Source organism: Cervus elaphus, chromosome 6 (assembly GCF_910594005.1).
Source record: "Cervus elaphus chromosome 6, mCerEla1.1, whole genome shotgun sequence".
Classification (NCBI taxonomy): domain Eukaryota; kingdom Metazoa; phylum Chordata; class Mammalia; order Artiodactyla; family Cervidae; genus Cervus; species Cervus elaphus.
In genome coordinates, this window is record NC_057820.1 from 24,285,634 (window position 1) to 24,346,581 (window position 60,948).

At 39.5% G+C, this 60,948-nt stretch overlaps 1 protein-coding gene across 2 annotated transcripts; it reads left to right on the forward strand.

Moving 5' to 3' along the window:
• The first annotated feature begins 24,968 nt into the window (after nt 1-24,968).
• Nucleotides 24,969-60,640, forward strand: CCNI (cyclin I). 2 transcript variants are annotated; one of them, XM_043906408.1, is made up of 7 exons: nt 24,969-25,107; nt 31,714-31,870; nt 47,883-48,011; nt 50,845-50,919; nt 51,077-51,217; nt 51,782-52,012; nt 59,081-60,640. In XM_043906408.1, the coding sequence occupies exons 2-7, from the start codon at nt 31,757-31,759 to the stop codon at nt 59,522-59,524; spliced, it is 1,134 nt and encodes a 377-aa protein (XP_043762343.1). In that variant the 5' UTR covers nt 24,969-25,107; nt 31,714-31,756; the 3' UTR covers nt 59,525-60,640. The 2 variants fall into 2 exon arrangements, with proteins under 2 accessions (XP_043762343.1, XP_043762344.1); XM_043906409.1 differs by lacking the exon at nt 51,077-51,217.
• Nucleotides 60,641-60,948: the final 308 nt, after the last annotated feature.

The following is a 60,948-nucleotide window of genomic DNA, read 5'->3' on the forward strand; positions in this document are numbered from 1 at the left end:
GCTATGAAGGGTGAATTTGGAGCTAAGAGGCAATAGATTAATAACTAACATAGAGTGTATAGTAATTCTTTTAGGATTTATTAATTAATAGAATATAAAGTACCAAAGACTCTAACTTCAGAAACCCCTTAAAGTACGTTGATATTTTATTAATTAGAACCAGATCTATAAGAATCATAGCATGTATCTGAGTCACTGGGCTTTTTTAATAGACAGATATTACTTGATGAGCCTATGGATTTGGAAACCTCTGACACACCAGCAAGAAGATCACCATTGCTGAGTGTGGACAAATTGAATATCTTTGACTTGTAGGAAAAAAATTTCCAATTGTATGTTTACAGGACTCTCCTGAGGGTTAAAATAATTAACCCATGTGAAAAACAACTCAGGAGAGCCGTCAACACAGAGCAAATAGTACATATTAGTTGTTGATTTTCTAGTTATTATTGATTGGAGCCACATTCTGAATATTTATTTGGCTGTGCCAGGTCTTAGTTGTGGCATGCGGGACTTTTAGTTGCAGCATGTGAGATCTAGTTCCCTGGCCAGGGATTGAACCTGGGTCCCCTGCATTAGGGGCATGGAATCTTAGTCACTGGACCACCAGGAAGTCCCAGAGTCACATTTTAGAACGACATGATATTAGCAATATTCTAGAAATCTTAATCCCTCCATAGGAATGGGGGAACCTGGAATTTGAAGACAAGTTAGGTGACTGTTGAAATAATCTTGGCCTATAGTTAAATTTCGGGGGTGGGGGGTGGGGTGGTGTACAGCAATGAGAATGGAAAGAAAGAACTCTGAGAAGTGAGTTTAAGAAAAAATTATAGAATTCAGAAAGTAATTGCAGTTGAGGGGGCCTGGAAAATGGAGGCTTTAAAAAATAACTTCAATGATTTAAACTCCTGAGATTAAGAACTATAGATTCCATTGGAAAAAATACTGACAAATGGGAGGAAAAACCTAATTGAGGAGAATGAAATCATATCGGATTTGAGGAAGAGGAGATGATTGGAAATCCAAGTAAAATATTTAGTTTGATTGGAGAGATAAAGGACTGAACTTTAGTTAAATGAATAGGACAGCAAGTATATAAAAATCATTTGAATATAAGTAATAAACAGAGTAGTAACAATTGATAAGCTTTCTGCTTTAAAAAAAAAGATAGTTATGGGATAAAACAAGGTTTGACACATCAGAAACATCCAGAGTTAAATTGTGTGAGATGGGAGAAGAACCAATAAAGGAAAAATGTTGTCAGAAGCAAGAAGAAGAAAGGGTAGAGCCCTGCTATGAGCAAGATACAGTATGTACTCTGAGAGGCAAGATTAAGCACGAGAGCAGGCCATTATATAGACTACTTTTAGTAACCCGATGATACATGGCCATCTGAGGGATGCAAAGAAAGGTGATACAAGACCTTCTCAGTAAAAAACAAAGGAAAGAATGAGGGAAGGTCATTTGCTGAGAGCAATGGAAGAGGATGTGATTGAGTGCTTAGTTGTGACCTTGGAAGAAAAGATATGGACGTCTTGAATTGAGTAATTTGAGGAGAGTTTGTGACTCAGCTGGTAAAGAATCCGCCTGCAATGTGGGAGATCTGGGTTCGATCCCTGGGTTGGGAAGATCCCCTGGAGAAGGGAAAGGCTACCCACTCCAGTATTCTGGCCTGGAGAATTCCATGTACTCTATAGTCCATGAGTTTGCAAAGAGTCGGACATGACTGAGCGACTTTCATTTTCTTTCTTTCTATAGAGCTGTGAGCAAGGATGAGGAAAAAACAAAGGATAGCATGTTCCCCCAGGACTAGTGGGTGGGAGAACTATTACCTTTCCCAGGCCAGGAGAAGAGAGAGGAGAGAGCACTTACCCAGAGAAAGCTGTTGGGAGAGGACCCCTGCAGGAGCCGTGGGCCTTTACGTAACGGGACATAGCCACCCTGCAGGACTGGTGAGGAGGCGGCTGGGGGTATAAATGATCTGACCTCATTGCCTCGTGCCCTGTAGATTTCAAGTAAAGTTTGAAACCTGACTGGACTCTAGGGGACCAGGGAGCCAGGTCGTTGCAATCTCATGGGACAGCTTCTTATGGCATGTGCTTTGCGTACATGCTAAGTCGCTTCAGTCATGTCTGACTCTTTGCGATCCTATGGACTGTAGCCGTACAGGCTCCTCTGTCCATGGGATTCTCCAGGCAAGAATACTGGAGTGGATTGCCATGTCCTCCTCCAGGGGATCTTCCCCACCCAGGGATCGAACCCAAGTCTCTGACGTCTCCTGCATTGGCAGGTGGGTTCTTTACCACTAGCGCCACCTGGGAAGCCCTTCCTATGGCACAGAGGAGGGTAAAGGTGGTGGGAAATGGATCCAGTGAGACTTTAAAAAGAGTGGAGAAGGTTTGGCAATGCCACTGTTAGAATGGAGTCGCAAAGAGTCAGACACAACTGAGCAACAAACACCACACATATACAACAACACTGTCAGAAAAGAGATGCGGAGCCAAGAGATGAAAAAAGAACTGCCAAGCTTCTCTAGAAGATCAGATTGATGCTAGTCAATACTTTAAAATAAAGGTACTTATAGCAGAAATCAACACAACCTTGTAAATCAAATATACTTCAAAAAAATAATTTTTTAATTTAAAAATAAAAATGAAATAAAGGTAGTTATTTTTATCTTATTACAAGGATCACATGTAGTCATTGTAGAAAATTTCAGAAGTATTAAAATCAAAAAAGAAAATGAAAATTACCCCAAATCCCTCTCTCTAATGGTACTCACTTCTAAAATTTTTGAACATAAATCCATTCTTTTTTATATGCACAAAAAATTTTTTTAAACAAGATCAGATGACATTGTACCCTGAAACCATCTAAAGTTCTTTGGAAATAATATTAAACAGAAACCAAATCAGATCAACTTAAGTATTGATTAATTAAATGTTTATTGACTGCCTATAATGTATAGAGTTTCATAGCACTTAAAAAGATAGATTGTGATTTCATGGAATTTACATTCTAATGGAGAGAGACAGTAAGCAAATAAATCATACATAATATTTTAGGGGGTCATAAATGCTGTAAAAGAACAAAGCTGGGGCTGGGACTTTTCTGGTGGTCCAGCGGCTAAGATTTCGCCTTCCAATGCAGAGGGTGTGGGTTCAATCCCTGGACAGGGAGTCAAAATCCCACATGAATTGTGGCCAAAAAAACAAAACATAAAACTGTGAGCAGTACTGTAATGAATTCAATAAAGTCTTTAAAAAATGGTCTGCATCATAAAAAAAAGTCTTTAAAAAGTAAGTAAATAAAAAAATAAAGCTGGGGAAATGGATAGAAGCTAATCCAGTTGTCCAGGTGAGAAACAGTGGCTTGGATCAGGAAGGAATGAGGGAGGAAGGGTGTGAGAGCTGGATTCTGGATGTTATTTCCAGCGAAGCTGACAGACTCACTGATGAGGGCACACGGGGAGTCTGACTGTCCCTTCAGATCCACCTGCTGCTCCCTCCTGGGCACGGGTGATCTGACCTCCGAGGACCACACACTTTGACTCTCCTATCCTCCTTTGGTTGGGTTCAGACAATGAAGTGAAGTGGAGGGCAGGAGAACAAGACAGAAATGTTTATTCGGCTGACACCCACCCTGCCAGGCTACAGTGTGGCAACACTGCCCTTCTCTCCTGTCGGGCAGCTGCCTGACACCACAGCCCTTGCTGGTTTTGGTAAACCCTGCTCACCCCTGCTCTGTTCCAGCTTCGGGTAGCTATGGCTTCCCACGGGGGTCCCCTTTTGGGTGCTTCATCATTCCTTACTACTTTCCCTTAATCTGACCACGAGGACTTCCCAGGTGGCTTAGTTGTAAAGAACCCATCTGCAGTGCTAGAGACGCAGGAGACATGGGTTTGATTCCTGGGTCAGGAAGATTCCCTGGAAGAGGAAATAGCAACCCGCTCTGGTATTCTTGCCTGGAGAATCCCTTGGACAGAAGAGCTTGGTGGTCTATAGTCCATGAGGTCACAAAGAGTTGGATGTGACTGAGCAACTGAACAACACCTTTTAGTTTGCTAATTGCATTCTGCCAGGACTCTGAGTGACACAGGATGTGAGAAAAAAAGAATCAGCGATGACACCCAAGTTACTGGTCTGAGCAGCTGAAGAGAGGGTTGCTATTTGCTGAACTGAAGGAAAAATTGACGGTGTAAAATGAATTCATGAGAAAGACAGGGAGTAGCTCACAGAACAGAATCAAAGGCAGAAATACAAAGGAGTGGGTTGAAGCCCCTGGCCTGCTGAGAGCTCAGGATGGAAGCCGGCGATGATTGGTCAGAGCTTCTAAAGGGGAAAGGGGTTCAAAGCCTTTCATTGAGGGGAAGAGGCCAGATGTAGGCTCCAACTGCTGGAAGGTGGGAACAAAACTATTGTTGACTGCTTGCCTGGGCTGTGGCATTTAGCATGCTTGAGGCCTCGAGAAAACTAGATATCGCTAAACTTCCTTCAGTGCACGAGACAACTCTTTCAGAAAGAATTACTTAGCCTATAGGTTATTACGGAGTCATGAAAAAACTTAGCTATATATGTGTAACTGAATCACTTTGTTGTACACCTGAAACTAACACAATACTGTAAATCAATTATACTACAATATAAAATAAAAATTTAAAAAAGAAAGAAAAATTTAAAAATCGAAGTAGATGACAATGAAAAATAGATAAATAGGGAATTCCCTGGCAGGTCAGTGGTTAAGACTCTGCACTTTCACTGCTGAGGGCACGGGTTCAATCATTGGTCAGGCCAAAAAATAAATAAATAAAAAGAATTAGCCCAAAACCTCCATAACGTTCAGACTGAGAAACACTTCTCATACATGAAGGTTGCCAAGGGCGGCTTCAGTTCCTTTTTTTTGGCCTTGAGGCATGTCTTAGTTCCTCAACTAGCTATGGAACCCGTGCCCCTGCAGTGGAAGCAGTCTTAACCACTGGACCGTCAGGAAAGTCCCTGTTCTTCGGTTTCTATGTCTTAGAAGACAAGTCAGAGTATTCTAGATACAGGGCCTCAAACTTTATTGGAAACCAAGTTTTAAAGTGACTGTGGCAAATATATGGGTACTGTCTGAACAGGCTCAGTAAACAGTTGGAAGTTTTTGTCTGAGAGCCTGGAGCTGAACTTGAGAACACTATGGCAAAGTGCAAGTGTGCAAACAGACACGAACCTCCTCAGTGTAGTTCAGGTTTATTCATCGCTTAGACAGAGCATTCTGTATGTGCTCAGTTTGCAACTGAAATTAATAAGGCTGTAAATCACATTACAGCTTTCAAACTCATGAAGGATCCTTTCCAGGGAGCGGAGAGCTATGGCATTGTCTAATGACGGGTTCCAAAGCAGGCCTGCAACAGGGCTGCATTCATGGGGCACAATATGCTTTCTGTGTCCCAAGGATTCTCCTGCGACAGCCTGACTTACCTGGAGGAGGTAGACAGACTCCCTGGAGAAGGCAGGCTACGCTCCAGACGTGCCTTTGTTCCTAGCACAATGGTAGGTCTGAAAACCCGGGCCTGGCCCAAGGCCAGGGAGGCTCTGAGAGCAGATTAAGAAGCTGCACTCTGCCAACGAGCCTCAGGGCTTAGATGGCTCAGTGGTTTCCTAACATTCTGGCAGAGAGAAACATTTTTTAAAGTAAGGTTTTTTTTTTCTTTTTTTCCATTTGGAGCTAGAAAGTTTTCTGTCGAAAATAAACATGATTCATGTCCCAAGAAAGCTCCATTCTAGACAACATTGCAAACTTCTTTGACTGACATGTCTCCCCAAACACTGAGAATCTGATTTCGGATTCCCAGCTCCGAGGTGATGGTTCTTCCCTTTATTTTCCTGGCCCAGGAAGACCTGAATTCTCAGGAGGAACCAGTCTTCGGGGAAGAGAATATGCAGCGATGTCCCAAGAATTTGAATTCCAATTATTAGAAAAGTGATAATATGATGGTTCCCCCATCTCATTTTTGCTACGTCTGGAAGTCCCCTAAATTTACTCAAAAGGATTTCCCTGAAGCTATAAAGTCAGGCTTTTTTTACCCCCTTAACACGAGAATGTTTTAATTGTAAATATGAATTCTACAGAGATTGTGCTTGAGTACTATAGTTAACGCTATCAAATTAGTTCTGTAATTCAGTAAACTCCATTAACTGATATTTTTCTGTCACAAATAAATATGTAGGCGATTTCTTCAGATATGTATGTTTTGAGCTTTATGCATATTAGCAATCAGTTAATTAGCAATTAGTTAATGTGATAAGACCATTAATTCACTCACAAAATTGTTCTTAACTCGTAAGACTAAGCAAAGTTTATTTATACTATTATTAAATTTCTGTGTGTGTATGTATTATACATATATATAAAAATTTGTGAAACACATATGTGATAAAGTACAATCATCACAGTATTGGAATTTTTTTTAACTGAGTCTCAGTTTTTAAAAGTTACATTTAGTATTCATATGTTTACTCTTATTTTATGATATGGAAAAATGACATCCTTGGGGCATTTTCTCCTTCAAATAATGTAAATATCCTGTGAAATATTATGATATTTATTATCTTTGTCAGCTTCTGGTTTTCCTTCTTTACATTGATTTATTTTTTCTGGTTACAAAATAGCTAAATTAAAATATTAGTTAATGACAAATTTCTGTTAAACCTTGTATACAAAATTTGTAGTCTTTCTTTCATACAGTAAGAATAACTGAAATTCCCAGTAAATGCACACACAAAAATATATCATTAAAATCTTATTAATTCACTACAATAGTCACTTGGTTCATTTCAAAACGTGGCCTTCAGACTACCAGAGGATGCAGGTGCTAACATGTAGGTTTAGAACCTTACCCCAGAAATTCTGATTTAGTTGGTCAGGAGTGAACCCAGGAATTTGCCTTCTTTTTTTTTTCTCTCTCAGTGTGGTAAGTAGCACTCTTACAACATCTTTTTTGTGTGTGTGTGTGTGGGCGGGGGGGGGGGGTTCTAACTTAATTGAGGTATGATTGACAAATAAAATTGCAATATATTAAAAGTGAATAATGTGATTTGATTTTAATTGTGAAAAGATTCCTACACTCAAGTTAATTAACACATCTGTTACCTCACAGGGGTCTCCCAGGTGGCACCAGTGGTAAAGAACCCACCTGCCAATGCAGGGGATGCAGGTTTGATCCCTGAGTTGGGAAGATCCCCTAGAGGAGGAAATGGCAACCCACTCCAGTGTTCTTGCCTGGGAAATTCCGTGGACAGAGGAGCCTGGCAGGCTACAGTCCATGGGGTCGCAAAGAGTGGGACATGACTGAGCGCGCACACACATGGCTTGTAACACTTAGCATAAGTCCCTTCAGGTTCATTCATGATGTCACAAAAAGAAGGATTTCCTTCTTTTTTAAAAAGGCTGAATAGTGTTCCTACCTGTGTGTGTGTGTGAGTATCACATTTTCTTTATCCATTATCTGTTGTTTAGACTCTTGTTTCCATACCTGGCTATTGTGAACATTGTTGCAATGTACATTGCTCTGGCTAGGATTTCCAGTACCATGTTGAATGAAAGTAGTGACAGTGGGCATCCTTGTCTAGAAATCTGTATTTTAATAAAAATACTGCATTTTATGCCCAATGAAACGTAAGCACCATTCATTTAAAAGATTTCTGTTGTGTTCCTTTGGTCATTTGAAATAGAGAATTAATTTCATGCCTAATTTTGATAATACATTTATATTCTTATTTTGCTTCAAAAGAGCTTCTAAAGCTGTATAGATTTCAAACACACAGAAACCTCAATCTACTCCCGCTGTAGGGTAAATTTGTGATATATACTCATGTGTTTATAAATGATATCTATGGGTAATTTAAGAGAACACGACGGAAAACATGAGAGATTTCAAAAGGAGATATGAAAGAGCAGTGTCCAAAATAAGAAATAAGCCAGGGTTTAAATGTACCACATGTCCAGAAGCTGATACCAATTCACAAGCATCTACAGCTGCCAATTCTTGAACATGAATGCATGAAAGCAATAGGCAGCAATTATTTGGTCAGGGGAGCAGCTGACCTAATTCCTTTGAGGGATCATCCCCTGGTACCAGTTATGGTATTTGGTCAGATGATATTCTGCGACTAACGAGATGTTTAACTCTCATCATCCCAGGACTAACTGTTCAGCCCAAATTTGGACTTGAGAGACCAAGGTGAGAGACCATCTGATCCCAGAAGCTATTGGATGACTTTCTCATTCCTGTGAAGCAGGACTCTGTATTCTTCAAAGTATAGGTATCCTTCAATAAATAGCCTTTCCACCTCTACTTAAAATGCTGAGTTGAGGGAATTTCTGTTCCCATCAGCAGAGATCCCTCACGGAGACAATGGTGTACTTATCAGCCTCCGTTTTCAGAGCAGTTAAGGAAGGAAGCATGCATCCTGTGGAATGTGCTAATGTCTGCAGGCTTCCTGTGCGATGCAAGCAGCGTGCTGAAGCTCAGCTTGACGAGCATCAAAGAAGCAGGACGTTGAGGGTCAATAGGGCATGAAGCTAGAATAATGAGGACCCCGAACAGGAAGGCTCCCTACCTACAAAAAGTAAAGTGAAAGACATTCAAAAGTGTGGAGATTTTAGTTACATTAGCAAAGGGGCACATTCAGCATCAGAGTCTTACTTATATTGGTTATATCTTGAATATGTTATAGTGTTAATGTACATTCAAGGTATAGTGGCTAAAGAGTCATAATCTGGCTCTTTGTGACAGTACAGAGGTTACACTTTTTTGCAGGGAAATCAGCTTGGTTAAAACTCAGTATTAAAAAAACTAAGATCATGTCATCTGGTCCCATATTTCATGGCAAATAGAAGGGGAAAAGAGGGAAGCAGTGACAGATTTTCTTTTCTTGGGCCCTAAAATCACTTCAGATGGTGACTGCAGCCATGAAATTTGAAGATGATTGCTTCTCAGTAGGAAAGCTATGACAAACCTTGACAGTATGTGGTCCATATAGTCAAGGTTATGGTCTTTCCAGTAGTCATGTATGGATGTGAGAACTGGACCATAAAGAAGGCAGAGTGCTAAAGAATTAATGCTTTCGAATTCTGGTGCTGGAGAAGACTCTTGAGAGTGCCTTGGACTTCAAGGAGATCAAACCAGTTAATTTTAAAGGAAACCAACCCTGAATACTCTTTGGGAGGACTGATGCTAAAACTGGAGTTCCAATACTTTGGTCATCTGATGCAAACAGCTGACTCAATGGAAAAGATCCTGATGATGGGAAAGATGGAAGGCAGTAGAAGGGGCAACAGAGGATGAGATGGTTGGATGGCATCATTGATTCAATAGACATGAACTTGGGCAAACTCTGGGAGATGGCGAGGGACAAGGAAACCTGGCTTGCTGCAGTCCACTGGGTTGCAAAGAGTCAGACACGGCTTGGCAACTGAACAACAACAATAGAATAGTTATGACTACTGCACCTTGGACTAAGATCAGATCAAAAGTTTAGCTTTACTTTTTTCTTCCTACCTGCACCCCCACCCCACTCCAAATACTAGTAAGAATATCAGGGGAACTAGGATGGACGTTATGCATCCGCCAAAATGCCAACTGCTAGCTTTTTTTTTTTTTTATGTGTTTATATTTTAAATTTTATTTTGGGCCGTGCTGGGTCTTCGTTGCTGCCCTCAGGCTTTCTCTAGTTGTGGTGAGCAGGGGCTAGCTACTCTCTAGTTTCGGTGTGTGGGATTCTCATTGTGGAGGCTTCTCTTGTTGTAGCTCTTGGGCTCTAGATGCAGGCTCAGTAGTTGTGGCAATGAACAGGGTCAGCTGCCCTGAGCTATGTGAGATCTTCTCAGACCAGGGGTCATATGCGTGTCCCCCTGCATTGGTAGGTGGATTCTTAACCATTGGAACACCAGGGAAATCCAGCTGTTGCTTTTTAAAAAACAATTTTTTAATAGATCTAGATCATATTAATGTGGGGCAGAGTTTGCTAATCATCTTCTCAATATCCTTTATCTCCCATACTACTGATAACAGTTTAAGCTGGATCCAAACATACCTAAAGACTGCATAGGAAATAGAATGTAAGCAGAAGTAATGCAACTTCTGGGCTAGGTGCTTCTTCACTCTTTCCCCTCCAAATGGGATGGCTTCAGTATGTGATTGTGAGCTAGCTAATTCTCAAGCACAAAAATGAAGCTAATTCCCAAACAATGGGAAAACAACAAGATGGACAAGGTTCTATATGATAGGGCCTCTGGTGTTTGTATTTCTGAGTATGTTGCTTCAACAGCCTAACCACTGTCCTAAACAAGACCATCATTATGCAGGCCTTCAGATAATTCTCTCCATATATATTGGCACCTGACATAAATCCAGGAGACCAGCACAGAACATTTCTAGAGCGATGATTGACATCCCACTCTACAGGGAACCTACACAAGGGCAGTAGACAGAGGTCTGGGAAGTGAGACAGATGTACTAAGCCCTCCGTAGGATCTTAGAATAAAAGAGTATTTAAGAGTCCTTAGGAAAGTGGGAACTCTAAGTATGTCCTAAGAATATTTCTGAAAGTGTGATAAGAGATACAATTTTAAGTAAGTTCAATATGACTAAATAAGGGACTTCCCTGGTGGTCCAGTGTTTAAGACTGAATTCCCAGTGCAGAAGGCAGTTCAACCCAGTTCAATCCCTGGTTGGGGAACTAAGATCCCACATGGAAAAATAAAACAAGAAGACTAAATAAGGAGAATAAAAGCACAAAATAGTTGACAAGTTACATAGTTTCCTGATGATGATAATTTTTTGATGATAATGTTTTGATTTTTCCCTCAGGGAAGAAATAATTTGGGATCTCCAAAAATGTATAACCTAGTAAAGACTAGAGGCCAAGGTCCTATTAGAAAAGCAACAGGAAGCATTTGCTTTACTTAGAAAAAATTCACACCAAGCCACTGGAAAATGGTAGACTTACCTATGAGTTTGGGGCCATTTGCTTCCTTTCCATCTGGTCTACCTCCAATCCTGAAGAACAGTAAGTACAAGCCCAGTCCAACACTGGGCCAGATCAAAAATGCCTTCTGAATTAAGAACTCTATGACTTCCTGGATAATTTCATTCCAGAGGTATACAGAAATTTCTAGTTTTGTTGCACAAAATATTTGTATAGTTGTTCCCAACTTTCCCTTAAAATCATGGTCACTGCATATTTCCCGAAAGGCACATACTTGTTTTTATAACATTATCTCCTGGCTTTGTGGTCAGCTTGATATGTAGCCCAAGGCCTTGTAGAAGGGCTTCCCTGGTGGCTCAACGGTAAAGAATCTGCCTGCAATGCAGGAGATGTGGTTTCGATCCCTGGGTCAGGAAGATCTCCTGGAGAAGGAAATGGCAACCCTCTCCAGTATTCTTGCCTGGGAAATCCCATGGACAGAGGAGCCTGGTGGAACACAGTCCATGGGGTCACAAAAGAGTCGGACACAACTTAGTCACTGAAAAACAAGGCCTCGTAGATAGCTGATGCTCAGTAAATATTTGGCTATTTGTTTATTGAGTCAAATAGTTCCCCATAACTCCAGTTTTTATTAGTAAATGTTGCTGGCAAAATCAGCTAAAACCAGCAATGGTTTACACCATGCCATGTTGTGTTTCAATTGTGCCTTTGAGAAATGACGGCATGCTGAGTCTCAAAGAATTTGAAAGCTACTTAAAATTCACTTTTTAAAATGCCTACTCTCAGAAGAAGAAACAGAGCCTCTACTGAAATGACATCATTTCATCGACTTACCAGCAAATACAACACGGAGTGGTGTTGCTCTGGCCAGGATACTTCACCCCAGGAAATAATTCTTCCAAGGAGCTCCTCTGAGGATCTAATTTAGAAAAGAGACTTGACAAAAAAGCTACTTTGTTGTTGTTGTTCAGTCGCTCAGTGAGGTCCCACTCACCCCATGGACTGCTGCACACCAGGCTTCCTTGTCCTTCAGTATCTCCCAAAGCTTGCTCAAACTCATGTCCATTAAGTGGATGCTGCCATCCAACCATCTCATCCTCTGTCGCCCCCTTCTCCTCCTGCCCTCAATCTTCCCCAGCATCAGGGTCTTTCCCAATGAGTCATCTCTTTGCATCAGGTGGCCACAGTAACGAAAGGACTAGAACACCAGCAAAAAGAGGGCCCCTTCTTCACTTCACACCCCCTTCACATAGACCAACGTAGACGCTGACCACAAGGGACCTGATCCAACATCAGTCAGCCACTGAGAAGGGATGATTGTAAGTCCAAACTCTGAGAGAGGGACCCCCAAAGTGTTGTGCTGAGGTCAGTACACATCTGAAGAGAGCCTGCAGGGCAGTTGAGCCAAAGGGACCAAGCAGATAACAAAGAGATGGGATTCTTTTAAAGACTGTCAAAGAGATCAAGTGAACTCCTCTAGGACCTGCCAAGAGAAAAGAAGAATTTGGAGTGCTGGAGGAATTGGGGTGCCTGCAATTATATAGGGGGAGCTCAAAGCCAGAAATTCCTATTGTCATTACATTTACCCCCTCAAGCTGCTGTGGAAGATAAGGATACACACCAACTGCAGTGTACTTTACTGAATGTTTGTTTTTACTGAAGTTTTAAATGTAAAACATAGACTTTTACATTACATGTTTATAATAAATGTATACATTTACTCAATACAAAAAATAAAGTATTGAGTAGACACTCTACCCAATCTTTTGAGAACCTTTCCTATTGTTGGTTTTTGTACTAAGTTAAGGCTTTGCTGAAGGCTCAGTGGTAAAGAATCCAGTAGCAAAGCAGGAGACGCAAGGAGAAGGATTCCATCCCTGAACAGGGAAGATCCCCTGGAGGAGGGCATGGCAACACACTCCAGTATTCTTGCCTGGAGAATCCCATGGACAGAGGAGCCTGGTGGACTACAGTCCATGGGGTCACAAAGAGTCAGACACGACTGAAGCGAATGACCATGTGTGCACTTTAACTCTTAATGTTAGGCATAATTTTAGTATTATGATAAAGGATCCTGGTATTGTTAGCATGGGGGATTACATTTTTGTCTCACTTCCTCTGTTTAATGTATACCTAACTTATTGTGACTCAGCTGGTAAAGAATCTGCCTGCAATGGGGAAGACCTGGGTTTGATCCCAGGGTTGGGAAGATCCCTGGAGAAGGGAAAGGCCACCCACTCCAGTATTCTGGCCTAGAGAATTCCATGGACTGTATAGTCCATGGGGTCACAAAGAGTCAGACAAGAGTGAGCAACTTTAACTTTCAACTTTCCTTTCAACTTATAAAAATCAACAATACTCCCTAACATCATTTTATAAATTCAATTTATTTTGGTGACTAATGAGAACTTGGTGAATAATCCCTTGGCTTTTGAACATTTTTAAAACTAAAGCAGTAACATATTTTAAAGTCAGGTAACAAGATACTGATACATACAAGATGTATAAATATAAAAACAATGTTATTAGTAACATGGGCTTGTTTTTTTTCATTTGGACAAGATTCCATTTCTATGACCTTAGCTGTAACTTTCTACAGTAGAGAATATGGTGCATATATTATAATGCATGTGGGAGTAGCTGTCAAAGGAAGCCTGTTCTATATTCAACAATTCTCTGAGTAGAAAAAAAAAAACTGACTTGGCATTCAAATAAATCTTTTAATATTCATTACCGATTTATATGTACACTGTAAATTCCTGATAGTGGTCAGGAGGCCAAGTTACAATGGACTTATAAAAATTGATCAGTGGGCCTCTCTGAAAGTCTTGATGGAAGAGTTCTGATATTGTGGGAGGAAGGGAAAGTCCATAGAAAACTGCAGTTTCTTTAGCATAAAGCTTGATTTCTCTCACAATATTTCTCCAGCATTATTTTTCCTCCTTACCCAACATTATTCTTAAACATTCAGAAGACATTTTGGATTCAGGAACGGAAATTATCTTATGGAGTAGTGAATTTGGGATATGTAATTTTTAACTCTAAAATGCAGGTGGTTATATGATTTATGTCAAAATGAGCTGATCATTTTCTAAGATTTAAGTCAAAATTAGCTGGGTTGATGCGAAGAGTACCTTGTATGCTTAGATCTTTGGGAGACCTGGGTTCGATCCCTGGGTTGGGAAGATCCCCTAGAGAAGGAAATTGCAATGCACTCCATTATCTTGCCCGGAGAACCCCATGGACAGAGGAACCTAGCGGGCTACAGTCCATAGGGTCCAAGAGTCGAACACAACTGAGTAACTTAACACTTGCACTTTCACTTTAGATCTTAGTTTCCATTATCGTGGTTCAAATGAGCAATATATTAAAAATGACTTTCTGAAATATGCAAAGGAACATAACTAAAAGGGGATCATTCCTTTGGAATGGAGTACTTAGAGAATTTATAAATATACCTCCACTGGCAATCTTTCAAGGCAAAGTAAGAAATCTATCAATATTTTTCCAAGATGGTTTAAGTATAACTTTATTAAAAATAGAATGATTACATAAACTATCAAAATCTCCTATCATTGACATATTTGTGTTGATATAAAAGAAAATGAAAGAAACTGATTTTGGTAAAACCTTTATTTGGTCTTTCATGCTATTAATGAAACTCTTCTCTGAAGATGGAATTCACACTTCACTGAGTTTGTAGGATGATCATTATAGCAACAGGAGATAGAGGAGAAAGAGAAGGAACACAGAGAAGCACTGATGCATTGAATTTTCCTTTTTTAGGAAACCAGCTTCTCCTCTGAATGGTGTTGATGTCTTCTTCACTCACACAAAATCTGCTCATCAGCTAGAACGCACCAAACCACCTAGTGGTGTTATCCACCCCCCTGGGTGTTTTGAAGCTCACAAATTATATCTTGCAGTTCTTAAGAAGGAAAGCTGAAAATGGGCTGTTATCTAGAGTCCGAACTTTAGCTCCCAATCTCTCTTACCTTGCTTTATGTTTTACCAGCAGGTCTCAGCTCCTATATATTTTGCAAATCTGGTTCTGCCTTCCTTGCCAACTTGTTGCACCCTTTGCTCTATGGGTGTTCTAGATTTTGCTCTCTCCCAGGTGGCAGTAGTGGTAAAGAACCTGCCTGCTAATGCAGGTGACGCAAGAGATGTGGGTTTGATCCCTGGGCCAGGAAGATCCCCTGGAGGAGGCCGTGGCTACCCACTCCAGTATTCTTGCCCGAGGAATCCCATGGACAGAGAAGCCTGTCAGGCTACAGTCCGTAGGGTCACACAGAGTCAGATACAACTGAAGCGAAGCATTCTTCTCTCCTGGTAGGCTGTATCCATAGACTGACACTCCATACCACTTTCAGATGCTTCATAACACTCCCCAGCCCACTCCTTATCTGTATAATGTCCTCAGTGGGGACTCAGACTGGAGTAGGTCAAAAGAATAAGTTGGGACCATTGCACTTTTAAATTCTGAGGCTCCACAATAAAGTTTCCTGCTCTATGTTAGTTACAAAGAGAAATATCTCCAGCAGCAAGATTGAAACAGTTTTTCTTATGCATCATCAGCAAAGAAATGACACTTGAACAATATTTATACCTTTGGAATCACCAAGTCCAGCTGGTCTACAAACTGGTTTCTCACCCTCATTTTTGTCTTCTTTCCCAATTTCACATTTCACTCTGGTAGGAGGTATGACTAAAAGGAAACACTGATAGCTTCCCTTGTGGCTCAGTTGTGGGGAATCTGCCCACCCATGCCGGAGACGTGGGTTTGATCCCTGGTCCGGGAGGATCCCACATGCTGAGGAACGGCTGAGTCCATGTGCCACAACTGTTGAGCTTGCACTCTAGAGCCTGTGAACCACAACTACTGAGTTCATGCACCACAACTACTGAAGCCCATACACCCTAGAGTTCACGCTCCACAACAAGAGAAGCCCGTGCACCGCAGCTACAGAGTGGCCCCTGCTTGCTGCAACTAGACAAAAGCCTGTGCAGCAACAAAGACATGTCACAGCCCAAAGTAAATAAATAAATTAAAAATTTTTTAAAAAAAGAAAACCTTGAAATGAGGCATCAAAGGGAAGAAAAGAGAGAAAGGTCCAAACAGGGGAGAAAAATACTTCTCAAATGAAAGTCATTTCAAAATATGTGAAAGGCAGATTGAGGGCAGGAGGAGAAGGGGATGACAGAGGATGAGATGGTTGGATAGTATCACTGACTCGGTGGACATGAGTTTGAGCAAACTCCGCAAGTTGGTGATAGACAGGGAAGCCTGGCATGCAGCAGTCCATGGGTCAGAAAGAGTCAGACACAACTGAGCAACTGAACTGAATTACTGAAAACATATGGACTGAAAAAGGAAAACACTGAAAGGAAAAAATATAATGTTAATAAAAACCATGTTTGTCATTTGTCAAAACATGATTGAAGATCAAGCATGACAGACAAATATTCCAACATACATTTCCTAAATGAATTACAGTTATTTCATGGGAATACCCCATCCAGTATCATACGTTCAAGGTTATATTGCTCACAGAGAGCTATCAGTTCATCTTTTTAAACTTTTTAATTTTCTTCTTTACCTTCTTCTTTTATATAGAAGTAAAGCAAATTAACAGTGTTGTGATAGTTTCAGGCGGACAGCAAAGGGACTCAGCCATACACATACATGTATCCATTCTCCCCCAAACTCCCCTCCTATCCAGGATGTCACATGACATTGAGCACAGTTCCCTGTGCTATACAGTAGGACCTTGTCGGTTATCCTCTTTAAATACAGCAGTGTGTACACAGCGATCCCAAACTCCCTAACTACCCCTTCCTCCATCTGTTGCCCCTGGCAACCATGAGTTCTTTAAGTCTGTGTCTGTTTCTGTTTTGTAAATAAGTTCATTTGTATTATTTCTTTTTAGATGCCAAATATAAGGGATGTCAAACAGTATTTCTCCTCCTCCGACTTACTTCACTAGAGTATGACAATCTCTTGATCCATCCATGTTGTGACAAATGGCATTATTTCATTCTTTTTAATGGCTGAGTGATATTCCATTTTATATATGTACCACATCATCTTTCTCCATGCCTCTGTCAACAGACATGTAGGTTTGGTTAATTTTCCTAAGTCCAACAAACTGCTTAGTATGACATTCAGGGCCATTTGTGATCTGGACCTCAAGCTGTCATCTTTGTAGAGGGTAGTACAATTTCATGTGTTGATTTCATGTGTCATCTTGGGTCAGCCATGGTACCCAGATACTTGGTCAATGATTATTTTGGAAGTTTCTATGAAGAGTTTGTTTGTTTTGGGATGAGATTTAACAACTAAGTTAGTGGACTTTGGATAAAGCAGATTACCCTCCATAATGTGGGCAGGCCTTATCCAACCAGTTGAACGTCTCAATATAACAATGGCTGAGCAAGAAGGAATTCAGCTAGCAGACTACATTTGGACCTGAACTGCAGCTCTTCCAGAGAGTTGCCAGTATTCCTCTGCAAATTTTGGACTTACCAAGCCTCTACAGTCATGAGCCAATTTCTTAAAATAAATCTCTCTCTCAAAATCCCTCCATACACATAGAAAAAGAGACACAGACGCAGCCTCTTCTTTCTGTATCTCTGAAGAACCCTGCCCAGTATAGTTAGTGATAAGACTGTAGACTCTGTAATCGGAATTATATGGATTTAAGATCTGGCTCTGCCATTTACTAACTGCATAGTGTAAACTGGGAAAGTTACTTTACCTCTCTAAACCCATTTTCTCATTATAAAAACAGGAATAAAAACAGCCCCCTCAATTCTTTAGCCATGGCCAGATTACATGTCATGAAACTTAGTATCTCTCTACTCCTTTGTTTCTGCTGCTCCCTGGCCTTTATAAATGTGTTTCTGTGTAGGGAGCAAAATGGTTACTTTTCCTTCCATACCTGCAGTGGTTTTAAAACTATGCTCATAGATTCTTTGATACTCCTCCCTTCAAGTTTAACTCCCCTGCTCTTTACTACAGGCTGGATTTATTGAGTTGCTGCTGCTTTTTTTTTTCTTTTTAGAACTTATTTATTTAGTTGGCTGTGTTGGGTCTTAGTTGCATGTTGCATCATGTGAGATCCATCCTTGTGGCACATGGATTCTCTAGCTGTGGCGCAAAGGTTCAGTAGCTGTGATGCAAGGGCTTAGTTACTCCCGAGCATGTGGGAGTTTAGTTACCTGGTCAGGGATCAAACCCACGTCTCCTGCATTGCCATGCGGATTCCTAACCACTGGACCATCAGGGAGGTCCCTATTGATTTGCTTCTAGTAAACAGAATATGGCAGAAGTGACAGTAGAAGAGGTCCCAGATTAAGTTATAAAATGACTGCAGTTTCCATCTCAGTCTCACTCCATCTCTCTCTTACCACCTGTGAGGGAGCAGTCACAGGTGACTGTGGTCACTACAGCAGGCCTATGGAAAGGTCCAGGGGCAATGCCCGAAGCCTCCTGCCCACAGCCAGCCCTGAACTTGAAAGCAGATTATCCAGTCCCACGACGATGTCAGCTCCTGTCAACAACTTCATTGCAGCCTTCTGAGAGATCCTAAATCATAACCACCCAGCTAAGGAACTCACAGTTCTTGAGCCTCAGAAATGGTGTGAGATACTAAATACTTGCTGTTTTACACAGCTAAGTTTCAAGGTAATTTGATCAACAGCAAGTAATTAATGCCACATTCAAGTCTATAAAAGCCTTTCCTGACCAACATAAAGAATTTCTCCTCTCTGTTTCTTGTCTTGTACAAGGCAGGGAGTTCACGGAGGGTAGCCATTTGGGAACAAATAACCAAACTCAATCCTGGCACTTAAAGGGTTAGAAAAGTTAAGCTAACAATTAGTGTTTTCTATATGTCCTATGCTGATCTAAGCTTATTGTAAACATGATCCCATTTAGTCCTCATACAAACCTAGGAGATATACTATTATTATCCCATTTTACAGTTGACGAAATTGAGGTGAAGTTATAGAGAAGCTGGTTAACTTGCTCATGATCACACAGCTAATAAATATTGAATTAAGAAATGAATGAATACATGTTTCTTACAAACAGGACCACATATGCCTCTCTGAATCTCATCCAGTTTCTAGCCCAATATTCAACTGGGTCTCAAATATTTACTAAATCACTGTCTGCTAATAGAGGAAGTTGATGTATGTGAGAAAGAAGTCTTGGAAACCCTGATTGTGGATAATTTAAATTTATTTCCCAAATATAATTCTTTTCCTTCAGTGAGAAGAAATAAGGATTACAGTAAATATATGTTGTGATGAAACTAAAAATACACTTTGGAAGATGTTTACCTATCTCTCCGCACCTCCCACACAAATGCTTCAGAAGAAATCATCTGTATTGGTAGTTTGATTACATAAGATACACAAAAATATTTTTTGGCGGCTCAGGATTCAAAACAGTTTGTGAGAGTAAAGCGGTATTATTTTAATGGTGTATTTTCTTCCCAAGAACAACAAGGAAAGAATGTTTCTACTGAAGTCTTCTTGATTTACAAATTTCAAACAAGGGCTTCTGGGGCTCCTTTTAAGAAAGCATGCAACCAATGGTCCCTGCTGGTGAAGGCTTTCTCAAAAAGCACCTACATACCAAGAAACCTAAAGCAAGGTTTTATTCAGAGTTGGTCAAAGACTGGAAAGCAGCTTGCAGCTTCCTATTTTAGAACTTTTGACTTGTTTTCTCTGAGCACTTTCTCCCCAGTTAATAGTAAGTAGGAGGTATAAACAAACCACAAGGACCTACTGCATAGCATAGGGAACTTACATTCAATATCTTGTAATCACCTATAATGGAAGAGAATTTGGAAAAGAATATATATATATATAAAACCAAATCACTTTGCTGTGTACCCGAAACTAACACAACATTGTAAATTAACTACACTTCAATTAAATAATAGTGAGTAGGTGGTCTTTTATATTATTTGGTGAACGTGGACTCCTTTTCTCTTAATGTCTATTTGACAGGTTTACTCCTCTTAAATTGTCTCTGTAGAGATTAAAGAAAACAAGTAATTGGGAGGCTGTAAAAAGGATCTTGAAGCTAAATGCTAAAGGTAAGTGATTATAAGGACAATAAATCACTCCTTTTGTTCTTTTGGTGTTTCTCTTATAGGATAGTACCTTCATAAATTGTCTGCTGAAAACATTACTCTAAAATTTCATTTAAGACAAAGGAGACTAGAAATTTCTCTCTTTAAAGATTAAACAAAGCCTTATCTTCTATATTCACAAAAAGGTAAGCAGCCTGTTTCTAATTATTTTTCTTGAAAGATTATAGATAGCAAACGACTTTGCTCCTCAACTTGACTCCCCTCAAGTTGTCCTAGAGTTCTGGAGTGGTCTCACTTCACACTATATTGCATTTCAGAACAGAGCTTTTATTTTGAGAGCACCCTGCTTCTCAGCTTCCTCCTTACTCTGTCACTCTGCATTGGAAGCAAGGCACGTTTCTATTTCAAGATCCCATATTTTAGTCATGAAATAAAACAAATGTAAGAAAATGTTAATAACCTGTTTTCAAGCAGAACTCAACTCTCTAGAAACACAAATATGAACTACTCACTAAAAACTTTTGTTTGAATATTTGTTCTAAGATTAAAGGCAAGGCAAAAATAACCAGAGGGTGAGTATTTTTGTTCAGACTTCCACGCAAGCCAGAAATACCCGTAGGGGAGGCAGTAAAGAGCGGTAACTAAAAACACTTCAGACTCGGGAATCAGACAAGCTGGAATCCTGGCTGTGCCTATCCAAGCTGTGTGACCTGTCTTGAGGATTTACTTTACCTCTTATTTTATTATTGTTGTTGTTTTTCACTTTACTTCTTTATCTTCTGAAAAATGGGGATGACAAAAATACCTATGGTAGAGGAGTGCTGTAGGAATAAACACAAGAGAATGCAATAAAAGTGCTCAGTGCAATGTCTGGTACATAGCGAGTAATCAATATATTTTATTTATTAGTACTTAACATGCAGAAGCTTCCCAGGTGGCTCAATGGTAAAGAATCTGCCTGCTAATGCAGGAGACTTGAGTTTGATCCTGGGTGGGGAAGATCCCTTAGAGAAGGAAATGGAACCCATTCCAGTATTCTTGCCTGGAAAATCTCATGGACAGAGGAGTCTGGTGGGCTACAGTCGTGGGGTCGCAAAGAGTTGGATGCGACTGAGCACACACACACCATGTGCAGAAAGGTAGTTCATTATTTGGGATAAAATATTCCTAAAATTTTTTAAATGAAAAAATATGAATTCCCTATCAATACAGTAGTATTAAAGTTTTCTTTTTATGCCTTATTTTCTCACAGAATTTCAAAGACTTTTCATTTGTTATAACTGCAATTCATTTTTAAAAATGATATTAGTTATTAATAAAAAAAGTGATGGTGATTAAATGTAAATTCTTATGAATGCATAATGAAGAAAAAGAATGTCCATATTTTTTGTTAGAACAACTGGAACAAGTTCCTTACTTACCAATTAATTACTTTTAACTATATAGTATTTAGATTAAACTGTCACCGGCAATCTCACAGACAATAAGACAGTTTTATTAAAACTAAGCTTCACAAAGGCTAAGTATGTAATGAAGTGAGAGCTCTTAAATACTCCAGGTTACATTTTAATTGAGTCAACTCTTCTGCCAAGCACTTTGGCAAACTGGTATTCATCAAAAGCCATAAAAATGCAAATAACCCAGAAAAGGTTACACTCGAAGATGTTAATTGTTCTTTTTGTTCTTTCCCTTCATTTTTTTGGTAACAGCTTTCTTGATATATAATTCACATCTCAGATAATTCACCCATTTAATGTGTACCATTCAATAGCTTTTAGTAACTTAAGAGTTTGCAACCATCACCCCAATCAACTGTAAAATATTTTCATCAAAAAGAAACCCCAAAACTTTTACTCATCATTTCCCAATCACGTCTCCATTCTTAATCTTAAGCAACCACTAATCTACTTTCTGAGGCTTCCCAGGTGGCACTAGTGGCAAAGAATCCGCCTGCTAATGCAGGAGAGGTAAGAGACATGAGTTTGATCCCTGGGTCAGGAAGATACCCTGGAGGAAGACATGGCAGCCCACTCCAGTATTTGTGCCTGGAGGACACAGGATGGACAGAGGATCCTGGTGAGCCATGGTCCAGAGGGTCACAATGAGACGGACATGACTGAAGCCACTTAGCAGCTGCACAATCTACTCTTTTGTCTATAGATTTGCCTATTCTGAACATTTCATATAAATAGAATCATTATGCTAAGTAAAAGCAGCCAGCCACACAAGACTGCACATTGTTCACAACGGTCATCCACGTTACACCATATATCAGTACCTCCTTATGGCCAAGTGTCATTTCATTGTATAGACTTTTGACCATGCATTCAGCAGCTGTGTGTATTGTCTGTGTGGTCTCCCTTTTCGGTCATTATGAATAATGCCCTTATGAACATTTACATAGAAGTTTCTGCATGGACATGTTTACATTTCTTTTGACTACATACCTGGGAATAGAATTGGTATTATTCTTACAGTACTAAAAATCATAAGCAATTTCACTGTCCAACAAAGAATGGTATTATGCAAAATAAATGTTGCCTGTGTAGAAGGAAGACCATGCAGTCACACAGACCATGCAAGAAAAAGGATGCATGTGTGCTAAGCTGCTTCAGTTGTGTCAGACTCTGCGACCCTATGGACTATAGCCAGCTAGGCTCCTCTGTCCATAGGGATTCTCCAGGCAAGAATATTGGAGTGGGTTGCCATGCCCTCCTCTAGGGGATCTTCCCAATCCAGGGATTGAACCTGTCTCTTATGTCTCCTGCATTGGCAGGGGGGCTCTATACCAATAGCGCCACCTGGTAAGTCTGGGGTTAAAAAAAAAAAGCAAAGTACGACCCTCTAAATATCCTTTCAGGGTTTCCCTTCCCTGTTCTGTCATAGGGACCTGTCCTTTGCCTCTGACCTCAGAGCTCTCCCCCTCAATTGTCTGAAGACCAGCCACACTGCTTTTAGAGTTTTTTAATATCTGAGATCCAGAGTCTTTGCATTTGTTTCCTCTGCTTGTATCACACTTTCCCCACTTAGATGACCAGTGGTTTCAAGTATCATCTTAAATGTCTCTTCCTCACAGAAACCTTCTCTGATATCCCTAACTAGTCTAGGATTAGGTGTTACCATAGCAGCCTGCAATTTTCCATCTTAATATTTCGTATTGTTTATTCAGTCAGTAATCAAGTATTGAGAGCCTTTTACGCGCAGGAATACCGGGTAAAATAAAACATGCAAGACCCCAGCCATCCTAGACTCTATATTCTACAAAGGGAATGCAACGTACAAGTAAACAAATCAACCTACTGGGTGATTTTAGTTAAAGATAATTAGCTCCACGGTTTCCCTCTGTGTTTCGATAGTAAACTCCACGAAGGTAGAAGCTATTTGTCTCAGTTACTTCCAGTTTGCTAGATCTTATTAGCACCTAGCTGGCTGAATAAGCTCAAAACAAATTTAAGTGATTGTTAAAAACAGGCATATAAAAAACAGAAATGGAAAACACAAATATGACTACTTCTGTAAACAGTTCAGTTTGAGGGGGTTTTTCCTCTTTCAAAACTTTCTGTAATTCTATTATTCTTTTCATAACTACAACAATTTAAAAACATAAGCAAAAAATTACCAAAGTCTGTAAAGAAACCCCAAATAAAACACATTTATATGTTATCACACACTCATTAACAGACGTGGTAGTTAACCTACTCTGAAATACTCAGATGCGTTGGTTAAGAGTACAGAATTTCCTTGGCGCCTAACCAAGTAGGTTCCCGGCTGCCAGCAATGTAATTTACTGTTTTAAAAGAAAAGGTGCTTAAGAATATGCTCCCCGCAATTTCCCCGATCTCTAATACACTTTAGAATCTCCCTTCACCCACGACGTGGCAGCAAAAAACCCCTGCAATTCTATTTTTATGTCAACGATGAGAAGAGAACACAGAACTTTTTGCGAGGGCAACAAAGAATGCAAGACTTCTACACAACAGATCGCCGGCTTTTTCCCAAAAGATCCTTTTACAAGCCCTAGAGACAAAGATGGGCTGGATAAAACCAGGTAGCCCTAGGTTTGGCTAGGAGAGCATCCAGATAAAACCCCACCCCCTAGCAGAGCGCTCAGCCTTGTCTTTCTTTCCCCCGGGCGCATGCGCAGCGCACTCTCCGGCCTCCGCACGCCTTTTCCAGCGAGTCGAGGAGGCGCTTACGTCACCGTGCCGTAGATGGAAAACCCTTCCGCTGCTCCACGGGAACGAGTCCACGCACCTTTAGCTTTCCTTACCCCTCTCCTACCCCAATGCCAAAGACTTTCCCGGCCCGCTTCCAAAACAGCCCAGCTTTTTTCCGAACTTCTGAGTACGTCCGTTGGACGGAGAGGAAAAAGTGGGAGGATGAGAGAACAGACCAGGGTTGTTTACAGGGAGTGAAAGAATCTAGGAATCGGTCCGCGAGGGCGGAGCCAAGGAAGCCGGCACTTCTTTCTCTCCTCCCCTCCCTCCCCAGCCTTCCCCGCGAGCGGACGCGGCATCGCCTCTGTCTCGCTTTTTTCTTATTTTTCTCCCCCCTTTCCCCTTCCTTTTTTTTTCTTTTCATTTTCCCCCCTTCCCCCCCTTTCACCATTTCCCCTCGGAGGCGCTTCCCCTGGGCAGGGGCAGAGCCGGTCTCACCCCCCGCCTCTCCCCGGCCCCCGCCGCCCTATGGCGAGAGGGAACCCCCTCCCCACCCGGGCACAAGCGGCGGCGGTTGGAGGAGTGGGACCGGCGGCGGCGGCGGCCTCAGGTCCGGGGGCGTCATGGAACTAATTCGCTGACCAACCCACCGGCTGCAGCCGTGCGTCCCGCTCGAGCGCCAGCGCCCGCGCCCTCCGGCCCGCTTCCCCCTCTTCTCCCTCCTCAGTCGGCCCGGTCCTGGTCCCGCGCGTCTCGTCGCCGCGCGCAGAGGAAAATGAGGTGGTAACGGGCCCCCGGATGACCCCTCGTCACCACTTTGAGGTCTACAGTTCTGCCGGGGAGGAGGAGGAGGAGGAAGAAGAGGAGGAGAAGGTGAGGGGCGGGGGGGCGGTCCCCGCCACCCGCGCGCGACCCCCTTCAGCGCCGCGCGACCCGTCGGGGAAACCTGCGGGATACCCCCCCACCCCACCCCCATCACCGACAACTCGGCACCTGCCCAGTTTGGAAACAGCTTCGCTGGGTTCCTTTTCGGGCCAGTTTTTTCCGTCAGCGCTTAACTTTTTTTGTAGCTGCAGCAAATCGCTTCCTAGTTCGCGTTCTAGGCTCCGCGAGCCCGGGGGATACACAAAGAACGGGACACACCCCCAACCCTAGACCTCAACGCCCCCAAGGGAGCCGGAGGAAGATAGTTCACTTTGCAAAGCGGGCGGTGCTGGGGTCGGCGCAGGGGGGCGGAGCAGATGTTGGGGAGAACCTGCGGGAAGGCGGGGGAGAGAAACGTTACCCGGGGTTTTGGGTGGGTGGGGAGATCTGCCGAAGAAGCTGAGCTTAGAGTTTGCACCTTAAGGGCAGATAAGACGACCGAAAATTTGAAGAGGGCGGAAGGCCCTCTGCCGAGCTAGTGATTCCACTGCAGATCATTTGGGTAGGAGTTGCGAATTAGGTAGCAAAGTAGTGGAAAGGTATCTTTCCGGAGGTAGGATGGCATCAGACTGGAGAACTTTTGAATGTCAAAGCATTCAACTTTTAGTCTGTCGGTGGGAGCCACTCAGCGTTTGAACAACAGCAGTGTGACATTATGATGTTAATAGTAACACTTGTTGAGGCTTATTATTGGACAGGCATGGTTCTAAATGGTTTGCAACTTAACTGAATCTTCACAGGGGTAGGTGGTTCAGAAACATTTTACAGATGAGGGAAACTGAGGCTCCATAAAATTCATTTCTCCTGCTAGATGACAGCCAGGACACGGTGGCCAGAATTCCAACCCAGGCAGTCTGACTGTGCTATACGGTCTGTATCTCGGAAAAAATTGAAGTAGTGTTATCAGCTTCTAGCTTTTCCAGGTCATTTGTGGCAGACAAAGCAGAAGGGAACAGGCAAATAAGGAAGAAATGACAGGGTTCAGATTTGCTAGTCTGGGACCAGACACATCAGAAATTCCAAGCTTCTGAACTAGAAGTTTCTTAATACTGATGAAGAGCAGACTAGTAGAATCAGCGTGTTTTGGGAAGGTGCACTTGGATGGTTTGCAGTTAAACTGAGTTCAATGAGTTTTCGTGGCAGTGTGACATACTAGTTTAGAATGGAACTCTCAAATGGTTCTTGGTTAAGATTGGAAGCTTAACGTGTGTACATGCTTTATTCTGATTGTATGCTACAGTCAAAGGTGAAAAGTATTCACCTTTCTGTGCATGTTTCTTCGTCTTTAAAAGAGGCTTAATAAGAATACGAACTTAATAATATGCTTCCCTGGTAGCTTAGTCCATAAAGGATCTGCCTGCAGTGCAGGAGATCTGGGTTTGATCCCTGGGTCCGGAACATCCCCTGGAGAAGGAAATGGCAACCGTCTCCGGTATTCTTGCCCAGAAAATCCTGTGGACAGAGGAGCCAGGCAGGCTACAGCCCATGGGGTTGCAAGAGTTGGACCTGACTTGGTGACTAAACCCCCACCACCAAAAATACCGTTCTTTGAGTTTGAGGAGCTAATATGGCAATATTTTGAACAATACCTGGCTAAGTAATAAACACTTAATGTTTTTTAGCTAAGCACTTAACACGTGTAAACTATTATTATTTAGCACAGTGCTGAACTCTGGAGAGTGTTTGCCATCAAGGTTAATAGGAGAGACCATCCTACAGATAATCAGTTATCCCAGTAAAGTTATCCACTTTAGTAACCTTAACATTGATACTTTTACTTTTGTCATATCTGTCGGAATTCTCATTATGTTAGTAGACTCACAAGTGACCCTCTGTCTATAGGATCCAGATATTGAGTTTATATCTGATCTGCAATAGCCAGATTAGATACTGCAGTTTCACTTTTCTGTAGCTTGGAAAATCTGGAACATCCCCACAGATGTCCTCCATTCTTGTATTATTTATACCCCATTTTTTTGAAGTTTAAGGAAATATGAGTTTAAGGAAAAGGAGTTATGTTTCCCTATTGTGTTTTTTTGTTTGTTTGTTTTTTCTGTTGATACGTACGGTGTAGGGCTTCCCTTGTGGCTCAGCTGGTAAAGAATCCGCCTTCAATGCAGGAGACCTGGGTTCAATCCCTGAGTTGGGAAGATCCCCTGGAGAAGGTAAAGGCTGCCCACTCCAGTATTCTGGCCTGGAGAATTCCATGAACTGTATAGTCCATGGGGCTGCAAAGAGTCGGACACGACTGAGCGACTTACACTTCACTTCACTTCATGGCGTGTTACATTGATTTCTGAATGTTAAACCAACTTTACATTCCTGGGCTAAATCCCACTTGGTTATGGTGTATAATCCCCTTTTTATGTTTTCAGATACAGATTGCTAGTATTTTGTTGACAAATTCTGCATCTGTATTTAAAAGAGGTATATATTGGTCTACAGTTTTCCTACTGTAGTCTTTGATTTTGGTGGCAGGATCATAACTGTCCTCATAAAATGAGTTGAGAAGGACTCCTCCTCTTTATTTTTTGAAAGAGTTTGTGAAGAATTTGTCTTAATGTTTCTGTAAATGTTTGGTAGAATTCACCAGTGACGCCATTTGGGCATGGGGTTTTCTTTTAGTTTGTCTTAGTAATTTTAGAAAGCTGGCAAATCCTGGTGAGCCACCCTCGTGAGAGTAGCTAAAGGAATGAAATAAGTTTTGACAAGAGTTAATCAATTACTGATTAAAATTAGGTTTAGAAGAAGTCTTAGAACCTAAGGAGTTCAGTCTGCATCCGGTATGGGTATTTCTTCTAAATACCTCTTGACAGGTGATTATCTAGTTGACACTCTTGTTTCTGAGGTTGATATTTATGTTTACTTTAAATGAAGTTATAGTAAGTCTGTTTATTTCAGATTGTGGAGAATTTGAGAAAAGTACCACGGCAACAAAATTGGAATCTCAGAACATCTCAGCAGAATATAACAGTAAATGGAATTTAACAAGATGACTTTGTTTAAAGAAAGAATGCATTTAAGGTCCTGAACAAGGATGTAACGTCCTTCCCCACCCCCAAAAAAGGCACCAAAAGCCCACGCACGATGAGGCAGGGAGGTAGAGAAGTTTGCCTAAGAGTGTACTTTAGAAAGTCTTAGAGTTTTAGCTGAGCATAAATTTTGTCTTGGTAATTCAATAGCCTCTTTAAAAAAAAGTAGCTCATGATCTTAGGGAGCATTAATAATTGGTGCTAATTTTGAAGAGCAAAAATCATGTCACATGAGGAACTCTTGAATAGTCTTTCATTTCTGCAGAAGATAAACTGATGAGCATGCTAACAGCTTTCAAACATTTGAAGGCTTGCTCTTTGAAAGAGATCAGACTTGGGTTTGTTTTGGTTATAGTTTTTTGGTTTTGGCACCAAGGGTTGAAATGAGCATGTAATTCTATCTCTATTTCATCAGGACACTGCTGTGGGCCCTGTGGGTTACAAAAACATGATATTGGTAGATATGAATTCAAAGGAATTTATAAGAGAGATAGTTCTTGGAAGAACTTAACCTTTTAGATGGATCTTTCAGGATAGTTTCTATTTTCCACTCTCTTAAGTTATTTAACTTGTTTCTTAATATAAAAAGCACTTCATGCTTGATATAGAAAATTTGCAAAAACCCAGAAGTTTAAAGAAGCAAAAAGAAAAAAATCACTGTCCTGTTAACTGGAGGTAGTTTGCAGTAGGTTAAGCAGTAAGGCAGTGAAATATGTGGGGTGATTCATAGGAAAGAGGATATTAGCTAGAGTTGGGGCAGAGGGAACACAGAAATTGAAGATTAGGCTTGTATATTTTGTTTTTTCTAATTTTAATTTTTATAAAAAAGTGGGGATTTTTCTACTTACTGTCTAGTGTGTTAAAACTAGACATTAAAACATTTTTTTAAAAAATCCCTGGGATCTGAAGCAGATAGGTAATACAGGTACATAGTTGATAAAATGGAATAGTTATTCGAGGTCTTCAATGAAAAACAGCATTCCAATGCTGCTTGACTTCCCCACACTCTACTCTTCTCATTCCCTACAGGTTTTCTCATTCCCTACAGGTTAACCACTCTTTGCTCTTAGCTTTTTCTCTTGTTATTTAAAAGTCATACTTTCAGATAACTACTGCTGTCTTTTGATGTTTGAGCTTTAGATATTTATGTTTTCTTCTGAAATATAAAGACGAGGCTCTCATTCTGCCTCCTGACTCCCCTCATCCCACCAGTGTAGTTTTATCCCAGTGTTTGTGTTGAAATCTCGATTCAGTATTTTCATTATTACTGCTTTGTAAATATTGTGGTATATTAATATAATTCAGTTAAGTTGCTCAGTTGTGTCCGACTTTACGACCCCATGTACTGTAGCACGCCAGGCTTCCCTGTCGATCACCAATTTCTGGGGCTTGGTCAAACTCATGTCCATTGAGTCATTGATGCCATCCAACCATCTCATCCTCTTTAGTCCTCTTCTGCTCCTGCCTTTAATCTTTCCCAGCATCAGGGTCTTTTCTAATGAGGCAGCTCTTTGTATCAGGTGGCCAAAGTATTGAGCTTCAGCTTCAACATAGTCCTTTCAATGACTATTCAGAACTGATTTCTTTTAGGATTGACTGGTTTGATCTCCTTGCAGTCCATGGGACTCTCAAGAGTCTTCTCTAGCACCACAGTTTAAAAGCATCAATTCTTCGACTCTCAGCTTTCTTTATGGTCCATCTCTCACATCCATATATAACCACTGGAAAAACCATAGCTTTGACTATACGGACCTTTGTTGGCAAAGTAATGTCTCTGCGTTTTAATATGCTGTCCAGGTTTTCATAGCTTTTCTTATATTATTATATTTACTTTCTTGCATAATCTCTTTCTGAATTTAATAACCTTTTTATTTGCTTTGTTGTTGTTCAGTCACTAAGTTGTGTCTGACTTTTTGCAGTCCCATGGACTGCAGCATGCCAGTCTTCTGTGTCCTTCACTATCTGCTGGCGTTTGCTCAAAAAATCTATCTGCCAGTGCAGGAGACTCCAGAGATGCAGGTCTGTCCCTGGTTCAGAAAGATCCCTTGGAATAGGAAAGGGCAACCCACTCCGGAATTCTTGCCTGGAGAATCTCATGGTCAGAGGAACCTGGCTGACTACAGTCCATAGTGTTGCAGAATCTGAGCATGCATGCACATACATGTCCATTGAGTTGGTGATGCCATCCAACCATTTCATCCTTTGTTGTCCCCACCCACTTCTCCTCCTGGCCTCAGTCTTTCCCAGCATCAGGGTCTCTTTCAGTGAGTCGGCTCTTCACATTAGGTGGCCAAAGTATTCGAGCTTTAGTATCAGTCCTTCCAATGAATGTTCAGAGTTGATTTCCTTTAGGATTGACTGGTTTGATCTCTTTCCTGTCCAGGGCACTCTCAAGAGTCTTCTCTAGCACCACAATTCAAAAGCATCAATTCTTTGGCACTTAACTATCATCAAATCTAATTACGTTTTTTCACATCCTTCCACAGTGTCTCCAGTTTTCTACACACAGTTAAATCTCTGGTTTCCTTTTTTTTTTTAACTTTAATGTAGAAATATCTCTCAGACTCTCAGATGCTTTGCGCTTATCTAGACTTTGCTTTTTAGACTTGCTTGTTTTAGAGTGCCAGTTACCTTGCATCCTAAGTCACTTCAGCTGTGACCGACTGTTTGCAACCCTGTGGACTGGGGCCTGCCAGGTCCCTCCATCCATGGGATTCTCCAGGCAAGAATACTGGAGTGGGTTGCCATTTCCTCCTCCAGGGGATCTTCCCAACCCACGAATCAAACCCACATCTCTGTGTCTCCTGCATTGGCAAGTGGATTCTTTACCTCTAGCACCAGTTACCTCACTGTTGAGCTTTCTAAATCAGCATTGTCAAGTAGAAGTTACTGCCTTGATAGAAGTGTTCCTTTTCCGTACTGTCCAGTGCAATATTCACTAGTCACATGTAGCAGTTTAGTACTTGAAATATGGCTAGTGTGACTGTGGAATTATATTTTAACTTTACTCAGTTCTGATTTTAATAGATATGTGTAGCTAGTGGACACTATATTGGGAAGCAGAGTTCAAGATGGTTTCATACTTAAGGGGATAGTTTCATACTAAGTGGAAATGGTATTTTTTTTTTTTTAATGAAGAGACTGCTTAGCCCTTATCTGATTAGATTTTAAACAGGAATATTTAGGACAACTACTTCTAAAAATGTCTAGTTTAAAAAGCCTATGACTTAGTTTTGACACATTGATGTTTTGATCAAAGTCCAAAGATTCTGTCAATTATATGGTCATGTTTTTGTCTCTTTATAACTGAATTTCAGATTTAAAGGGAAAATGTTTTAGATAACTAATTATTATTGTAAACATTTTAATATATGGTATTTTAAAGAGCTGTAAAATCCTATATTGCCTCATAACATTTTTATTTTATGAATTGCTTAATAAGTACCAACATATTTATACAATGCTATACTTACTATATATGTGTAATTAAATATAGAACATTGTTTTATATTTGCTTTTATAGGTAGCTACATCAAGCTGGGTGGCAGGCAGATCCATAGGATATCATGAAGTTTCCAGGGCCTTTGGAAAACCAGAGATTGTCTTTCCTGTTGGAAAAGGCAATCTCTAGGGAAGCCCAGATGTGGAAAGTGAATGTGCCGAAAATACCTACAAATCAGGTAAAGATTTCTCTCTTCACTCTTAGATAGGTGGCTTTTATTACCACTATCATATGTAACAGTATCTTGACAGTGCATTGGAGAAATATGTACCATTAAAGATACTCTTTATATGAGAAAAAATGAACTGTTTGCTTTTTTGTTTTATCTGGGTTACACCTTTAGGAAGATAAGTATGTCCCTTCCCTTTCCTTGTAGCACAATACTTAGAGTAGGAAGCCTTCTTTATTTCTAGATACATAGCTCACCATAGAGGCCGAATATAATCACATCCTTATCTTTAGTGATCAAAAACTTGATCTTTCATAAATATTAGTAAAGAATTACATAACCTACTAAGGTCGTGTCAATGTTGAAAGCTTCTAGGGAGATAATCAGCTTACCTCTTAATTACTGTTGGCTATATGCCTTTTCTCTTAGAAATTTCATATAATTAGAGTTTTTATTTTTTTAACAAATAGCTGTGAATATGTCTACTCCCCAGAATTTACTGGTATGTCTTTATACATCGTTTATCCCTAGTACCTAGCTCTGTGCTTGGGATAAAGAATAATGGCCAATAAATTTTCAGTATGTGTAAGCAAATGACAATATCTGAGCTTCCCTGGTAGCTTAACAGTGAAGAATCCCCCCTGCAGTGGAGGAGACTCAGGTTCGATCCCTGGGTTGGGAAGATCGCCTGGAATAAGAAATGGCTACCCACTCCGGTATTCTTGCCTGGAGAATTCCATGGACAGAATAGCCTAGTGGGCTGCAGTCCATGGAGTCACAAGTCGGACACGACTTAGCTCTAAACCACCACACCATAGGTTATTGATGTCTGTGTGCTTTTTCTAATTCCAACCTACTTTTATCTTCTTGCCCACAAGCTGAAGAAATATATGTTTTGCTTTTAGTGTTACTTAATTGTCATTTAGGGAATTGGAAAATTAGTTAATCTGATTGAAAGCCTTTTATACTAGGAGCATTTGCGTGTGCTATCAAATACATTTAATATCTCACTTAATCCTTTGAGGGCTTCCCTTGTATAGTCCATAAGATCACACACTCTTGATCCTTTGAAAAAGACAGTAGTCCCAAATTGCTCAGGATTTCAACTAGTAAGTAATAAAGTTATAATTTTGAACCTGAGGCATTTTTCTTCCCATTATACTTTTAATTTTTGTATGCTTGTGTGATTCAGTCATTCAGTAAATGTTTGTTAAGTGTGATATTCTGAGCACTATTCTAGCTTTGGGGATACAACTATGAGAAAAATAGAAATTTCTTCTGTTATGTTCTGACATTCTAATAAGCCTCAAAGCTTTATTACATCTGCTTTTAGAACCATTTTTTTCCCCTATTATCTCAAGTCAGCATGCAACCAACATGCATGATAAACTTTTATAACATGGTCTTTGAAGGTGATTTCTATCAGGATTATGGTATATTGCTATATTATCACTTAATCTGACCTATTTTTATAGATATTTTAACATATTATTAAGGCATAATGCCAGAGAACAGGACAGTATCAGAACTTCTAAGACGGATCTGTTTAAGGTTTTGTCTTTGGTAATGCCACGTAGAAGCTCTACTTAGTGTTACTCAGTCATGTCTGACTCTTTGTGACTTCATGGACTGTAGCCCGCCAGGCCCCTCAGTCCACAGAATTCTCTAGGCAAGAATACCGGAGTAGGTTGCCATTCCCTTCTCCAGGGGATTTTCCCAATCTAGAAATTGAACCTGGGTCTCCAGTCTTTCAGGCAGATTCTTCACCATCTGAGCTACCAAGGAATCCTAGAAGCCTTACTTAGTTCTTGTAAAATGTGTGTGGGCTTGGTCTGATGGTGTTAGGAAATAAGATAGAGATGGGAGTGAAAAGCTATAGGGGCTTGAGCCGCTTGACAGAAGAACCTCAAGGACACTTATCTGTTCTTTTATTTTTCTTCTGCAACTCTGAGGGACCGGTTTTTCTACTTCCCTTTTCACAATTTCTCGTAACTGTGATTTTCCTCCTTTTTCACTCTTTGCATAAGAAAAATAGTCTTGTCTCTAAACCAACTTTTTTATTTTAGGGCTTTCTTTTTTTTTGGTGCTGGTTAAAGTGGAAAAATAAAATATTTTTAACTTTTTCTCCTCTAGTTTTCTTCTCCCCACCTCTACTTTCACCTTAACACTACTACTACAAGGTCATTTTCTTAAAACTTGCATCTCCTGTCTTGCAGTTTAGGACAGAGTGGTCATGCAAGAATATTATACATCTATCACTTCCCTTCAGTTTGCTTCTACAGCACTCTGGTCTTCACGTATGACAGCACACAATATTATAATTTCCTCATGATTTGACTTTAGTTTACTGGCATATAGTTGGCTCACAGTAAATGTTTGTTAAATGCATGTTTATTATCATTTTTTAATCATTCAGGCTAGAGAAGTTCTTTTATATATTAATAGTACTTTCAAGTACACAACAATTTTGTTATAAATTCAGGGGAAAAAATTGAAGACTGGTTAAAGTGACATGTACTTTCAGATGTACTTTTTATATATATATATATATACAAAGATAAATCTGCCTCAAGTGTTTATATAAAGATGATTTTCATTAGAATTTTGAAAATCTAAGGATCTTTAAACTTAAAGGCCATCTAATTTTGTGTTTCCAAATGTAGGATCTGGAACCACAGGGCTCCTAGGTGTATGAGAATCACCAGGAGGTGTCTTGCAGATTCCTCTCCCAGACCTACTGGGCTTGTGGTGGCAACTATGGGAATTTGTATTTTAATAAACATCATAGTTTTGTTATAGCTCAGTTGGTAAAGAGTCCACCTGCAATGCAGGAGACCCCAGTTTGATTCCTGGGTAGGGAAGATCCGCTGGAGAAGGGATAGGCTACCCACTCCAGTATTCTTGGGCTTCCCTTGTGGCTCAGCTGGTAAAGAATCCACCTGCAATGTGGGAGAGCTGGGTTCAATCCCTAGGTTGGGACAATCCCCTGGAGAAGGGAAAGGCTGCCCACTCCCAGTATTCTGACCTGGAGAATTCCATGGACTTTGTAGTCCGTGGGGTTGCAGAGTTGGACACAACTGAGCGACTTTAACTTCACTTTAGTAATATGTGTTAGGTCTGGGAAATACTGATTTGGTCTAATCACACAATAAGAAAAGTTTTGACATTTCTGATAAGTGATCCTCTACTTGTCCATTCCACCGTAGAAAAGCTCTACCAGTTACTGGAGATTTTTTTCTGAATTGAACCTGAAAACTGCTTTCTATTGGCTACCTGTTGGTTCTAATTCTGTACACTGAAGCAGTACAGAATAAGTTTGTTCTGTATTGTCTACTTACAATCCTGTTAAGCTCGAAAAGTCCTCTCTTCCAATTATATATCCTTTGTTCTTGAACCATTTTTCACTTGGCAAGGTTTCCCCTTTTTACCATCTACTTTTTTCCCTCTGATGCACTCTTTTCACCATGTTTCTTAGATCATGACATTTGAGTTGTGTTCATTAGTGAGCAGTAGAGTGAAACTGTCACCTCACTTTATCTTGGCTTGATAACTTCATTAATATAGCCCTAAATTTAAAAAAAATTTTTTTTTGGCAGCAATGTCTTATTGTTACTGTTGTTTTTAAAACCTTTCTGTTCTGTTTCTCTGCTTTTAAGCAGAATTTCCCTTATCCTAGATGTACTTTTTAAGTTTTTGACTTAGCTGCACTGTTTCATATTTATTCTTACTAAGTTTTAAATTGTTGCTGTTTATCTGTTGATAATTTGATGCTGGCCCATTTTTCTAGCTTTAAAATTATTACCTAAGTATTGGAGGTTTTCTGGTGGCTCAGCAGTACAGAATCCACCTGCAATGCAGGAGATGCAGGTTGGATCCCTGGAGAAGGAAATGGCAACCCACTCCAGTATTCTTGCCTGCGAAATCTCATGGACAGAGGAGCCTGGTGGGCTACAGTTCTTGGGGTCACAAAGAGTCAGACACGACTTAGTGACTAAACAACATCATCATCTAATATATTCAGTTTAGTTCAGTTCAATTGCTCAGTCGTGTCTGACTCTTTGCAACCCCGTGAACTGTAGCACACCAGGCCTCCCTGCCCATCACTAACTCCCGGGAGTCCACCCAAACCCATGTCCATCGAGTCAGTGATGCCATCCAACCGTCTCATCCTCTGTTGTCCCCTTCTCCTGCCTTCAATCTTTCCCAGCATCAGGGTCTTTTCAAATGAGTCAGCTCTTCACATCAGGCCAAAGTATTGGAGTTTCAGCTTCAACATCAGACCTTCCAATGAATATTCAGGACTGATTTCCTTTAGGATGGACTGGTTAGATCTCCTTGCAGTCCAAGGGACTCTCAAGAGTCTTCTCCAAAACCACAGTTCAAAAGCATCAATTCTTCGGTGCTCAGCTTTCTTTATAGTCCCACTCTTACATCCATACATGACTACTGGAAAAACCATAGCCTTGACTAGATGGACTTTTGTTGGCAAAGTAATGTCCCTGCTTTTTAATATACTGTCTAGGTTGGTTATAATTTTTTTTCCAAGGAGTAAGCATCGTTTAATTTCAAGGCTACAGTCACCATCTGCAGTGATTTTGGAGCCCAAAGAAATAAAGTCTGCCATTGTTTCCACTATTTCTCCATCTATTTCCCATGAAGTGATGGGACCGGATGCCATGATCTTTGTTTTCTGAATGTTGAGCTTTACGCCAACTTTTTCACTCTCCACTTTCACTTTCATCAAGAGGCTCTTTAGTTCTTCATTTTTTGCCATAAGGATGGTGCCATCTGCAAATCTGAGGTTTTTGATATTTCTCCCGGCAATCTTTTGATTCCAGCTTGTGCTTCATCCAGCCCAGCGTTTCTCTTGATGTACTCTTCATATAGGTTAAATAAGCACAGTGACAATGAACCGCCTTGACATACTCCTTTTCCTATTTGGAACCAGTCTGTTGTTCCATGTTCAGTTCTAACTGTTGCTTCCTGACCTGCATGCAGATTTCTCAAGAGGCAGGTCAGGTGGTCTGGTATTCCATCTCTTTCAGAATTTTCCACAGTTTATTGTGATCCACAATAGCAGTCAGAGGCTTTGGCATAGTCAATAAAGCAGAAATAGATGTTTTTCTGGAACTCTTGCTTTTTCAATGATCCAGCAGATGTTGGCAATTTGATCTCTGGTTCCTCTGCCTTTTCTAAAACCAGCTTGAGTATCTGGAAGTTCACGGTTCACGTAATGTTGTATCCTGGCTTGGAGAATTTTGAGCATTACTTTGCTAGTGTGTGAGATGAGTGCAATTGTGTGGTAGTTTGAGCATTCTTTGGGATTGCCTTTCTTAGGGATTGGAATGAAAACTGACCTTTTCCAGTCCTGTGGCTACTGATGAGTTTTCCAAATTTGCTGGCATATTGAGTGCAGCAGTTTCACAGCATCATCTTTCAGGATTTGAAATAGCTCAACTGGAATTCCATCACCTCCACTAGCTTTGTTTGTAGTGATGCTTCCTAAGACCCACTTGACTTCACATTCCAGGATGTCTGGCTCTAATATATTAACTTTGTCATTTTTGTACTATCTGTAGATTTGGTAAATAAATACATCTGTTTTGCCCCTAGGTTGGTTTTTTTCTTTTCCTTAAGTAAACAGTTTCTTAAAGTATATATAGATCATAGAGTGTACAACTCATAAATTTTCACAAAATGACACTAACCACATTACCAGCACCTTCAGAAGCTCTTCTTGTGTCTTATATTTACCATCATCTATCTTTTCCCCATAAAGAAACATTATCCTGTTATCAGAGATTAGTTTTTCTTTGTTTTGAATTATATTTATGTATGGAATAATAAAATATGTTCTGGGCTTCTTTGCTCTGTATTATTATTTAATTTTTTTGTTATAAGATCCCATCATAGGGATTCATTTATCCATTCTGCTGTTGATGGTCATTAGAGTCGTTTTTGTGTATGTCTTTTGGTGAACATACTTGTACATTGCTGTTGAGTATATTCTTAGAGGTGGAATCGCTAGAACCTAGAATATGTGTATTCTCAGGTTTAGCAGATACCACCAATTGTATGACTTACCCAAGTTGGTACACTTTTACACCCCATTTTTTTTTTCTTTTTACCCTTATAGCAGAGTATGGAAGTCCCAGGTTGCTCTGCATCCTTGTGAACCTTGATATTGTCTGTCTTTTTCATTTTAGTTATTCTGGTGAGTGTGTTACAGTATAACATTGGGTTTTAATTTGCATTTCCTGGGTAGCTAATGAAATTCAGCTTTTCATGTGCTAATTGGCCATTGACTATCTTTTTTGGTGAAATGTCTGTTCACATCTTTCACCTGGGTTCTGTTGCCTTCCTTTTTAAATTGTTAGAAGTTTTTTGTTTTGCAGGCTCTGTGTATTATACATATCTTCAGCTCTGTATATGTTGACTTTTGATAAATAGAATATCTTAATTTTTAATGGCCAAATATCAGAAATTTTTTCCTTTTTGCTTAGTCCTTTTAAAGAAATGTTTGCCTCACCCGAAGTAATAAAATTTTTTTTCCCTTTGTGATAGGATGTGAAGTAGGAGTCAAGAATAATTTTTCTGCATTTAGAAAAGCAGTACTATTGGTTAGAAATGCAGCTTGTGCCGCTGCCCCATGGTGTGTTTTTGTTGCTAACGATGTGACTGCTGTATGTGAGTAAATACACTTGTGGGTCAGTTTCTTGCCTCTCTTCATTGATCTGGTCACTTCTCCTAAATATCATGCTGCCTCAGTTGTTATAGCATAATAATGTCTTTGGTGGCGTATACTTTGTTCTCTTTCTTTTTTCGTAACAGTTGTCTTGGCTGTTTTAAGCCCCTTGCTCTTCTGTATGTAACAATACTTTTAATACAGTTGTCAGTTTTCAAAAAACAAAAAGATTGTGGGGTGTTGGTTTTACTGAATCTGTAGATTGATTTGGGGAAGAGTGAACATGTTTATGAGTCTTCTAATCCATGAACATGGAGTGTTTCTCTATTTTTCTTTAAAGATGGTCTTCAGTTTCTTTTAATAATATTTGATAATGTTTATCCCTGGTATTTGAGACTTGTTGAGGCTATTACCCAGGTTTATCCCTGGGTATTTGAGACTTGTTGAGGCTATTACAAATGGTATCATTTTAAATTTTTTATGTGGTTGCTTCTATATGCTGGTAGGTTTTTATAGAGACCATAAAATTAACTTACTTAGTAGTTTGCAGAGTCTTTAGCATTTTCTGTGTATTATACCCTGGTCATATCAAATGTGAATAATCATGGTTTTATTTCATTCTTTCCAGTCCTTACAACTTTGTTTTTTTCCTGTTTTTCAGAATTAGCTAGGGTTTCCAGAATACTGCTGAAGTCTCCGTTTGAGGAGAAAGCTTTCAATATTTTACCATTAACTCTAATAGTTGCTATATATTTTTAAATCTTTATCTAAGAAATTCCTTTCTCTGCCTTAGTTTGCTTGGAATTTTTTTCATGAATAAGTGTTGAATTTTTATACATCATTGGATTTTATTAACATTTTGGCTAGGAATCTTGCATCTAAGGTCATGGGTAAGATTGGTTTGTAATGCCTTTGTTAGATTTTCATGATAAAGTTATGCTGGCTTTGTAAAATGAGTTGGGAACTATTCCTGCTTTTTCCCCCCAGTGCTCTCCATTTGTTTAAATTGATACTGTTTCTTTCTTAAATGTTGGATGGTTTCACTTCAAAGCCACTGGGGCCTAGAGATTTATTTATGGGTAAAGTATTTACTAATTAATATCTTTGGTAAGTATGAGGCTAGTCAGGTCTTCATTTAAATGTTGTCTCAGTTTTGATGAGTTGTGTTTTTTAAGGAATTCATTTCATCTGAAGTTTCAAATTATTTGTATAAAGTTACTCAAAGTATTCTCTCTTTAACATTTAAAGGGTCCATAGTGGTGTTCCCTTTTTTATTTCTTAGCTGGCATGTAGTTTTTCTTGATCACTCTTTCTAGAGGTCTGTCAGTCTTTCAATTCTGTTGCTTTTTCCCACATTGTACATTCTTTTTTTTTTTTTTTTTAAGTTTTGCTCTTTTTTCATTATTTCTGTCTACTTTCTTTGTATAGTTTTCTGTTCTTTATCTTGAGATACAGATGCTTTATCTCAAGAGAAATGTTTTCTTTTTTAATTCATTTAGCACTATAAAGCATCGCTGTCTACTCTTGCTGAGTTTGTTGTTAGATTTCATATTAGGTTCTTAATTTGAGTTGTTACATGTCTCAGTTCTAAAATTTCCCTTTTGGATTTTTTATAGATTTCATTTCTTTAGTGAACATTTTCATCTTCTCATCTGTCTTCCTTCCTCTCTGTTTGTGTATCAGGTCCTTTTCTGGTAACGCAAAGACCAAGATCTTTTTGTTGTCCCCCCTTTTTTCTCTCTTGTTTTTTATTACTTGGTCCTTTTTATTGTCATGCCTGGTTATTTTTGATTGGTTGCTGAACATCATGAGAAATTGTAGAGGCTCTAGATGTTATTTTTCTGCAGGAGGGTTCAATCTTCCCAGTGGTGGACAAACTGAAGGAGCTTGAATCCATTGAAGGACTGTGCTGATGGGAGGCTGGGTTGCTGTTGAGTATGGCTTCATCTATTTCTGGTTGTCCCCAACTCCTAGAGAGTAGCCAAGGATTCCAGCTGAGAGCTTGGAGTGTTTACTAGTGTCCTTATTCCTTAAGGGTGCTACACTCTTCCCTGAGCTCATTCTTACTTTTCAGAGACTTTCTGCTTAGCCACTTAGGTCCTTGTCCTTCCCAACTTCAGAATTTTATTCAGAAAATTAATTAAGAGGAAAATCAGCTGAGTGTCACATTCAGATCTCTGACCCTCCCACTTCCCGCTAGGTTCTTGGCTCTTCAAGTCACGAAATTTTGACTCTTGCCTTGTAAGACTCCCCAAAACTCTGTTGGTTTATTTGCTCATATTTTACACCTCTTGCCATATACTCAGAAGATGGGCAGGTGCCTGAAAGGGAAAGCTATGCAGAGTGTTGACTCATCTCTAGTTGTTACTGCCTCTCTAGAATCATGGCTCCTCAAGGCCGGGCTGTCCTAGCAGTTCTGATGCCTTTCTGTCATTGTTAGTGGCTTTTCTAGCTGTTCTCAGCTAGAGTGTAGGTTTGCTGCTACCTGCTCAGTCATAGCCAAAAGCTGTAAGGTAATTTTTTAAAAGGTATTGAACAGTTGTGACAGGAGATGATGTGGGAACACAGGAAAGTACTTAGCCCAATTTGAGTAATCAGGAAAAATGTCTGGTAGGGAGTGATGGTTGAAAAAACTCTTAAAGGATAAATAAAAAGGCAAGTAAAAGAGCGAGAAGTGTGTTTCAACCAGAGGGAGCAGTGATATAAAATAGCATTACAGGAGCAAGGAAGAAATCATAGATAGAAGTACTGCTCTTACGCATTTTAAGGCAGAAAGTGATGGAAGGTGAGTGAGGCTGGAGAGGTAGGTCAGAGAGGGATTTGTGTGCCCTGCCTGGGGGATTATGCTTCATCTTTTAGGTAATGGTGAACCTTTTAGAGTTTAAAGCTAGACAGAATTTATGTTTTAATAATCAGAATAGCAGAAAGCTCTGTGTTTTACCATGTTGAATCAAACCATTATAAATTCTCTTTGGGATTAGTTGTTCAATCACCATACTGAATTCTCTTAATCCTACTTGAGCAATCCATACAAGAGAAAACATATCTCTTGATCAGGAAATAATGTTTGAGGTAGGCAGGCCTCTTTCCTTCCTTTCTTCTTTCCTTCTTTTCTCCTTTCCTCCCTCCTGAATATTATTACTTATTGCACAGAACTTAATTTTTTAAAGCTATTCCAGTAATATTATTGTTCAGTATATGTTTGAACTGAGTTGAAAAAAATGATCTTAGAATCAGTATCACTTCATTTAAGAGTGAGTCTTTGCAGACTTATCTTCTGTGGGGGTTTTTTGGTTTCTGTTAGTTTTGGCTAGTAATGATAATACTAGCCATGCAAGAATGCTTTCTTGGCTCCATTCTCAAATATTTTAATACAAAGTATGTTAAAGTCCAAAGAGTGTCATGCTTTCTTTCATAATTATTTGCATTATAATTGGTTTGAAAGAACTATTTATAAGTAATGTTTTGTAAATTTGTTTTCTCTGGCATCACAAAGCACTAGGTATTTTTAGAGGAAGGAAAGGACAGAACTAACATTTAACTGCCGTTTGCATTCTATGTGTTTCACACAAGTTAAATCACTTAGTTGTAATATGTAAATCGCTAGCTATGTTCCCTGTGTTGTACCTCTCCTTATAGCACATTATGTCTGTCTTCTGTGAGACTTCTTACAGTTACATGTTTGTGTATTTGTTTAATGTCAAATACAGATAGTCACATTATGTAATCGGTTATTTAGGGATCTTTTCCCCCTTGTATCTCTGACCTGAAGGTATTGAATTAATGCTGTTTTTGCTTCTTATTGCTCCTCTAGATCATTGTTCTTTAACTTCCCTAAAAGCCTATCCACTTTCATCAGATTGTATCACCATCTGCCTCTCCTTATATTAATTTATTTCATTGTCATTGAATTGTTCAGATGGCTTAATTAACATTGCTTTTTTTTCTTTGCATTTTTAGATAAAAGCTCCCCTTTGTAGAAATTTAATTTCTCTTGAATGTTTAATTATCTCCATCTAAAAGTTTTGTGGCTGCTTCAGTTGGTTCCCTGGGACCTTTAGGGGCTCCTGGTCCAGCTCTTAAAAGGAACACCTCACGGCTCTGTGGAAAATGGAATATTTTAAAACCTGTACCCAGGAACTAGCTGTAGGGCTGTGTCTACTTCCTCCTACCTCTAGAGAAGCCAGAGATCCAGATAGTGTTTTGTTGACTTTTTCAGACTCCTGTGAGAGTGAGGATCCAACTACTGGCTTCAATATCCTGGCTTTAATAACGTAACTCCAGGTTCCTCTGTCAAGTTGGAAAGTTATTTTCCTGTTACTCCATATACCCCAAGCATTTCACGCCCACAATTTCAGTCCCATGAGCAACCTTATGTTTCTTTTCAATTCATTGAATTGTATCACTAGTTGTCAGAGTATCTGTTCTAGCAGTCTTTTCCATCCACCTTGCTTTTTATTTGCAAATCTGAGGAGCTTAACACTAGGTTATTGTGTTGACATTAGTCCTGTTGACATTAGTTGACTGCAGGTTGACATCAGTCCTGTCCTTCAGAGTAAAGTTCACAGGTTTAAAATACTTCTTTTCCTTGCCTTGCGAGTGATCACCCCCTGCCCTCACTCTTAAGATACAAGGTAGTTGCTGTCTTTGCTCAGAGCCTTGTGTCCTCCCACACTGGGCCAGGTGCCCTTCCAGTGTTCTCCCCGCACCCTGCGCATGCCTCTGCTCTCATGTTACCGTATTTTATTAATGATTTCTGATTGTTTGCCTCATCATGAGGCTTTGCTTTAAACAGGGAGATTTTCATTCTTCATTGTATTCCCGTGGCCTGTCGTATGATCCACACTTAATGTTCATTAATATGAACTCAGTTAAATGTCTTGAGTATCAGATGTTTTCAAATTATTGTTCATAGTCTTAACACCAGTTTGGTGGTGAGATATTAATATAAAACGTTGTAAACCATCTTTGTCTCATTTTGTCGTCAGTGTTTCTTGTGTAGTATTCTAGAGTCAGTCTTTATATAACAAAAGGAATTGACCAGGAGGCAAATATATATGGCAGTTAACCATCATAAATACCAATGATAACTGAGTTTAGAGCTAAATATAAAAATTATGTATGTGTGATTAGTTGGTTTGGCCACAAAGAAATACTTTACTTTTTGGGCCAAAGCTGAAAATTGACAGAAAGAGGAGTTGGAATAAAGGAAACTGGCCAGTGCAATATCAGAGGTTGTAAGGAGCACCTGGCATTGTTCCTTGCAACGCTAAAGAAAACCAAGAGGAAGGAGAGAAGAAATTCTAGTTGAAATACCTATTTGAGGCGATCCATTGTCGAGATGTACAGCCTTTCCTACTTTAATAACTCTTAATACATCTCTCTGTGATAGAGGAATTAATTTCATAAAGTTGATTCTGAGTGATCAGGAAAAAGGTTTAAGCTGTGGTCTCTTTCTGAGGAATGAGATAAATACATTTTTAAGGAGATTTCCATCCAAAATGGTTATTTATGATGGTGAATCCTGCAGTGTTCAACTTAAACCTTTACTTGTCTGGAACTCTCACTTATTGAAAATGGTCTTTTCCTCTAATCACAGAGGCATTTCTGTACTTTTTTGTGTTTACCTGACAGTAGTACTTAACATATATCTGTTCTGTTTATTAGTAAATTAAGTATTACTAGGTTTGTTTTGTTTTTTTATGGTTCCTACAAAACTGGAGAGTAAATAAATACTGCTTTAAAGTATGTACCTTTAAAAAATTAAGCCTAATACCCAAAACTTAAAAATAATATGTAGGAAGATTAAAATGATAATAATCAGTGTTTGTGTAGTAATCTCTAATGAGAAATTCAGATTAATTTCCCCTTCAGTATCCTTTCATCATCTTTAAATGTATATTCATCTTTTGTCCCTAATATCTTTCATTTATTCCTGTTCAGTTTAGTTTTGTCTTTAATGGACTATCAATCTGCTATCATGGCCCATTTAAGATAGTTTAATGTCTGTTTGCTGCCTTAGAAATTCTCTTATTCATACTAAATTTTCTTATTCTTAGGAATTGAGATAACTTAATTCCAAAATTACTATTAGTTTGTAACAGTGTTACCTAAACTTTAAAACCTTAATTTGATTATATAGATTTGTGATGTGATGACATTGTGAAAATTTTATTTAATAAATAAGAGAGTATTGGATATTGATATTAAATGCTGTAACTAGCACACCAAGTTCAAAAGAATCAATTCTTAGGTGCTCAGCCTTCTTTATGGTCCTACTCTTACATCCATATATGACCACTGGAAAAACCTTAGCTTTGACTATATGGACCTTTGTTGGCAAAGTAATGTCTCTGCATTTTAATACGCTGTCTTGGTTTCTCATAGATTTTCTTCCAGGGAGCAAGCGTCTTTTCATTTCATGGCTGTAGTCACCATCTGCAGTGATTCTGCAGCCCAAGAAAATCAGTCTGTCACTGTTTTCATTGTTTCCCCATCTATTTGCCATGAAGTGATGAATCCGGATACCATAATCTTTGTTGAATATTGAGTTTTAAGCCAACTTTCTCACTCTCCTCTTTCAGTTTCATCAAGAGACTCTTCACTTCCTCTTTGCTTTCTGCCATTAGGGTGGTGTCTTCTACGTATCTGAGGTTATTGATATTTCTCCTGGCAATTTTGATTGCAGCTTCTGCTTTATCCAGCCTGGCATTTCGCATGATGTACTCTGCATATAAGTTAAATAAACAGGGTGACTGACAGTAGCCTTGACATTCTCCTTTCCCACTTTGGAACAGTTGTTCCATGTCTGGTTCTAAGTGTTGCTTCTTAACCTGCATACAGGTTTCCCAGGAGGCGTATAAGGTGGTCTGGTATTCCCATCTCTAAGAATTTTCCACAGTTTGTTGTGATCCACACAGTCAAAGGCTTTGGCATATTCAATGAAGCAGAAGTTAGGTGATCTGGAATTCTCTTGCTTTTTTCTAAGATCCAGTAGATGTTGGCAATTTGATCTCTGGTTCCTCTGCCTTTTCTAAATCCAGCTTGAACATCTGGAAGTTCTCAGTTCACATACTGTTGAAGCCTAGCTTGGAGAATTTTGAGCATTACTTTGATAGCATGTGAAATCAGTGCAATTGTGCAGTAGTTTGAACATTCTTTGGCATTGCCTTTGGGATTGGAGTGAAAACTGACTTTTTCCAGTCCTGTGGCCACTGCTGAGATTTCCAAATTTGCTGGCATATTGAGTGCAGCACTTTGACAACATCATCATTTAGGATTTGAAATGGCTCAGCTGGATTTCCATCACCTCCACTAGCTTTGTTCATAGTGATGCTTCCTAAGGCCCACTTGACTTTGCACTCCAAGATGTCTCACTCTAGGTGAGTGATCACACCATCATGGTTATCTGGGTCATGAAGATCTTTTTTGTATAGTTTTTCTGTGTATTCTTGCCACCTCTTCTTAATATCTTCTGCTTCTGTTAGGTTCATACCGTTTCTGTCCTTTATTTTGCTCATCTCTATAGACTTGTGTACTCTGGACATTACATATAAACATGATCATATAATATATGGTCTGTTGTGACTGTCTTCTTTCAGTTAACACATTATTTTCAAGAGTCTTCCATATTATGGCATGTCTGTACTTCATTCTGTTTTAAAACATTTATTTATTTAATTTGACTGCTCTAGGTCTTAGTTGTAGCATGTGAGATCTTAGTTCCAGCATGTGGGATCTAGTTCCCTGACCAAGAATTGAACTTGGGCTCTTACATTGGGAGCTCAAAGTCTTAGCCACTGGACTACCAGGAAAATCCCAGCACTTTATTCTTTTTTCTTGATGAATAACATTTCATTGTATGATAAATCACACTTTATTTATATCCATTCATCAGTTGATGGGCATTTGGGTTGTTTCTGCTTCTTAACTATTGTGAATAGTTACTGCTGTAAACATTAGTGTACAAATACTTGTTTGAATACTTGTTTGAAATTCTTTTTGGTATATACCTAGGAGTGGAATTGCTGGGTCATATGATAATTCTGTGTTTAAACTTCTGAGGAGCTGCTAGATTGTTTTCTGAAGTAACCGTATCATCTTTCATTCCTACCAGGTGAATGAATGAGAGTTCTTATTTCTCCATATCCTTGCCAGAATTTGTTATTATTAACTTTTTTGATTGTAGTCATTTTCCTGGGTGAGAGGAGATACTACCTTTTGATTTTGATTTGCATTGCCCTGGTACGTAATAATGTTGAGCATCTTTTCAAGTGCTCATTGGCGAACTGCATATTTTCTTTGGAGAAATATCTGTTTAGACCCTTTGCTCATTTTAACATTTGGTTTCTATCTCTGTTAAACTGTAAGGAGTCTTTGCATATTCTAGATATAAGTACCTAATTAGATATATGATTTACAAACATTTTCTTCATTTTGTGAGGAACCATTTCACTCTTCCCCTCCTCTACATATTGTTTGCTTTTGAAAAGCTGAAGATCAATAAAGATGTTTGCTTAGTTATGACTCTGACAATAACTAAGTCAACTTTGTACTCCATAACCAGGTTATACGAGGTTTATATTTTCTGTAGTTATACTGGAATGACCTAAGTGATAAATTAAGAAAAGAAGTACTTGGAACATTTTTAATTCTTTGATTTCACATTAAAAAAGAGCAATGCTTCATTTACCTTAAAAACTGCATGAATGACTCAGTTATTTATTTACCAAAGTAGCAGAAGGGTATATTTGTAAAGCAATTTGAAGTGAGCTGTCTCGGGTATCAACTTTCGGGTGATAGCTTTTTTTTGCTGGTTGAAATATTTATTACTGTGTTATATCAGGGTGGGGTTCTTAACTGGGGCCAGTTTTGCTCACCAGGCGACATTTGGAAATGTCTGGAGATATTTGGGTTGTTGTACTGGAGAAGTATCTAGCATCTACCTAGCTTCACTGGTGGCTCAGACGGTAAAGAATCCGCCTGCAATGCAGGAGACCTGGGTTGAGAAGATTCCCTGGAGAAGGAAATGGCAGCCCACTCCAGTATTCTTGCCTGGAGCATCCCATGGACAGAGGAGCCTAGCTGGCTACAGTCCACGGGGTCCCAAAGAGTCAGATACGACTGAGCGACTAAACACAGCACAGCAACTAATACATAAGGTTTTGTCTTCCTTTATCTCGTTTGTTAGATTTTGAATAAACTTAAAAACATTTCCTAACATGTAGACACATATTCCATAGCATTTGCTAACCTTTTATAAGTGAGAATTGCAAATATATCTTGATGATAACTTGAAACTTGTTTTATTTTTATTTTTTAATTGTTCCCTTATAGAACGTTTCTCCATCCCAGAGAGATGAAGTGATTCAGTGGTTGGCCAAACTCAAGTACCAATTCAACCTTTACCCAGAAACATTTGCTCTGGCTAGCAGTCTTTTGGACAGGTTCTTAGCTACTGTAAAGGTAAATATTCTAGAATATACTTACATACAACTTCTGTTTTAATGGTTTATATGCTGCACCAGGGGCAAATAGTAGAACATTCTTCAAGGTGGAAAGGAGTGGAAAACCTTCTTAAAGATAACATATATATCTGTAACAAGACATGATGTCTTCTGTTATTGCTTTAAGTCTTCAGAAATGTTTCTGATTATATTCTGTAATTCTCTTTTGCCTGTAAGTATTCGTAGCTTACACTTAACCAGTGAAATTTTTGATCTCTTTCTTTTAATGCAAACCATATAGCATTGGTAGAGAGTTTAGTCATCTTTTTTAACACATTGAATACTAGTTGTGAATAGTGAATCAGACTAGAAAAGTATAATAAGCCTATTGTATACTTTTCTGTCACTACTTAGTTATTGAATATCTTTTTTGTAGTTTTCTGAACAGCATATAAGTACTTAGCAGCATACATTTGGAGTATAACAAGATGAAAACTGAACTGTTTTACATAACTTTGGTGTATTTTTGTTCAGTGGCAGCATTACAGATAAGTTTTATGTTATCCCTATTGGTATAATATATCATTGGTTGTGTGATGTGAAATTGGTCATGGTATGCCCTTAGCAGATTTAAAGCAGAAAGTCAGCATTTATTCAATAGCAAGACATGAAAAAAGAAAAGCAATTCAGTTATTGTTTGTATCCCTAGGAATATATATGTTGCAGGAACTATGTGTTCAGTGCTGAGGGTACTGTATTTTTTGTTATTTAGTATAACAGATAGAAGCCAAAGAATTTATGGAGTGGGAGAATTTGGTTGGCCACTCAGTTACCTTTTTATGTTTCAGACTTCTATTTTTGAGAGACTTAAATTGTGATGATCCTAATCGCCTGAAGTCTGGGTTAACTCTGAGATGCCAACAGTTATTTCAGCATCAAGTCCTCCTCCCTTCTCCCTGTTCCCCTACTCTAGCTAAGTTCCCTTTCACAGAGAAGGATACCTTGGGTCCTGATGTTACTAGCATCAGATGCTTACTTAGAGATGGCTAATCTATATTGAAACAATTCATCTAAAATGTATTCATAGTTTAAAGGTGCTTAAAGCAGACAGTAAAAGGATTGCAACAAGAATGGAGCCCCAAGTCCAGCTGTGCAGAAAAAGGTCCTATGAACTTCTTTAAAAGCACAGACCTTGGGCCCTGTCCCAGACCTGCTAAATCTGAATCTCTAGTAGGTGAAATCTGGATATCTTTATTTAAGTAAAGAAATTACATAGATGATTCTGATGTACATCTAGGATTGAAAATTACTGTTTGTTTAACCAAAAAAACCCCCACATATTTGCTGTTGGGATTCTTTGTAGTACTAAATTTATTATTGGTGCCCTTGATTTGGGGGTTTCATTGCCTTCCCAAAGTTGCTAACTGTTGGACTGTCTGTAATGAACTCTGATTTCCTCAAGGATTTGGGGTTGATATGTTGTTACACATGGAGAAATAAGAGAACCTGAAAAACTGTCAGAGCCACAGGATGTGACTTCACTTTCTGGATCACTTGTTGGTATCTCTGTTAACCTCTGAGACTGTTTCCTCATCTGTAAAGCAAGATAAAACATTTATGGCAATGCTTTCTAAACCATAATATTCTGATTAATATTAATAATTACTTTAAAATATTGATAGAATTGAACTGGCTTTTATTTCTCATATGGGCTTCCTTGGTGGTTCAAACGATAAAGAATCTGCCTGCAATGCAGGAGACCTGAGTTCTATCCCAGGTTGGGAAGATCCCATAGAGAAGGGAATGGCAACCCACTCTAGTATTATTCTTCCCTGGAGAATTCCATGGACAGAGGGTCCTGGTGGACTACAGTTCATGGGGTGCAAAGAGTCGGACATAACCGAGCAAGGAACACTTTATTCTTATATAGGAAGAGGAATGGAAGATTCCTAGGCTGTGTGCCACTTATACTGAGGCATTGGTTGTTGGCTGGCCTATTATTAAATAATTAATCAAGGCTAAACTATCATGATTATTCATTTGGCCACACCATACAGCTGTGGGATCTTAGTACCCCAACCAGGGATTGAACCCAGGACACAGCAGTGAAGGCGCCAAATCCTGATCACCGGACCTCCAGGGAAATCCCTGTCCTGATTATTTAAAACTCGATTGGCAAACTCTTACTCTACCAGTAGGGTAGAAAGTTATTATAGATAAGGAAAACAGGCAAACTTGAGCCCTCCTAAGGTTGTCAAATCCAAGAAAGATTTTTCCCCACCTTGATTGATTCTGTATATATTTAGGAGCCTTTCATTCTTATCATGGAATTTGAATATATAATTTTTTTGGTGAACATTTAATTAGAAAATTTAATTTGCTAGCATGTTGTCACTTTGTAAAGTATGTAAAATATATTCATAGCCTTCATTTAATATTCCTTTTTTAATTCCCTTAACACCTCGTATGTTAATCTTAACTGATATGACAGATAAAGAGAATAAAACCAGCTTTAAAAATACACAAATATATTCTTAATTGGGAGAATTTTATAAGTAAAAAAAAAAGTCTTCTAAAATCAAGCTCACCTCTGATGGATAGAAATTAGCTTTGGCTAACCAGCATTGGTTGAACTTACAAAGGAATGATCTTAGTATTTCCGTAGAGTATGTAATATGGCTGGGGTTATAAGTTATCTCTGATCCTAGAAAGCAGTGAATGAGACCCAGATTAATCTGAATTCCACAGGGTTGTGTGCATACTTGCCTCATCTGCATATCTAGTTTCAAAAAATAAACTCTTAACTTTTTGACAAATCACTGAAGTTGCTTTTTCTCTTTTCCCCGTTTTAGGCCCACCCAAAATACCTGAGTTGTATTGCAATCAGCTGTTTTTTCCTGGCTGCCAAGACTGTTGAGGAAGACGAGGTAACTATTTTCAAGATTATTCGTGTCTCTTTGTTGAAAGTTTTGTTTATTAGCTGTTTATTAGCTTGTTTTCTGTTTACCAAAACTAAAACTGAAAAAATGAGTTTATTTTTTTCTGTCCTGCCCTCCCTGGCTCCTTCCCTTTTGCTTTGTATAGAGAATCCCAGTACTGAAGGTGTTGGCAAGAGACAGTTTCTGTGGCTGTTCTTCATCTGAAATTCTGCGGATGGAGAGAATTATTCTGGATAAGTTGAATTGGGATCTTCACACTGCCACACCATTGGATTTTCTTCACATTGTAAATTCACCTGAAGTCTTTCCGTTTCCTACTTGAGTATATAGTCCTATTTTAGTAACTGGAACAGTAGATTGCCCACTCTCTTGGTGGGGGCGGGGAGCTGCACTGAGTCTTTGTGGCTGCCCGGGCTTTTCTCTAGTTTCGGGGAGCAGGGGCTGTGGAGCATGTGGGCTCAGTCGTTGCAGCTCCCGGGCTGCAGAGCACCGGCTCAGTAGTTCTGGCGCACGGGCTTAGGTGCTCCACAGCATGTGGGGTCTTCCCAGATCAGAGATCAAACCCACGTCTCCTGCACTGGCAGGCAGATTCTTTACCCCTGAGCCAGCAGGGAAGTCCTTTTTTGTTGTTGTTGTTCTGATTTTTAGGAAAAGGAAAATTACTGCAATTAGCCAAGAAAAAATTAGAAATTAAGATATAGATCAAATCACTGAAGCTAAAATTGCAAACTTAGAAATTAAGTAATACCTGAGGAGGTTACATCAACTTCTGTACATAGCTTATCTAGACACTTAAGTAACTAGAATGATGTTCTTGTGATTTTAATTTTAATTTTTTATTTTTTTTTAGTTCCATGCCATTGCAGTGTCAACTAGGCCTCAGTTACTTTTTAGTTTGCCCAGTCTGAGCCCATCTCAACATTTGGCATTCCTTACCAAGCAGTTACTTCACTGTATGGCCTGCAGCCAACTTCTGCAGTTCAAAGGATCCATGCTTGCCCTGGCGATGGTTAGTCTGGAAATGGAGAAACTCATTCCTGATTGGCTTCCTCTTACAATTGAGCTGCTTCAGAAAGCACAGGTAGGTGTCAGTCTAATGAAACGGCATTCATCTTTCTCTTACTGGGAAAACAGGGTTAGCAGATAGTTACAAAACTAAGAGATATTTTAATCTTGTAATGGCAGCTCATTTTTAAGGGCAGACAAAGTATTATTACACCCTTTATTAAATGTATGGGTTAGATGTCTTTTTTCTTTTTTAAAGCCTAGACAGTATTTTCTTGATTCTTTTCACCCCTCACTCTAGGTGGTGGTGGTTGTTTAGTCACTAAGTTGTGTCCAGCTTCTTTGCGACCCCATGGATTGCAGCACCAGGCTTTCCTGTCCTTCACTGTCTCCCGGAGTTTGCTCAGAATTCATGTCCACTGAGTCGGTGATGCTGTCTAACCATCTAACCTTCTAGGTTGCTGAAAATCTTAATCTTAAAAGGTTACTAAGATTCTTGCTAATATATTTTCCATTGGTTTTGTATGAAGAAACTTCCTACCTATTAGGTTTCATTACAGTACTTCTGTAGTTTACTCGTTTTTTAAAAAAGATAAGGCAAAAACATAAACTGCAAGAAGTTGCTTTTTAGACAAGCAGATAATTTATTGTTGGCTGGAGAAGGAAGTATTTGGCAAATATAAAGTATATTCCTGAAGTTCTAGGACTTTCTGAAGTAGTTGCCTAAGGTTGGTGAGTAGCTTTATCTGCAAATTGATATAAAATGTCTGAGCTTAGTTAAAATTTTATCAACTATCTATATAAAAACTAAAAATTTAGCGGAGAAAATTATCATTCAAATGAAAATTTGAAACTCAAATGAAAAATTAGTAATGGTTACTCTGTTAGCAACTATTGGAGAGGATCCTTACTGGTTCTGTTCATGTCACTAAATGGAACCTACGAGATTTATTAAATTTTATTTAGAGAAGAGGCTGCTAAATTCTGAGCTTAAAAACATTATGTAATATAAAACCAACTTCAGCAAACAGCTGCAATCTTTGAGCTGATAAAACTTATTAAAGAATTCTATAAAAGAAAAATGAGAATAATATTTGAATTTGGTATTTTGTAAGACAGTTATAGTTGATAGATACAAGCCATAAAAGCTAACAGACAAAAAAAAAGTTAGCAGACATAGAAAATATATTTCAGGGCAGCCTCTCAGCTCTGAGAATTTCATGCTTTCGTTTGTGAGCAGAGAAGGGCTGTCTTTTCATAAAAAGAATGATGATGGTGGTCAGAGCAATATATCAACTATGTGTTTTATTCTGTTTTAGCATAGCTCAGCTTGTTCTCCCTCCCTGGACACATGATGCTAGTGTAATACAGGCTATTTATCCTTACAAGGAGATACCTTCTTTTACTTGCATGTTAGATTGAAATAATTGAGAAATGTTTTTTTCTATTGAAATAATGCTACAGTGAAAATAAACCCTGGGAGATAGTTGCTATTTAGTGAGAATTTTTAGAAACTAACATCAAAAACTACCACTTAAGTGAATAGTGTGACACAGAGCACTTACTCTGCCTCCCTTGAGTGTTGGGAAAGGAAGTTGAATGTTAATCATTTACATTAGACTGTGGAAGTGGGGAAGGGACATTAAGAGAAACTCCTACATTTTCCATGTTTACTGGAATGAAGGACTTATCTCTAAATGCCTCCATGACTGTGCTGTTTCTAAGTTAGTGCAGAGAAGATTTGCTATATGAGGAGTTACTAGCACTGAGAAAGGACAAGCTTTGAACTATAAATAATAAGAATATTGTAAATAGCACGTATATTCTGTAGCTTTGATGGCTTGTTCTCTATTGAAGAACAGTAGAGAATCTGCTTATTTATTATAAGCTTTCTGGTGCTGAAAGAAAGTGTTCACCAAACTGTTCTCCCCAAGTATTATTATAAGCTTGGAATTTGAAGGAACCTTCTTAAAAATCAGATCATTCAACTCCTTTATTTTATAGCTGCAGCCCAAAGAACTTGGGACTTTCTCAGAGACACACAAAACTTAGTAGTAAAGAAAACTGGAAAAACCCCAGTGCTTTATCTATACCATAAAAATCTTGAAGATTGCAGTCCAGTGGTTTTCAGAGTTTTCTTTAGAAATAGAACTCTTCCTCACTCCCCTCCCCCCAAATCTTGTACACACACAATCCCAAAATCCTAAGTAGTGAACTATTACTTTGTAATATGTGTTTGGGGCAGAAACCTATCAGATGCAGTCCTATTCAACATGGCCTCTTCCCTTTCATAAGCTGTTTGGACATAGTTTGAAAACGACTATTCCAGTCTCTCATATATGTATATAGTTATGTTACATTTATTGAGAAATCTATGGTCAAGGCATTGGGGCTACAGTGATTCCAAAAAAAGTCTCTGCTCCGTGTAGTAGTCAAGTTATAATGAGGAAGACAGTTAAAAACACACGTGAGATCACAGAACTTCAGAGTTTGAGACCTGGTCTTAGCAATTCTCTGAGATCCTAGTGGCCCAAGTCTGGGCTTAGTTGCTCAGTTGTCTCCACCTCTTTGCAACCACATGGACTGTAGCCTACCAGGCTCCTCTCTCTATGGGATTCTCCAGGCAAGAATACTGGAGTGGGCAGCCATTGCCTTCTCCAGGCCCAAATATGAGTGGCTCTTTATTCTTGAAGACTCAGTTATCTTTGCTAAGTTCACCTCTGTTCACATAGGAACACCAAGTCTGGTATCTTTGTAATTAGACCTGTGACAAAGCCATAGTAATATCAGATACGCCTCCTGGATTTCTGGTTGTTGTATAGGAAGTTCTTGCATCAGATTGGTAAGATGGTGCCAGAATTACTTCTGACGTGTTTCCCAGTGTCGTGGTTTGAGAGGACTGCTGTTGGTCCATCACAGGCATCCATGCTGTGAGGGGGCCCATTGTCACCAGCTCTGCCTATGTCCCCTCTGGACTTCAGACAAAGTACAGGGGGTGCTTCCTGGCTTGAAAGGCAAGCTTTCTCCTGTCTCTTCTGGTCCCCTCGCCCGGCGTTACTGCCTCCATCACCACCCCTCTTCTCTCTTGTGCTGCCTGTTGGTCATCATTCTGAGCTGGCTAACCCTTTCTTCTTACTCCTCTGATTGCTCTGCTTCTGTGGCTGTACTCATGTTCTCCTCTTTCTGATTGATGCAGTCGGCCTTGTATCTCAGGATGTTAAATCTCCCCAGATAGCATGGTGGTCTTCCTGTCCCTAACCAAGGTCCCTAGTCAAAGTATACGTTTACCTCTGTGGTGCAGTGTAAGAGTATGGAGTTCAAGAAGCAGACCCTCCCCACCAGGGTCTTCTAGTCCTTCTTGAGGGTGCCTCGAGTCTGACTCCTTATGGCACTGGGTATTTACAGGGCTTTATGCTATCCACTGAACCTAATGGGTCCATCTGAATCAGTTACATCATGCTATTCCGATCCCCCTTTTCCCATCAGTAACCTGTTCGGATGTCTGCTCTGTAAACGTTCAAGGCTATTTGCCTTACCTCCTTGGTGAGACGAATTACAGTTCTGTTTGTTTTTCTAGCAAGGTATACTTCAAAATAGTTACCATATTTGAATTGGGGGAGATGGTCCTCTTGAAAAATAACAATAAATGTTCTCTTGACACTCTGCAAATAGAACATGTTCATTTTAAATCATTCTCTGACAGAGAACTTGTCTGGTGTCTAAAGTTGCAGTAATTCCAGTATATATGCTTATTTTGTTTCCTCCACTGTATCTCAGCAAGGGCCTTATTATTTTATTTTCTTAGAACAAACTCGGGTTGCAGTAGAAGGAATTTATGTTGATGCATTACTTTGGACAGAGGATTTAACTTGGGTGGACCATCATTAACTGGTCTGTGTGTGTGTGCATGCTCAGTCATGTCCAGTGCTTTCTGACCCCGTGGATATAGCCTGCCAGGCTCCTCTGTCCATGGAACTTACAGGCAGTACTGAAGTTGGTTGCCATTTCCTACTGCAAGGGATCTTCCCGACCCAGGGATCAAACCTGCCTCTTGCATTGGCATTGGCAGGCGGATTCTTTACCACTGCACCACCTGCGAAGCTTCATTAGGTGGTATTAGTTTGCAAAACCTTCAGTGTGTTTCTAGCTCCATTTTCTGCCAGTCCTCACTAAATATAACTCCCTATTTACTTACTACTTCCACAGAGAAAGTTTTTAGTGACACAGTCTTTTTACTTGAAAAACATGTTTTTTTTTCAGGCTGCTTCTGTGGTACTATGCCGGGTGACTAAGGCATTAGAATATTTGTGATATTTTTACTTTTCTAGGCCATTAAGTGTCATTCAGTTGTTGAAGTTTACAACTGAATACACAATAAACTGGGTACTTACTTTTTAGAAGTAATTTTTTTTTACACTGTAGTCTTCTTTCCATGTCTGAATTCCTTTTTCTCTGTTACCTCTCTTGTAGGCTATTTGAGGAAGTGGGGTCCTGGCCTAGAGTGCCAGGTGCCTTAAAGAACTCGAAGCCCCATCCCTTTCCTGTGCACTTTGTTCCACTGTCTTTGTTTTTGTTTTTAATCTGGCTGCACTAGGTCTTATTTGCGGCATGTGGGATCTAATTCCTTCACCAGGGATCGAACCCAGGCCTCCTGCATTGGGAGCACAGAGTCTTTTTAGCCACTGGAGCACCAGGGAAGTCCCATTCCGCTGTTTTTAGCATGGCTTAGCTCATTTCACATCCCTGGGACATGATAAGCCATAGCCTACAGTTATAATCTTGAAAGTTATAATTTTTTTTAAGAGGAAAAGAAATTCAAATACTAGTTAATAATATCTTGCCTGTTAGGGTGTTAGCCTTTCAAACTAGGGGAAAAATTGGTGAACAAAATAGATATGAAAAATGGTCATTTTCATATATAGTTTCTGGTAATTTCAGACATTGTTACATTTGTACATGATGACTAACACTAGCCTTTCATCTTTGGATACTCTGCTGGGTAACAAGTAATGAGTTTATTTTAATGCATTTTATGATTATTTTAAAATTTCTGGCCACACCACCCTGTGGCATGTGGGACCTTAGTTCCCCAACCGGGGATTGAACTGTCACCCCCTGCGTGGGAAGGTGGAGTCTTAACACTAGACTGCAGGAGAAGTTCCAGCAAGGAGTATATTTAGAGATAAAAATAGTTTTGACACCAAATATGTTCTTGCAGAGCATGTTATTTTCCTTTATTTTCTCTGTGGTTTTGCAAAGTCATACTGTGTGCTACAGGGTTTTTTTTAGGTGTGAATAAGAATTGGTTGAGAAATGTCCAACGATACCTGTAGAATACATAAGCCTGGAAAGTGATCCCTGGTAGTTAGTCAAGATAGACTTCTGGAGGTGATGGCAGTTAGCCAGACCTGGAAGGAATACATGATACAGTTTCAATGTGAGGATGAGCAAGGGTAGTGTAAGAAAGGGCAAGGTTTGTGCAGAGTAGAGAGCATGTTTGTTTGGCAGGAGCACAGAGCACAGATTGGGGTGTGTCAGGAGGGAGTAAGGCTGGAAAGGCTTCCCAGGTGGCGCAGGGGTAGAGAATATGCCTGCCAATGCAGGAGACTCACGTTCCATCCCTGAGTCAGGAAGATCCCCTGGGAAAGAAAATGGCAACCCACTCCAGTATTCTTGCGTGAAAAGTTCCGTGGACAGAGGAGCCTGGGGGCTACAGCCCGTGGAGTTGCAAAGAGTCAGATATGACTGAGCACACAGCTCACACAAGACGAAAAGAAGGTTGGGTCAGATTGTGGAGAGCCTTCTTAACACCAAACTAAAGAAGTTAGATCATTTCTGGTAGGCACCTGGGGTGCTGAGGAATTAATTTAAATAGGGAGAAATATGTGCTGTAAAATAATTTTGACTAAAGCTATAATTGTAGGGAAAGTAAGGCAGAATGAGACTTTATCACAAGATTTTGAAGGCCTTCCATGTACAGTCATTGGTGCTAGAAACTTAAGAAATAAAAATGGATATGATGCAGTGGCTGCCTCTTGGGATCTTGTAGTCTGTAGTAGAAAAGCATAAATGGTTAAATAGACTATTCTAATATAGTGTGGTAAGTATGATAACAGATTGATACAAAAACAGATGATCCTGGGATTTGGGGTTTGGGAGGGATAAGGGAAATCAGGGGTGGCTTCAAAAAGGATTGATACCTGAATTATCCTGAAGGATAAGGAGGAGTTAGTGAAACTTCCTCATTAAACAAAAATCTTAGCAAAAATGTTTTCTGCTAGTGCTGTCAAGCCTGCTGTTTGCTACAGAAATACAACTTGTCAAAGGTTCTCATTAACTCTGTTTAAAAAAAAGAAAGTTGTTCAAAATTCTTAAGCCAGACAGCCGTCCCTTATTTAAATTTTTTCTTGCCTCTGGCTGCTTCTCTAAATTCTTAATGGATTTTGTTTATCTATACACTGAATGTGTTAGTCACTTAATTGTGTCTGACTCTTTGCAACCCCATGAACTGTAGCCCACCAGGCTCCTCTGTCCGTGGGATTCTCCAGGCAAGAATACTGGAGTAGGTTGCCATTTCCTTCTCCAGGGAATCTTCTTGACCCAGAGATTGAACCCGGGTCTTCTGCATTGCAGGCAGATTGTTCACTGTTAGAGCCCAAAGGGAGTATATGTATATGTGTGTGTGTCTGTGTATATACACACACATATATAATATGTATCTTTATAATATATATAAGAGGGAGTATATATATAAATATATTATCTGTATGTTGGTCTTCACTAAAGAGGTTGGAGGAGGCAAAGAGGGTGAGGTGAAAGGCCTTCTGGACAGGGGAGATAGCTTGAACAAAAAGCAGATGTTGGATGTATCTCAGTGAAAAAAAGAGAGTAATTTCTGCTTTCATGAAGCTGTCCAGCATATAATTGCAAATACAGAATTCAAGTTCCAAAGTGGTTTATATTGTAAATACAGATCTGGACACAAATTCTAAAAACGATGGGTTAGGCTGGCGAATTAGATGAGTTGGTGGTAAAAGATGTGAGGAGAGAAGCCTTGGGGGACAGAGGGCATGAGGAGAAAAAGTGGCTAGCAGAAATGACAGAGCCACCTCCATTGATTATTTTTTCTTCTCCCCTGGCTCAGATGGATAGCTCCCAGCTGATCCACTGTCGGGAGCTTGTGGCACATCACCTTTCTACTCTGCAGTCTTCCCTGCCTCTAAATTCCGTTTATGTCTACCGTCCCCTCAAGCACACCCTGGTGACCTGTGACAGAGGAGTGTTCAGATTACACCCCTCCTCTGTCCCAGGCCCAGACTTCTCCAAGGACAACAGCAAACCAGAAGTGCCAGTCAGAGGTCCAGCAGCCTTCTGCCACCATCTCCCAGCTGCCAATGGGTGCAAGTATGCCTCTGCTAAACGCAAAGTGGAGGAAATGGAAGTGGATGACTTCTACGATGGGATCAAACGGCTCTATAATGAAGAGAACGCCTCAGAAAGTGTGGGTTCTGTGTGTGGCACTGATCTATCACGGCAAGAGGGACAGGCTTCTCCTTGTCCGCCTCTGCAGCCTGTTTCTGTCATGTAGCAGCAAGGGTTAGCTTCAAGTGCAAACTAAGGTAGACGACTCTGGGGAGGGGAGCATGGAAAACCAGGATAAGGCTATGTAAGGTATATATCTTTTCAGGCTGATTTGAAACGAGCCAGAGAAAAAAACCCAGTTGATTTGTATGACTAATTATAATTCAACAATATTTAAGCACTTAAAGACCAAAAAAAAGTCTAAAATTGAGATCAAAAAAATTTTAAGTAAAAAATTCCTTTGTGGTATTTGTCAGTTCTCCCCTTTTCTCTGCTAAACTGTAATGTGTAGGTTGCTTTGTGTCAGAAACTCACGTTCAGTGTTGTTTTTTTAATTCCAAAATTCCTAGCTAGCAAACCTTGTCCCAGAATCCTGATTTAATTTTCCTCTAGCTTTTTGCTTGCTTCTTTGAATACTAAATGAATTTTATGCATGTTGATCTATAGCCTGACTTCCGCTGATGAGGAAACCCTCAAAATTTATTTTTAGCAATTTAGTGAACAAATTATTTCAGTGTGACAGCCATGTTTAATCCATGATTCAAATTTAAATTAATCTGGAAAAGGTACTTCAAAATTGCCCCATATGAATCAGGTGGTAAAAAGGACTCCTGTTACCATTGTTGATTTTTGTCTCCTTTCAGTTTCTAGAGTTTGGAAATAAAATTATTTTCAGTTTTTGTTTATCTTTGAAGCTTAAAGTGGCACGTGATTAAGACACTCTTAGGTTTGTTGAAAGCATTTTTGACATTTGTGTAAAAATTTGTGGTAAAGACTATATCCAGGTGCTCACCAAAGCAGCATGTTAACAACTAAAGTTAGGTTTTTTAAACTGCTCAGTTCACTCATTTATAATCAGCAGGAGAGACTCTAGATGTTGGGGCAGCTCTGTGATTGGGATCTGTAACATGTATTAACTGAATTCAGTGCCCTAGTTTTATGTTAAGCCATTATTAGGATTTTTCTTGATCAGTTAACCCCCTGCCTCCCCAGCCTACCTGTATTTCTCTTAATGACTTCTGGATTCTGAGCTCCCTGTGCAGTCTAAAGAAGGTATTGCAGTCAGAACCATGTACTGATGATAAAAGCCACTGGTAGCAATAAACGTTGTCCTTAACCTTTTTATGTTTTTTTCCTGCTTGTGAAGAGGTACAAATTCTTGATGGTTTAGCGCTGCTATTTCAACTACAGAAGATGACAAAAATACTAATATGCTTGCAGAAAATAAAACATAAAGGGGGGATTTAAATGTGACTGAGTTTAGGGTTTGACATAATTTTTCCTTTCTAACATTTTCTAACTGGTGGACTGTGACCTTCCAAACAGTAATTTCTTAGCTTAAGGAACTGGGAGGGCAGGCATTTCCCATGTCTAGATAACCTGTCTTTTTTTAACCCACTGATTTTGCTCTGGTTTAGCAGAGCACAAGTA

What these genes read in the sequence shown, in the direction of transcription:
- CCNI (XM_043906408.1), top strand. Translation starts at nt 31,757, where the DNA reads ATGAAGTTTCCAGGGCCTTTGGAAAACCAGAGATTGTCTTTCCTGTTG. An exon ending in CGAAAATACCTACAAATCAG is followed by an intron (nt 31,871 to 47,882) that starts GTAAAGATTTCT and finishes GTTCCCTTATAG; the next exon opens with AACGTTTCTCCATCCCAGAG. An exon ending in AGCTGCTTCAGAAAGCACAG is followed by an intron (nt 52,013 to 59,080) that starts GTAGGTGTCAGT and finishes CCCCTGGCTCAG; the next exon opens with ATGGATAGCTCCCAGCTGAT.